This window comes from Idiotropiscis lumnitzeri, chromosome 9, assembly GCF_059441095.1.
Source record: "Idiotropiscis lumnitzeri isolate Australia: NSW breed Sydney's pygmy pipehorse chromosome 9, RoL_Ilum_1.0, whole genome shotgun sequence".
Taxonomy (NCBI): domain Eukaryota; kingdom Metazoa; phylum Chordata; class Actinopteri; order Syngnathiformes; family Syngnathidae; genus Idiotropiscis; species Idiotropiscis lumnitzeri.
Genome location: NC_142399.1, coordinates 15,480,914 through 15,536,190, shown reverse-complemented (window position 1 = coordinate 15,536,190; position 55,277 = coordinate 15,480,914). Strand labels below are relative to the sequence as shown.

The 55,277-nt window shown below is 39.3% G+C and overlaps 1 protein-coding gene across 3 annotated transcripts; it reads right to left on the bottom strand.

Annotated features, from left to right (window-relative positions):
* Nucleotides 1-17,679: 17,679 nt before the first annotated feature.
* Nucleotides 17,680-52,536, bottom strand: hs3st1l1 (heparan sulfate (glucosamine) 3-O-sulfotransferase 1-like1). 3 transcript variants are annotated; one of them, XM_088305659.1, is made up of 4 exons: nucleotides 52,274-52,536; nucleotides 42,258-42,299; nucleotides 36,399-36,787; nucleotides 17,680-21,416 (listed from the first exon to the last, which is right to left on the bottom strand). In XM_088305659.1, the coding sequence occupies exon 4, from the start codon at nucleotides 21,229-21,231 to the stop codon at nucleotides 20,323-20,325; it is 909 nt and encodes a 302-aa protein (XP_088161785.1). In that variant the 5' UTR covers nucleotides 21,232-21,416; nucleotides 36,399-36,787; nucleotides 42,258-42,299; nucleotides 52,274-52,536; the 3' UTR covers nucleotides 17,680-20,322. The 3 variants fall into 3 exon arrangements, with proteins under 3 accessions (XP_088161785.1, XP_088161784.1, XP_088161783.1); XM_088305658.1 differs by lacking the exons at nucleotides 42,258-42,299; nucleotides 52,274-52,536 and adding exons at nucleotides 38,441-38,479; nucleotides 38,642-38,949; XM_088305657.1 differs by lacking the exon at nucleotides 42,258-42,299.
* Between the last annotated feature and the right edge of the window lie 2,741 nt (nucleotides 52,537-55,277).

The following is a 55,277-nucleotide window of genomic DNA, read 5'->3' as shown; positions in this document are numbered from 1 at the left end:
AGCCAAAGTTGAGTGTCACATGGTTTACAAGAGAAAAGTCTGGCTGCAAATAGTGAGAAAAGTCACTAAATGGCTCCATACGGCATCATCGGATTATTGCTGGGATGGAATTAAACTGTTGTGAGTAGCCAAGGGAATGATTTCGCTCAGTGGAGAGCCTTCAGATTTGGGCTGTAATATCTAATGAATGTGTGTTTAGTCCTGGTAATACAGTTTCATTTAAAATTTTGCATTAATGTCATATTAATCTAAGCTGTTTGTCGATTATATGAAGCCCACTATATCCCCAAGGTCGATTGTTAAGTCACACTTTGGGAGATTTAAGATATTCGATGAGGCAGAAAAGTGTTGTATAGTGGTCAGCACATATGCCTCATATACAGCTCTGAGGTTTCAATAATCAAATCCCGTCTGCGTGTGTCAGGTCCGGTTCCCCGGCTAATTCACAGGAAGTAAGAATTAGCGGTGAGAAAAAGGAAAATATTTAACTGGGAGCGAAAAGAGACATTCAACACAGTTGAGCTAAAGTTTTGGAATAGTTCATACATACAAAAGTATTATACCATTAATTTCATAAAAATGGAGTTTGATAAGAAAATGCCATGGCTTCATATGAAATGCATAGCTTTAATAATAATTATTTGGAGAATAGACTGTAGTTCTGTATTTGTATTATGTGAACATATATGTGATAATATTTGTGTTTCCTGAAATTTGTCCTATTTCATGGATCAAGCCTTTAATTTGAAAAGTGTTAACCCAGTGAACCCAAGTTGAATATGTCGAAGCAACTTTCTTCATTACAAAGTAATACAAGTACAATATATGTCAGTCGGCCTATAGTCAATGCATTTGCTCACGATAAACTCATTTTTATTTCACTTGTATTGTGTTGTGTACTTAAATATTGTTGTACAGGCATTTTGCTAATACTGTGTTGTTTATATAACCTCATAAAAGTTGAAAAAATACCTCAATAACTATTTAATAATAAATACTGCATAATAATAATCATATAAACCAATTGGCATATAAATTAACACATTTTATGATTTGATCAGTATTTCTCACTAGTGAAGGTATGTTATAATCTTTCAAACAATGTTTTTTCTATTTGTGAAATTTTTTTTAATGAGTTTAAAGCAGCTGTACAGAAGTAATATCTTGAGAAGTTTTGATTATTAGAGTTGCGCAAACATATTGCCTATTGCATCAAACATAAGTTAAAGATAGTATGAATTATGTTTTTTTTATCCCATTATAACAAAATACCATCGAATCTGCATTTTCATGAAAAAGTCACATGTTTTCATCCATGGGAACTTTATTCAAAATTATGAACAAACAAAATTATGCAAGTAATAATTGAAACACATGTATTATCACTATTATCACATCACCCCAAAAGCAAACAACTTAACTTAAAACAAGTCATCAAAGTTATGACATCACAAAATTAAATTATACTTAAAGCATGAAAGGTGCCTCGCTGTGCGTGAACGTCGATGCCAGCTGTCAGGACGAGAGGATTTGAGGAATACCTCAGCAGCCCCATTTTCCCATGCCCTATGCCTCTTTAAAGTGACTTGTCAAAGAGGTATATGCATAGGAAAAAGGAACAGCGAGTGCAAAAAAAAAACAAAACAAAAGAAGCTGCTTCAACCTGCTCGCACACTGAAAGGAAAGAAGAAAAATACAAGAGTCTTTTCCATGTGCATATAATAGAAGGCAAATCAGACTAAAGTTGAAAACACATGCAATTTCTGTAAAAGTGTGTTGAGTATGAAGAGGACTTACCCAGAAGAGCTCCAGCTGAGTCTAGTGGGGCATCACCGTCTGTCGGGCATTTATCCCTCCTCTGGGACCTTGAAGATGTTTCAGAGAGCCAGAGTAGCGAATGCCTGTGCTTAGTCAGCGCTTACCCTCCCTTGGTTTCAAGCCACAGATGGTAGGGAAAAAAAAAAGATACAACACACATTGTCTATTGTCACAGTTACCGCATCCTATCTTGCACATGGCGCGCACGTCAGAGGCAAATCATGGAAGAAGAACGCCTTGTTCATTCGGGTGGAACACGTTCTTATCTTTTCAGGGTTTTTAGTTTCCCGTCTCCCCCAGAAGATGGGCCTACATGCTTTTCAGCTCTCAAGGTCTCGAGACATGGACTCTCAGGAGTGTGCTGGAGTGGGACACGCGTACACGTACACGCACACACACGCATTCACACACAGTGCTATGGCATGCCAAGGCCAGAGCAACCAGGCTCACTGCTTACTTCTCGGAACCTCTAAAATGTATGCCATTATAAGCGTTGACCCATCTGTGAGGAAAGTCAAACAATGCATAATATATTATTAATATGCATGTGAATATGCTCTAATAAAATTCCGAAACTGGGCCCATCACTTGAGTAAAGCTTGTTTAATGTGATGAACAATAATGTAATCTACAATGAAACAAACATGAACATGAACCCTGTACTGCAACTGGAGACAAATATCAGCCAGCCAGGGATGGTGTGAGTAGAAGTGGAATCTTCGGATTAAAACAAACAAAAAAAAAATGCCTTTGTTATTCCAGTGATGAATATTTGAAAGCCCCTTGTCTCTAAAAGCTTGAAAAAGATCACATTTTAATTGGAATGCAAAAGTTGTGTATGTTACTATTTATCAAGCCCGTACACTAATATACATTTGTTGTTATATTTCGTGACATATTGTGTATAAATCTGCATGTACTGCAATATTTTTGAAATAAAAATCTAATCCAAAGCACCACTTGGTGGCAGCAGTTTCAAATGCTGACTTGTACCAAAGCTAAACTTCATTTATTCAGCAAGTCATAATATAAACGTAATGCATTTAGATCTCCATAAGATGTAATATGCAAGACGTTATTGACGACGGCAAACACTTTCATGCAATATGAGCTCAAATATTTACACGAGTACACAGCTATGCGTTGTGCCCTTTGTGCTGCTCAAGGTCTGATGAGTAGGAATGTGTTTGGGTTGTGTGGATAAGATATGTACTGATACTATCTGATATGAAATATGTGCTTTAGCTCTTCAACACATATCCTCCTCATGCGTGTATTTCTTTAAACACAATCTGGAGATTATCTGGATAATTTAAATGGCAAAATAGAAAATGTGTCACCACTGCATCAAAATGTGGGACTCATTTCCACCCTGCCTCCAGGGGAGAGCTGCTGTTAATTGGGTACACTTTAACATGCATCTTTTTTTTTTAATCCCCTTTTTTTTTTCCCCCAGGGTGTTCGGGTGAATTTGCAGAGTTAAGCAAAAATAAGCAAAAATATCTCACTCAGTATAGAAAGCAGCCACGAGCTGAGTTGTTCATCAGCGACACAGAGCAAGTTCACTCATCAAAAGTTGGCTGACTTAACGTGCAGTTTAAGAAGTTGACACATTGACGGGATGAGAGTTTATCCCCTGAGCCGCAGCAAAACAAACATGTGCAACCGTCTTATTGCTGCCACTGGATTTTTGTTGATCTGTGACAATCTGAGCTTGTCTAACACCTTTGTGGACTTTGAATGACTTCCGTGTTGTGCTGCTGCCGTGAACTGTGAAAACTTGCCATCTTATTTTATTAAGAATAGCATTTGCCACACTGTTGTGCACAAAACTACACTTCTTACCACATTTGTCAGAAAAGCAACAGAAGTGTTCGGGATAACCAAAATAATTGCCTGCACCAGTCTGTATTGAGTGTGTGTGCGTTGTGAGTACAGTGTATGTTAAAGGGGAAGTCTACTCCTATCAATTCTTTGCAATATTATGTTCTAAGTGTCTTCACTTGTTAAAACATGGCATTCTGATTAAAATTGCATTTGTTGAATAAGAGTTAAACAGTTTTTAGCTATCTCAGTTTGCGGCCATTTTGTCACTTTCTGTCAACTGAGAATGACATCTTGGTTGCTCAGGGCTCAGGTAACGACCAATCATGGCTGACCTGTTTTTTTTCAAGCTGAGCCATGATTGGTCGTCGCCTGAACCCTGAGCAACTGGAATGCCATTTTTAGTTGACACAAAGTGGGAAAAGGCCCCTCTGAGATGTACAAAAATGGGTTAATGCTTAACTCATGTTTCAGAAATGCACTATTCATCTCAATGCCGTGTTTCGACTAGTGAGGCTGCATTGAACATATTCTTCTTAAGAAATAATTTGGGTTGACTTTGCCTTTAACTTCTCTTCTTTCACCATTACTTTCTGTTCTGCTTGTCCTCATTAGGGCTTGTAAGTGCCCTCGAGCCTATCTCAGATGACTCTGGGCGGGGAGAGGCAAGGTACACCCTGGACTATTCCTCAGCCAAATCACTTCTGGACAAATTAGAGTCCTCAATTAATAAGAAGCATGATTATGGGTTGTGGGGAGGAAGCTGGCGTACCCAGAGAAAACCTACGCAACCATTGGGAAAACATGCAAGGTCCACATAAGAAGGCCAGAGCTTGGATTGTGAATATTCCTTTCCCAATTTTGATCGTGTTTCAGTGCTCTCGAGTCATCGCTCAGCAGATGGTGAGCGGGGCCCTCGTGAGGCTCCACATATGAGGGCCAATCCGCATGACGAATGGCACCAATAACGTTGCAACATCCGACGGGCTTCGCCGCTGCGTTGCCTGCCTTTCGAAAGAAGGCTCGGAGTTTAGGCTTCTGAGGCTAAAAGCTTGCATTATTTGTGTCCCATCCAGCATGTATTTACAGTGGTGAGAGGACGAGAATAACCAAACAGATGGTTAGTTGACCCCAACTTGGAGCTCGGCCTCTCAAACACAGCTAAGGAAATAATTCAGGGGACTGCACTGAATTTTACTGCGAGTATAACATTTCCCATGTTGTTTAAAACCACGTTCTTCTGCTTCCCACAGTAAATTTCGTCTGTTGTATTAAAACAATTAAGAGCTAAATAATATGGAGCACATTTGCCTCATTTAGAACAATTCTCTCTGTTTTGAGAATGTTACACTTTGCCCACTTGCATGATTAATTCATGAGCGAAAGCATTTTCAAGGTCTTTTGGTAAATCCTTTGATGACCTTATCACATTTAGGTGAATTTTTGTGCATTCCACATAAACGATAGAAAATAAAGTAAGACAAAATGTTCAATTTTGTCTTCAATTTGAAGATAATGACCCGAAGCAATGTTTTTATCCCAGTCTCCCCAAACAATAACAAATCTAATCAGCATTGTAAGGCGATGTCTGCAAATAAACATTATCTGATCACTTTAGCGAGCTGCAAAGTAGCATTGCACTGACGTGGCTGACGTGTCAAAGCCCAGATTCTTTTTTTTTTTTTTTGCTACAATATTACTGGCCATGCTGTAAAATTCATGACGACTATCGTGACCTCAGTGACATGCCTGGTAATCAAAAAGTATTTCCCAAAAATTACATTTCAAAAATAGTCTCATGATGGTTCCCTTTTTGTGTCTGTTTTCTCCATGTTTCTCCCTCTCCTTACACTCCTCAGGGCAACTGCAATGACTGTCATTGTCAAAAGACGTTTCAATTTGGCATTCCTCCTCTTGGTGCTGGCAGATTACCACTTCAAAAGTTTGTGAGTCTCCAGGTAGCCACCAATAGGGTGGGACTGAGATGTTGTCTGTCTCCAGCTCTCCTGTACTGTGTCTTCTTGGCAATGCAGATGAGTGTTTAGGCTCCCATGAGCACCCTTGTCCCCCATACTAAAAACAAAACTCTCTCCAGTAGAATAATCACAATGCATTTTTAATTTGCCGTAGCCGGGTAACAGCATAATGGTGGCTAGATTAAAATATTCAACAGTGGAAATCGGGGAAAATAAAGCACTGCTCAGTTGCTAGTGTGAATTTGCGTCTTGATTGCAAGAGTCAATAAGGAAATATATTGCGGTATATTGTGCAACACAAGTGGAAGTCAGTAACTCTATTTAAAAGCAAGATTAATTTTGAGTGCACATCTAATAAAGGACAATTCTAATTGATTTTGATGAACATGAACATGAAAATTCCATTAAATCATGAGCAGTCATTATTAAAAAAACATTTTGAAGATACTCTATGGACGCTTACTTGGTAAAGGTGTGGGTGACAGTGCTTTCCACTTAATAGTCATTTGTTTCTTTAATATTTTGCTATAGTTTGATGAAGGACAATTTTTGTTCCTTTGCAAGCAAGGTCAATGAGAGCACGCTTGAATGAGTTGGCTTTTGAAGAATGTCATTAATGACCTTGATGCCACTGAACTCATTTGGGATGAACAAGAATAGGGACTGTGAGCCAGGCCTTCCCATTAGTGGCCTCTGACCGCACTCGTTGAATGGACAGAAATTCACACAGACATATCTCAACATCTTTTAGAAAGTCCTTGCGGAAGTGTGGGAGATATTATCGTGACCATTAACTCCATATTTTTTCTCATTCAATTTTCATTTCTTTTACATGGGTCGATACGTGTGAATGTAAGTGTCATTACTGTGGATGTGAAATGCCAGCAAGATGTTGAACTTTATGACAATACCATATAAATCAGGGGGTGGGCAAATTTTTGATTGGTGGGCCACAATGGGTCCTAAAATTCGACCGAGTGGTCGGACCAGGAGCAGATGGTTGGAGTGTTTTGGTAACCTCACCTCATCGGAGAAAAAAAATACATTTCATTTTAAATGAAAATGAATCAAAGCATTACAATATATATGCCGTTGAAAAAAGTATTTTTTGTTAACTAAAATATGACTTCAAATTTATTCTGCACCAAGCCTGCCAAGTGCATTTCAGTTGTGCGTGTGTTTGTGCGTGTACTAATGATCAAAAGTGGGCATGGGAAAGTGGTGCTGTGGGCTTGTGGCATTGTGCAGTAGGGGCTCTGACCTCCTACGGCAAACACACACATACCTTTTATTTCATCTCAAAGCCCTCTCTAGGATGATAAGAGTCAAATTAAAGACCTCCCTTTCTGCCAGTGGTGGGAACTCAGAGATAAGGGGAGTAGCAGGGTGGCTTCCGGGCGTCCTCCAGAGAACAGGGAGTACTCTCACCACTGATACTGCTGCACAGAAGGTTGCGGATGTGCGTGTGTATTCATCTACACTTTGCATTCTTAGATTAAAAAGGAATTTTTGTCATGCAACATTGTCGCAGCTTTTAGCAACCACACATGTTTTTTTCACAAAATCTCATTTCCAGTGTAAAAGTACCTGTCTGTCACAGCCTTGTAGAAGATGTGCTGACACAAATTTTGCAGAGCAATATATATGATTAAACTCACATTAACTCAGATCAAGACGACCTGGTTCATTTTGCCTTGGTCTGGAGCTGGTGCATTGCAAAAACTTTGTAGGGTCACTGAAGTTGATCAGAGAAGGTTTTAAATACATTTCTGTTAAGGAGAGAGAACAATCACGGATGTCAACACGCTTCATTTAGGCTTCCCAATGACATTTAGTGAAGCTTGTGTGAGTCACATTCATGGGACACTTCATTACGTACACAAGGTGATATATCAAAAATACCATCACAATGACAGAAGCGACTCTTTCATGTAGCTATGGTATTTAAGATAATCACAATATATGAACACATCTACGTACTAAATTAATTGTTAACTCTTGATGAATGTTTCGACACAAACCAGCAGCAGGCAGTCTAAAGATGACTGAAAGATGCTAAAAATAAAAATCTATAAAATGACTCTGAAAAGCCCAATGTTACCACCATTGTGACGTTGCCCCTTGTTTCAACTTTTGCTCTTTGTTACGTGTCATACGGGTTGGGAAAAGGCCTATTGAAATGACCAGGGTTTGATTTACGGGTTTTTTGAGGGAGGACAGCGTTATTGCTCCAGTGAAAGATGACGAGCATTGAGACTGGAAAATAAGTGAGAATGCCTGATATGGGGAAGCGCTAAAAGAGAGAGTGTGTGCATCCCTCATTATTTGATAACCACGTTTCCTGCTGAGGAGGCCAGGTGTTGCTTGGGCAGACGAGACACATGCATGTATGCACACTAACACACGAACATGCTTGCATCCATGCACACGCAAACCACTTTACAACCATATTTAAAAAGTCTACCGCCTCCATTCCCAACTTGCATCTTAGATCAATGAAATACTTTACTGCTGTCCATACAGCTGTGTCAATATGAGGGGAATTTTATTTTATTTTTTATGTGTGTGTATCTATTCGTGGTCTTCAATTTACTGTGAACTTGCTCAGGGTTTATCTGTTCAACTATGCTGGGATAAGCTCCGACACACCCGTGACCCTAGTGAGGAAAAGCATTACAGAGATTGGCTCAGTGGGGGGTTTGATGTTAGATCGACGATTGTTCTAAAAAAAAAATGTATGTACATTTTCTGCCTCCAAAAAAAGTGATTGTGAACATTTAATTAATATGAAATACTTCACACATGTTGATTTTATCAGTTCATTCAAAAATCATTATTCTGCCAAAGTTATGCCTTTTTTTTTTGCTAATAAGAATATAATAATCTAAAGAGTATACTAAATTTCACAGCAAATTGTTTCTTGCAGTATTTCATTGCTATAGCTAACTGAATTGCTCTTCTCAGGAGTGGGCAGTAAATTTTGCAAAGGGGGCACGTAAGAAACTGGAACACTTGCCAAGGGCCAGGCCAACATGCTAACCTCAATTTTCTGTTGTTTTTATTTTTTTCAAAAAAGGCATATTGTCTTGCTTCAATAAATTGGTACATGTGTACACTTGACAATGTATGTTTTGTTATAATTAGGCAATATATATTTTTTTAAAAGCACAGTAGAAGTGGCCATTAAAATTGCAAATTCGCACTATAACATTTATAAGAATTTTGTGCAACAACTGTCAACTCATATTAGCTGTTCCTAGTTAGGACTCCAAAATAGCTAAATGTGAATTGCAATATAATTGACAGCAATGAATAATAATAAAATGATGATTGATAATACACCCAATGGGTACAGTATAACTCCAAATTTGCATACAGTATTATCAGGTCCCATTTTCTTGGTCCTCTTCCCACCACCTTGCAGAAAATAGGTTATTCATATTAGGATCACGGTTGTATTTTTGCTAGTCTCTTTTTTGGAAAAAGCTGGAGGGGGCGGAAAAGTCATAAATATAGCAAAAATGTCACTAAGTTGGCAGCAATGCAGACAAGTCATAGATCCTACTTGCTACATCGCTTTTACTAGCTTTCCATATGTGTTCAAATAAAAGTAAAAGCACAAGTTTCAAAATAATAACACCACATATTTTACATCTTACTTTGACTTCACAGTGAGGGCTGCTCAGAGTCGGTGGGCGGGCCAGTTTCGCCCTGGGGCCATACGTTACAAACATCTGCTCTATTCTTAATTTTTTTGCATGTTATCCCACAATAGAAACAAACAGACAAAAGTCACTGATGTATCGGTCTAAAAATAGAGTCTGAATAAAATATTCAAGAGTCATCTCGCCCACTTTTTAACAACAAATGGTTGGCTGGAAGATGGACTAGGTCCACCGAATGATTGCATCCTACCTCCACTAGAGGGGGTCATGCCTTTTCCCCAAAATGGTCTCTAAAGTTTCTGTTTCATTATTAGTGTTCAAATTGAACTATCCATCCATCCATCCATGAAACTAACATGAATGTTTGTAGCCAGGAAGAAAAACAAAACAAAACACCCATGCATGGGGAGAACATGCAAATTCCATATAGGAAAGCGCACACCAGGACTAAAACCTAAAACCTGAGAACTCTCAGGCGACTGACTGTGCTTCCCACAAGGAATTCATGCACATTTTCCCCGAAATTATTTCTATTGCTCCCAAAGATTTCGCATTCTTATTCAAAAGCAAATTCAGTCATGCACTGTTTAATGGTAAGGTGCACTGACTGAGGTAGAATTTGTTCCCATTGGGGAGGCAATGGGGTGTCATGGATATTGTAGGGGGGTCCGCAAAAAAAAAAAAAGCATTTTTTTTACAAACCCCACAAAATTACTCCGAAAATGCTGAAAAACAACCATTATATTTTTCCTAGCAGGGCTGGGGAGAAACATTTGCGAAAAAAAAAAAAAAGAAAAAGAAATCTTTGACCTGGCACCTGGGGTGTCCAAGCATATTTAAGAGGGGAGCAAGTGCCCCTGTGGCCCCCCCTAACAGCTCCACCAGTGGTATGGTGTCCTTGCACAGAATTTTGACAGCGTTCGCTATCTTCTTTCAGCAAGTGCATTGTGTTAAATGTGTGAACTTGCGGAAATGTGTTCATTCTAAGGCCAGTTGAAAACTTGATGGGCATTTTGTTTGTGAAGATCAAGAACAGTTTGTCCCAAGAATTAATAACAGAAAAAGGTTGCAAGAGATTTTTTTTTCTTACCAATCAGCTGTATTTGCTGGCCTTGCATGGGCCGTGCACCAAAAATAACAACGTATCCGTAAGTGTTAAAGGCATTTAGCTGACCGCTTTGGTGGACTGGGCCCTTACCGGTGCATGTCAATTTGTGATTGGAACAACCAAAACTAATTTCAGATACAGTAGTAGATATTCACTACAAAGGGTCTCAGTGGAGCCAAAGTTATGGTGTTATGTTATGAAAAAAAATAGAAATAAAAACAACTAGATGACAAATAATATGTCTTTAGTTGTATATTTCGTTGTATGTTCATACACATAGTATTATTTCACTTGTACACTTTATGTCGAAAAAGAGAAGGTGCAAACTTACAATTTAGCAAATACAGCTGACTCTTCATTCTCATTGTTTCTGCAGAATCAACTTGTCAGTGTTTTGAGTTCTAGGAGGACCAACGATCAAAGAACAGGCGGACAAATGTTGGCAGGGAGAAAGGCCCTCACAATAGAACTGAAATAAATTCAGTTTTTTATTTTATTTATTTCTTCATTTTTAGGGGATAAGGCTCACAGGTCATGGGGCTTTTGTGAATAGGTGACATATTGATTTTTTGGGTTGGCAAGTGTGTTGTTTTGAACAAGCCAAACACGACTTGAGTCTACATGGAGCCAAATGGTTTACTTTCATCTTGCTGAGTTGCACTTAGCCGACTTAACATTTGGTAAAAGCACATACAAAGGACAATAAAAGCTCTCTGTTTAAATGTGGCCTTTCCAAAGGCAGGAAATCCATTTTTTTGAACGCGTATGTTTATTATTGTGGATGCTTAGCAATGACATAGACCTTTAGTCTCGACAGAAATTCGTTTCTAAGATTATGATTATCATATTTTGTTACACCACAGTCTACATGCTGTATTAGAAAATTTGCGATGTGAAAATGAAGCTTCAAGATGCTTCATGAACCAGTTGTTGTTGCTTCTGACTCCTCAAGACGGCACTGTTTGTTTAAAGAAAGGGGATTAAGAAATGGCAACCGATTGTGTTTACATCCCCGTGTTGAACAGAGCGTGCCATATAGCGGCCTCAATAAACACAAACTGATTCAACTTAAAGCCTCATTTTCCCATCGCTATTAAAAACAGCTCTCAGAGCGATGCAGCGTAGCTCCTTACTTCTGTAAACTAATACTATTCTGATAAAATATGCACAACATCATGTTAATCTAAATTTCACACTTCTATGAGCCCTTGATGGACATTTGTAGAATTTATAAAAAAAAATGTAACTATATCTTAACACCATAGCCAAGCATTACATGCACTGTACACGTGAAATACATGTATTGTTGTGCACGGCAACAGGATGTTTTCAGATATTTGAGAAGTCTCCAAAGATGAGAGGAGGTTTGTATGTTTAAAGAGCAGCAAAGAGGCGGGATGTCGAATTCAAGATAGCAAACTCACACTCACTCTCCCGTGAAAGCCTTTGCTGACATTCTTCATTCCAAAAATCAGTCAGCACCGCTCACTTCTTCGTAAATTAATATAGCTCCAAGGAGACAAAATTCCCAGTAGAGACAACCATTTTTGTTTGATCGGATTTTTTAATTTATTTTATTTTTTAAGGTTACCAGCTGCAGTGTGCCCTTTCGCTGCTAGTTGTCATCATCTCCAATGTTTGATACAATAAATATATGTCCAAATATGTGAACATGTAGTAATACGCGGAGGTTGTTTACTGTATATTAATGCCAGATTTTGAGTAGAAAGAATTAAGATAATTTGGCGACAGTACACGGCCATAGCAAAACATCTGGAGGACTCAAAGTCATATACTGTTGTGTATTTTTTTAACACGATACTAATCTTATATAAGCCAAATAGGTTAATGGTAGATTTTGGTGAAAGAGTACAGGTCTAGAAAAAGATTGCATTTCCATATTGGTTTGACAAAAGTTCTTAAAAGTCATAAAATGTTATACTGGAAGATATGATATGATATGCAGTATATGATATATGATGTCATATGCAATATGATATATGAGTTATGATATTAGTTTAAAATGTCAGTAACCAATCATATATAATAATTGTATAAAATTTTTAAAGTAACTTGCCCAACACTGTCAATGAATGGCGGAGCAAATCATGTTGCAGCAGTACATATAAACATAATGGCATGAAAATCCAGTCTGCCACTTGGAGGAGATACTTTAAAAGCATGTTGTATTGCATAGCCCCACAAACTGTCTAAAATTGAAAATCACTTCACTTTAAAGTGTGTCAGAAAGAAAGACAAGTTGAACCTCTTATCTGTGGCAGCTGCATTTTGTGATAAAGGAAGGGGTAACAATCGTATTCCATGCTGCCTCGTAAAGAAGCAGTTTAAGCAAATTGAATAGAAATAATTCTGAGCTGTTAAGTCACTGTATCATCTTGGATTTTTCAATTAGGTTTTTACTTAATGTCTCACTTCACTCAATACTGCTAAATTGATAACATGCACCACTGTCTCTCCCATTCTCACTTGGAACTGTCACGAATGCCTTTGAAAATGCAATGATGTAAAAGTATTTGTGAGTTTTATTGACAGGTCAATCATGTTAATGAGCTATGGGCAGTTCAAAGTTTTCAACATGCATGCTTTTAGAATGTGAGACAAAGGCCAGAGTACCTACAGTAAACACCACACAAACACGGGCAGAACATGCAAATTGCACTCATGCTAACTTTTTGGCTACTGTGCAGTCATAACAATGCAAAAGTAAGACGGTTTAAAGCAATCTGTGGTCCTCTACTATATGTAAAACTACGGCTACTATAATAATAACAATGACATTACAAATCTGTCGTGTACTACGCCAAACCTTCCATCCATCCATTATCTGATCCGCTTATCCTCACAAGAGTCGGGAGAGTGCTAGAACTTATCCCCAGCCGACTTCGGGCAGCAGGTGAGGTACACCCTGGACTGATCGCCAGCCAATCACAGAATACACAGTCTCCCACCGGGCTGCTTGACACAAAATGACATTTTCAATTTTTATTTTTTTTTTTTATATGGGTTGTCATTACTCTACTGATAATTATTTGTTTATCCTTTCTTGACTAATCACTTTTTAAATTTGGCCTTTCGGCTCATGGATTAGGACTCCTCTAACGGCTGCTTGCTCTCGTCAAGACTTCAGGGTATCTGAGCTGATGTTATCATTTCCGCTGAAGTTTCTTTTCAACACATCTTAATCTGTCTGTATTTAGAAAAGAAGCACACACATGCTGTTACAAACTGAAGAAGCAATAGCAAGGGGAGTCACATGCTTCATTTGTTACAGAAAAATAAATGTTATGAGGTGAAGAAGCATATCTGCTACATGTAATACATGTAGCAATATAATTCAGACAGTGGTGATTGATGACTTTATGCATAACATAAGCCCCCCCCCCTGCTCAACTGGAGCCACGCATCCATGAAAAAAGTCCAGGAGAAGAAGATGAATGAACAAAATATGTGCCAGGAAGCATCCAACATAAGCCAGAATCCCATCTGACAGAGAAAACAGAAAAAAAAGACTGACAGACTTGAAGCAAGACATTCTCGCTTTTGCAAGCTCCCTTTTGCCTCTTTCTGTAAGGGCTGGAAATAGCAAAATGTGACATTGGCCTCCTGTGGGCAAGGGTTGCTATAAATGGGATTCTCGCTGCCTTGGCTGTGCTCTCAGACTTTTGTTGTTGTTTGGCTGCGGAGGAATCAGAGCAGGGACTCTGGGCTTTACTGTACTCCCAAAGGAACTAAGATTTCATATTCCACAGCGAAATGCTTTCTGTCACAGTTCCGCCAGCACTTGATTTGAATAGACATGAGCTGCCGGGGAGGATTGAGGGATAAAGGAGGCTGAGAAAGTGAGGTGACTGAGGCCTTAAGGACAGACACCATGTCTCTGTGTACTCTATCAGCACTCACATACACACACACACACACACACGCACACACACACCCCGATCAACTGCATGTGCAGGGGTTCATAATAAGTGTTTACAGCCATGTGTGGGCTTGCAGACAGCTGAAAGTTAATCTGAAACTAAAGTATACTCTGTTTGTGTCTAGTAGGTTTTATTGGACTGCCAAAATATTTTTTTTTCATAAATTCCTTGATAAATATACATGCTTGTATGTGATTTTGTATTCCCTCCCCTGATATTGCTCTACTGCATCTAGAGTACACAATTGTAAGGAGAGCTGGAGCAAAAGTAATCTGAATTATGTTCAGTTTGGATTGATACATTTAGATCATGTGATTGGTATTTGTCTGCCATGTTGGAGATCCAGATAGGGAGGATAAGCAAGGCTTAAAATGGACTAGTCAAGTGACTAGTGTTCATTTTTGTTGACTCGTTTTGTCTATGTGGCCCTAATCAATTATTACCAGCTATGCTATCTATTTACAACCTCCTTAAATAAGCTAAAATGAGGGCTAAAAAGTTGACAAAGTAGGTATATGAAATCTTTGGAAGCAATTGCAAAGATACAACAGAATGACAAACGGTGATCCCACAGTTCAAATCTCTCAACTTTGTTCTATAAACGTGAATAAAACAGAGGAAGTTTCACTTAATGAGATAGTAGACAGCTAACTTTGGCAAAAACAGTATAAACGCTGTGTAACATCCTCCAGGCTGGATACTAGTTAGCATGGTGGGAGTCAGCTGTTATTCTGCTCATCAAAGAATCTGTTTCTGACGGGAATGTATGTTCACTATATCATGGCAACCACTGACTCATATCCAAAGTAAGATACATGTTTTAGAAATCCCTGTTACTTAAGAGTACTGAACTAATTATACATTGTCCACAGAATGTGCTTTAGCTAACATTGCTATGAATTATAGCTTACCTTCGAGGAAGTGTTCAACACAAACATATGGACAAACATTAAGATCAGCTCTGCTGATTTATCAAAACCCCCAAATCTGTCTTTTCCGTTACCAGTGTTCAGTGTGATTGCCCTGATTCTAAGTTTGTGCCCATAAACGTCAGATCTATCAATTCAAACAATTAAGAAGAAAAGAATAAAAATGTGTCTTCAAACGAGTTCCGGTGAATTGAAGGCGTTTTGTTTTACACTCGCCCCAGTGCATCTGACCGTTTGGTCACTGAAAGTAGACTGGTAGGAGCCAGTCTAAATTGTGGCGTAGATGGTGTAATGCAATCTTGGCGAGTTTGTTCAAGATGCAGGCATACAGATTCTGAGAGCAGCGAACATTTTTTTATTACATTCATAAATTTCCTTGCCTTTCCTTCTGCGTGGACTCCAGTAAGTCTATTTCTTCTTCCGCAATGTCAAAGACTGTGTGTGCCTTTTGCGCTAAATAAAAAGGGAATGAGCGGAGCTGCTTCCACTGGCTAGGAAACAACTAGGCTGTGTTCACTCCCATGGCGTTGCAAATACCCCTTTCTACCTGCACCCATCTACGAGAATACCAAAAGAAAGAAAATTCCACCCATGCGCACAGTTAGCCCTAATCTTGCATTGGGCAAGAAAATACAGCTCAGAATGTCAAGTGCTCCATCTATCAGCTGTTTCGTTTACAGCTTTCTGGGTAATAGCCTATTTGCAGAATTTTTGTGAATTACCTCCAATGGGTTGAGGTTAAGACGTTTTTACGGAGATCTCAGTGACATACAAGATAACAAAGCGTGAAAGTGCTGTCTAATGCAGGTCATGTAAGCCAGTCAAGATTAATTTCTACAGAAGTGTTGCAGAATCTCCAGCATGCTTCATTCATCTTCTCCAGCTCTGTGCATTTACTACAGAACAATGAACCTTTACTGGCCTGATGCCTTGTTTGTAAAAGATGCTTGTGAGTAAATTGGGCTCAATTTGTAGTTGAAGGTCTCAGTGTAAAAGCACTGTAAGCACCAAAATGGGAAAGAAAACACTTGCAGGTTCAAGTCTGTGAAAATACACATTTCACACTTAGTTGATTTAACAACATAAATGCAATATGATTGTTGTGCAGACCATAATTTTAGCCATCTTTCATCGTGAAAAGTGTCAGCGCAATCTTCAATACTTTGTATTTTCGACATTCACTTTGATAATGTCTTGCATACCAGTAAGCATGACATGATGAGCACTTTTTTTTCATTCTGACAGTTATTTGCTTTTAATTTGTTTACATTTTTCGCATTATATGATCATATGATAATTCTTTTGAAATGACAGAATCTGATGAATACAAAGACTGATTTTTTTTTTCTCAAGCCAGCTCACAATCATGTTGCTAAGAACGGCGTTGCTTTGTCATCACTCCTGACGCCTCCTCCACTCCATTCGCTGCAAAAGAGCAGCTACTGTTCAAAAACAGGATGTAGTCCTAGTTGGGCAACATTATGCAACCCTTATCACATTTTTTTGTCATTGCCATGAACTCTTATCACTCCTCTACATTTGCTAATATCTTTTTCATCACCTCAAAGGATTAATCAGAGATATTCATAAAGCTGTGCAAATAAGGCAGCCACGTTCTTATTCTCCTCCCTCGAGCCGGATGCGGCGGCAGCCTTCCTCCCTTTGAGTGCCACGGGATGTCATCAAACATACACCCTCTGTACCTGAGGCAATGTAACATAGAGCAACAAACAAATGAATTATTTGTTAATCACAAAGGAAAACAAAACAGTGGGATGCAAGGTTAGGAGAGATTGGATCATTCTAATAACGGAAACCAGTGAGCAATGTGCTGCAAATATGGCGTGGTTCTGTTGAGTGTGGACTTATACTAAACAGCACCGCGTTGTATGTATCTATACCATATGATCCAGCCTTACTGAAGATTATATTCTGTTTAGCAAGCAGAGAGTGTCCCTTGCACTTTGATTTGATGAAGTACTTCATCAATCTCAATCCAGACAGATCATTAGAGGTTCTGAGAAAGACAAGCCCAGCAAAAACAGCGACTGCAGATTGCTCTGGTTCGCCCCTCAAAACTTTAATTACACTTCAGACAGGCATTTATCAGAGACATGCAGTGACAAGCGACTCAATCAATTGTGGCCACTTGTCAGTGTTGGTGTCTTGAAATGACTGATCTGAAAGCTCAATTTGTGAGCAAATTTCTGTACTGGTCGACTGTGACACTCACAAGGGAATAAAAGGTTACGGTTGGGATCGTGTTTTTATTGTGTGATACATGCCAGGGAAGACAGATATCAGCAAGGGTCACTGCATACAATTCACTGCCGCGAGTATTTTGCCTCTTTGTACAAAAAGGTGTTTTCGAAAAGAGTACAGTACTTTTACATTTTTTCACCCTGAACTGTGGTCGAGTTATTCTGGTGTGCAAGTGCCCCCTGGTGAGCAAATGGGAGAATTCCCTGTGCAAGGTTTTGTTTGTCCCAGCCATCCAACAGAACAGAGCACATAGGCCTATTTCCATCTACTCATCCATGTTCATCACACACTGGCAAAATACTGGAAGCGCATCACATGGCGATGCCAAGGGAGCTGACTGCTTTCAAATTTGGCCTTAAATTTTGCGCCTTGACGACACTGAATGAGAATGTTTAATTACTTCAATTCATATTCATTTTCCATAATGAGTCTATTAGTCTTAAAATTATTCAGATACATTCCTAGACTGGAGCCCACAGCTATAGCACCTTTCAAAAATAGTCACCCCCTTGGCAATTTACCCATGTTGTGACATGACAACTTTGAAATAATTTAATTATATGAACTTTTATTTTTTAGAAGTGCATAAACAAAAGTTTCAAGAATCGTTTAAAACTGATGTGCAACTATTCACCCTTCTAAAGTCAGTATTTCTTAGCGACACCTTTTGCTGCAGACATTGCTGCAAGCCACATGTGGTAAATCAGGATGAGCTTGGCGCATCTTCCCAATGGGATTTTTGCCAGTCCCTCAAGGGAAAGTAAACTGCTGCAGTTCCTTCAAGTTTGACAGTCATTTACAGACTGGTACAGATTTTACTCGAAAATGGCAATTTAGCACCAAAGCCTGCAAGTGTGAACAATAGCCTTAGATTCCACATAAGTGGACTTCATTTCAGTAATTAAAGTACGTGACTGTGAGTTTGAAGGTACTGCAATTTCTTGCATCAAAGCTTTTTAGGGCCTTCATAACAAAGAGGGATAAATACATAACCATTCCCTGTAACACTTATCTTCACCTGGGTGGCATGATGAAGTCTGTCTCAGCTGATTTGAGGCCAGACGCGGGGTACATCGCCAAATAGTTGCCAGCCAATTGCAGGGCACACACAAACAAACAACCATTGACAGACAATTAGAGTGTTCAGTCAACCTACCTTGCATGTTTTTGGAATTTGGGTGAAAAAAAAAAAACCCTACTCAGGCTCGTAGAGAATAAGCCATGTAACAATACAGGGAAAAAAATAAATAAATAAAGAAAAAAATAAAGCCAATTGTTCAATAAGGACGAGTTTTGGGATTTGACAATATTATACCTCCCACAAAATGATGAGTCTAGGATTGTCCAAAAGCTCTTATTAAACGAATAATGGGATTTCGAATGATGCACAGTACTGTGTTGAACAAATGTTAATTAGACCATCGGTCATTTCAAGACCATTCGGCATCGTTGAGTGGTTACTTTTCAATTTCAGTGTGCTTGAGCAGGAACGAGTAATTTGAAACTGAATTAAACTTTCACCCTAAAACCTTTTTTTTTCGGGGAACGCAAATAAATAACTACCCATATACTTTGACATTTGCCAAAAAGTAACATTATGCTTGTTTTTTTCTCTTTATAGTCCATTTGAAAACTGATACAAATCATAATGATATTATGAGCACGAAAAATATTATTGTGGTTGAGTTGCTTCGACATCCTGTTGTTTTAACCATTACAGAAAACATACATTTTTTGTTTGATTATCCATCCACCCATAATCCAAACTGCTTGTCCTCACGAAGGCTTCCAGCGTGCCGGAGCCTTTCCCAGTTGTCCTCGGGCAGTAGGCAAGGTACACCCTTAAATGGTTGCCAGCCTATCGCAGGGCTTGGTAATTATCATTACTACTAATTTGGAGCTGCTGCCTAAACTACTGATTGGTGATCTAATACAGCATTATATACACTACACTTGTGCCCATATGTTGAACATCAATACACACGTCTGGGATACAGTTATGACAGCAAGTCCTGCAGACAGCAAAGGGACTACATTTATATCAGCTCCCAGTAGAGTCGCAACTTTGGCTGTTATTCAGAACGGAATCGATGAAAGAAACATGACCCATGCTGCGTATAGAATGAAATGATGTTTCAGGGAAATTGGCCTTCTAAATGCAGTTCTGGAAAGTGATGTGTAAATAAAAAGGATACAATGTCACATATAAGGTTAGAGTATGTTTTACAGGCATTTTACACATTTCTAACACCTGAGTATAATGATGAGGGGAACGGCAGTGAAATGCAAGGGAAGCTCTTGGGAGCTGAGCGTGCTGACTCGGATTAACAGATTCAGCTGTGGGCACAGGCTACCTTCGGTGTCTAAAACCATTAGCGATTCCTGTACAACTAAAGCTGTGCTCCAGGGTAGCCATTTCCTTGCATTAATGTCTATTTTCTACAACAGCAACACCTCTGCTAAAACAGAAGGATTAGTTCCAAAAAAATGTAGAGAACGAGAAACATAGCACATTGGCATGCCAGAAACATTTAAAAGAACAATTTATTATCAAGAACAAGATATCAAACAAGACAGAAAAAGGGGGAAAAAAATAATCGAGTTCATTTTATCAGTTATGTGCTTGCAGCAAAAAGAGAAAACTTGAGGAATCTTGCCTTATTGTGTAAAAGTAGTTAATAACGAGTCAGCAGGAACTAGAGAAGACAAGTCCAGAAACTGAGAGGCTTGAAATGTCAGTTTTGTAAAGTGCTTTAGGCCTCATTTTGCCTCCTTTGAGTATTACGTCCTGGTGGTTTATTATTGCCAGTTGAAAGTGCGCTTCACCAGCCTAAAGAAGGTTCTGTTGTGCTCCTGCAGGTAAGAACGGAGTTGCTGCAGCACAGTACTGTTGACCACAGGATGCGGGCGTCCCTTCGACTCATGCAGACATCGCTCTCGACCGTCACTTCGAATACAGTAAAATCCCTTCGTCTGATTGAAGTAGAAGTTGGAGGCGACTATCCTGGGAGGCAAGTTGAGGAACCGCTCCACTTTTTGAAGTTCTGGCAAGGGGTCGTGAATAAGCAAATCCCCATCGACAATATGAATCTGTTCCAGAGGGAAATGGCGCAACCAGTTACGCATATGAATGTCGTACAGGCTCCTCTGAATGGCCTTGTAGCGGGTATTCAGGGCACCGTTTCGTACTAGAAGGTTCTCGATAGCTTGAACTGGTTTGTGGCTCTCCAAACGGTTGAAGTACACCTGAGTGTAGTCGGAGACAACACGCTCGGCCGGGTCGCGCAAGATCAGGAGCAGCTTCATGGATGAGTTCATCCTGCAGATGCGTTCGGGTGCAAGAGTCGATGTGAAGTATCCTGGAGTCTTTTCGACTGTTATCTGGTGCGGGTATGAGTAGGGCATCAGGTCACGGTACCACTCTAAGCCTTTGGCGTAGTTCTCATCCCAGTCAAAGAAATGCACCTCAGTTGCAGCAGCAGCAACTTCGGGGTGTATGTCGAGCATTTCCAACAGGGCTCTTGTACCTCCTTTGCGTACCCCAATTATAATGCTATGTGGCGGTCTTTTGCTTGTCCCGGGTGGAGGAGACAAGGCCACATCTTCATCCTTGTTAAGATCCATTCTGTTCAAACTAACGCCTGCCTGTGGTGGGGCCGCAAACGTTTGGAGAACAAAAAGAAAGGCAGATGCCAGGAAGCGAGCCATGTTGATTGACAGGTAGCTGGAGAATAATGGTGGAGGGAGTGCCAAGAACAGAAACTTGAGATTTAGCTCTAAACCAGATCTGGATCCCCGGGCTCACTGGTAACAAGAGCAATGGAAAGTGCAGGCTTTACCGGCCATGGAATTTTAACAGCAGGAGAAGAAATTCGAGGTAGTCCACAGCACATCTGTAGGGTAAAAAAGAAGAGAGAGAAAAGAGAAACGTTTTTAGACTTGACATATGCGGTGTGGGATGAATGTCTGCATTGTATGGAAATGGCACCGTCCTCTTTTCCCTGAAAATGCAATCCAACCCTAAATACAATTCATGTCTCCTGTAAGTGTATTGTCTCGAAAGGATGATATCTATTCATCTATCTCTGAGCCTCCTTCATCATCCTTCATCCAATCTTCTTTCTCTTCTCACTGTATCAAGCCATTTTCTATTGATCCTGTAATTTCTCTTGCTGAAAAATGTCCAACAACGCAGCTTGTTAAGAAACATAACTGATGCATGCGAGAGTGGCTGAAGGCCAGTAGGCTTGCTGAGTGCTTTGTCTTCCTTTACCAGGCCAGAATCCATACTGCAATCAATACATGTACCGCAACCCCCAACCCCACCCCCCCTGAGATCGCCTTCATATCAATGGTGTTGAGATATATAAAGACACATCTTGTGCAGGAAATCAGATGAGCTCCCACTTGTACGTGACATTGATTTCCTATAACGGCCAAGGAAGCTCAATAGTAGGGCATTAGAATCCAGCCAACACAATGCGCTTTTGATTTCTGGCATTAAATCAGATTAATTATACTGCTGAGAACCCATATAAAACCTTGGGAAAGTAAATGAATGCAATATCTTTTATTTTATTATTCATTATTTTTTTGGGGGGGTGAACTTGACTTTACAAATACATACGATATGATAGTATGTAATATTTTCCTGCGTCAGTCCAAATTTGTAAAACATAATATTTCTGCATGAAAACAAAAAGCCACAATATATTTAGAATTTCAAATCCATTCCCAAAAAGAAGTTGGTATCTTGAGGAGAACAAGCCGGGAGAGTTGTTGCTGACACTGCTAGACAAAATAAAGGACGCAAGCTTTGCAAACAAAGCAGCAAAGGGTCCTGGTAAGGTCGTTTTCACAAAGATAGTGGCTGCATGGGAACAGACTTGCAGAAACATCTGCACATCTTATACGTCAATGTCCAATAGATTATTAGGGAAAATGAACAAATGGTTTATTCTTTTCTGTTCATGCGGCAGTTAAAGCTCAAAAGAAATTGTCAGTTCACACTGTCGTATCACTGCAAAGAAATCGTTAAAATGATAATAGGCACTTTGCATGTCACATATATTGTGAAAAGTATGTAAATAATGTTTGTTCAAAGAAGTTAGTATATCGCATGAGATCATAAAATGCAATGTAAATTTCATATATATTTAAAAAAATGTATGTATTTCAAAATGTGATTTAATTTTTAAACCTTAAAAAAATGTACTAATCCGTCCCCCAAAAAAGATGACAATGACTGTTGCCAATATTTCTTGTTTTGTTCTTCTTGGCATGCAATTCAAAATGGTTGAGTTATCATATAATATTTAAAAAATAGATAAAAAATTCAAAGATTTTGTTTTTTTTTTATTTAAAATTAGCATATTCTCTCCCATCATCAAAGTGTGAAATTATTCCAGATATTGCCTATCACAAATTGTGTAAAGTATATGAGTATTATATATGTGGCATTATGAAGGTAAAAACGTGGTCAATTTACTTTAACATAACAATTCACTGTTTTAAAATAAGTAAAACAGTGTCGCTTAGTGCCACGGAGATCCAGCATCACTTTTTAGTACAAAATGTTCTCAATTCCAATTAACGACTTTATGTTATAATTCAAATGTTTTTTTAATTATGTTGGAGAATGGCCTTAAGGTAGCTGTATATATTTGTTCAAATTTAATAAAACATATTTTGATGTACTGTACCCCTCCATCTATTATTAATAACCCCTTGTCTTGTGTAAGGTGTTGGGGAACTGGAGCCTATCCCTGCTGACTTTGGCCGTGAGGCAAACTACAGTACACCCCTGAATGCGTCACCAGCCAATCACAGTCACATAGACAAGCAGTAACTCACATTCACTCAACTACTGAGAGGGAAATGAACCACACTGTCCCAAGTCATCGGATTGAACCACGATACCATCAGTGATTATTAACTCATTCACGACCAGCCCAGTAAAAAAAAATGGATTTTGACGTATTTATTCGTCAATGGTATTGAATGAGTTAATCTAAGATTACAAAATCCGTGCAACATTTTGACTTCACTACAGTACTTTTTTCTAATCATAAAGAACACAATATGCACTGGAATGAATTCATATTTTTGCCATATCCCACAATGCTACCACTGGCCTTTCTCTTACCTAATGGCATTTTTCACGGACACACAGACGTGACCCATGCATTCACTTTACATGTGGTCTCAGTGCAGGTCTGGCGAAAGAGGTGGACTCAAAAGAGCCATCCCACCCACAACCAGTGGGAGTATCGTGAGGCCTTTATGTGCTGTGACAGGCGCTCCTGCCTGTCAGCCATTCCATGGCCAAGAGCTGCCAAGTCCAATGCTAACAGCTCAGCAGCTTCACAAGCTTCCTGTCGCATCCAATCCCACTCCTCTCACAGGACACCTGCACCTGCAAGGATCGTTGTTTCGCACTATACACTGACCCTCATTGCTTAATCACTTAACCAAGTCTATTTCTACTGAACACATGTGGGCCAGCGGGAGGACCCCAGACACGTATCCTCTTGAGTGAGAGTAGTGATTCGCAACCACTGTGCTGTGGCACATTAACGTATGGACATTTTATGGACATTTTTGTTTGGTAATGTGCTGTGAGTGCACCGCTGAAAATATGCACTGGGTCAAGTGATGACTATGGTCACTTTTCTTTGGTGGCATGTCCTTCAGACACACGAGTGTCACAGGTGCATCATCTTAATCCCCTGATGTGTGAGCAGCAGCGGTAGACAGAACAAACGGGCAAGGTGAAATTTGGCCATGGTGGAATTGGATAGTTACTGGCACACAGCTGTTTGCAAGGTTATTGAAAGCAGCAATTATGTTTTTTTGGGCCATTACGTAGATAGCAGGCTAATTAGTTCATGGAGGATGATCAATATTTCTGTGGCCATACTTAAGTATGATTCTGTGAGGTAAACAACTGATGCTTTAATACAGGGGTGCATTGAAATATGAGTTTAATTCGTTCTATGATCATGGTCAAAATCCCAAACACTTCTGAATTAAATCATATTTTCCCACCAAAATAATTGGAAGCAATCAAAATATACCTAAGTTTGTAGCCAAGTTTGTTAAAAGGTGATCAGTAGAAATGGCAATTGCTTCCGGCTGTCAGGATCAAAGAGTGCAGAGTCATTTACGTCCTTTAAACTGACTTTGACAAGTAGTCCGACGGCTCATGCCTCCTAAATGGGGGACTCGAGCCCTGCTTGGCGCTAACGCTGAAGCCTTCGATAAATGCTGGCAACAGACGCCGCACGATACAGTGTCAGTGTAATAATTTTTTTTTTAGCCTAATTAATTAGCGATCAAATGTTATTTCAGGACAACGTTGTGTTGTTGATGTCTGTGTTTGTTTATCATGATTGAATGAGAGGTCTCCAGCCACCAGCATCGCCGCTTCGCCGGCACGACGGTCGTCACTCTCCCCTCGGGCCTTGGGGAGCCGCCGGCGGGCTTTCCAGCCGTGGACTTGATGGAATTGCTCGGAGTGATGTGTGATGTGAGGCTGTTTAGGACTGATAGAAAAGTGGCACTGGTCTGCCTAGTGATAACAACTGTTCATTTACTGTTTCATGGGTGGTGTGTGAAGAAATCAGCTTTAAGACGATTTTTATGAATGAGGCGGGAGGGTCGATGCCGGAAGGCTACCCAAGAGGGCGGGGGACTCATCGTCAAAAAAGGGTCAGATGCCCAGCTCTGTTTCAGACGAATAGACCTTTCACATTAGGGGGCAATTTCATGTCTTTTTGAAGCCTGTCATTATCTGGCATCTGAAGCTTTGCCCTCTTCAAGGCATTGCATCCTTCTGAGACATAATGGAGTACGAACTGAGTTTGTTTATGGTTGCATTGTATTGTTGTTGTATTGCATGATGAAAAAAGTGCCCAATCAACCTAAACCTAACCAGTAAAATCTAAATTATGAAGTAAAATAAGCAGCTGTTGACTACATGAAGAATAAAATTATTAAAAGGTGTTTAAACATGTTCAATTATCGCCTGTCTTGCATATAGCACGGCGGTAACAGCGTCTTTATATGAGTCGCTAAAGTCCATCCGTTGCAGCTAGTTGAGTCATCACCCAAAATAAAAAAAAAAAGGGGTTATCACTTCAGCACCTATGAGGTGCATATTTACAATGGCTACCTGGGAAAGACTTGATCTACTACGATGATGTATGTTTAGAAAGCCATAGTGCCAAAATAGAGCTCTAGTCGAGCGAAATGAAGATTGCAGACTTCATGTGTCCCCTGAGACTCATTGTTAAAAAGCAGTTTGTACTTTTTATGCCCAACATATCCAGACTAAACCCCCAGAGCACTGCAGATCTGCTGCAATTTTCAACTTTTACATTTTCTGTTTACCACTGTCTTTTATAAAATCACCTTTGAATCTGCACTGTAACTTAACTGCTGAGTGGTGTGTGTGAGTGTGTGTTATTGCTCTTATATTCTATACAACTTTACTTTATTATTGTTGTACATCTCTTTTTATGCTGTTTTGTTTATATTGCGCCATTAGTTTTTATTTTTTCCATCTATATTAATGATTTTGCTTTAGTGTAAGGCATTTGGTCCAAAATACTAATAATGTATATATTTCTTAAATGTGTTAAATTACCAAACTTTTCTATTATATACAGTCCCTTGGGCGGCACGGTGGACGACTGGTTAGCACCACACAGTGCAGAGGTTGTGCGATCGATTCCAGCTCCGGCCTTCCTGTGTGGGGTTTTCATGTTCGCCACGTGCGTGCGTGGGTTTTCTCCGGGTATTCTGGTTTCCTTCCACGTTCCAAAACATGCCTGGTAGGTCAATTGAACACTCTAACTTGTCCCTAGGTATGAATGTGAGCACGGACGGTTGTTATTCTTTGTGTGCCCTGCAAGTGGCTGGCAACCAGTTCAGGGTGTACTCTGCCTCCTGTCCGAAGATAGCTGGGATAGGCTCCAGCACGCTCGTGACCCTTGTGAGGAAAAGCGGCTCAGAAAATGGATGGATGGATATTGTGGTCACTGCGGACAATTTACGCAGCGTTATCAAATGTGGTTTCAATTCACCTTCAAAGACTCAATACACAATCTGCAGTATACATGCAAATTATACTGTATTATTACATACAGCTACATCAACTAATGAAAAAAAGAGTTATATAAATTCAATAAAATTGTAGCATTACTGAGATAACGATGCTCGTTTTTAATGTTTATGATTGAGAATGTAGTTTGCACCACTGTATTGCATACTGAATGGTGTGAGTATTATTTGTTCTCATTATTTTACTCCAAGGTAGGTGTAAATTACGAGAAACATCTGTCAGATTAGGATGCAGTACTGACAACAGTACAGCAACACAAATAACGTGTTATAATATCATAATTATTAATACAGCACTTGTATGTATTTAACAAAATATTTAATCGTACAGGTAAGGTTATAAAGGGGGAGTCACGTATAACATTTTCTTTATATTTGTTATATATGTGATATTTACGATGAAATTCACCTTTCAAGGAACGCTCGATCTATCGATTTGCGTCATAGTCATCAGTGAGAACCCATCCATTAACCTTGTTTTCACATTTTATTTTTCTACTTCTTTTTAGTGAAATCCAGAATAGGAAGGGACACTATTGAAGACAAAGTCTAATTAATTGTCCTGTTCCACTTGAGTTGATGATTGTATCTCAGCAAAGCAATATTGGCTCAGTCTTATTAAGGCTTTAAAAAGTTGTATGCCACCAGAGCAAAAAAGGCCGACTAAAAAGGGCAGTCTTCAGATGTGCACTATTCATTATATCTCAGCAGACATAAGAGGAAGGCTCCGCAGGTTTACAGTGCCGCAGGGGGTGGGTTCCCTCTAATTAACCCAAACAGCAGCAGCTCTATACATCTTCAGAACAAACTTCCACTAAGCCTCCTGCTATGAAGTGTGGCAAACAGCAGGTATTGTTCAGCACAGCCTTGTTTCTTTAATGGGCGCTCACTACGAGTGTTAGCACAAAATAATTACAACAACAAAGAGGCTTGATTACAAAGAGGTGTTTTTTTAAAATATATTTACATGAATGAAAGTTAGAATGATTTATTATTGTAACATTTTGTGTGTGAATATGCATTTTAAATCTTTGGCATAGGAAAACTTGCATCTTAATTGTACTTATTTTGTCCAGCATTTTAGCCCCCCCCCTCCTATTTACCGATCCCTCAGTTAAGAGCTCAATATATTTCCCACCCACACATAGCCATCATATGAACTGTACTCCCACGTACTGCGTGACTTTTCATTTAGATGTATAAAGTGGCGCTGTATGCTTCTTTGTCTCCCTGTAAATTATGTAGGTATGTTACATATTCTATTTTCTACCTTTCAGTAATCTCATCCCGTCACATTCACATACATCATATTTACATTTAGTACCAACAGATCTGAATGTGTTGAGTGCAAATCACAGGTGGAGCTAGAAGGGGGCACAGGGGCACTGTAACACCCGCTCCCAAACCCTGTCCCCGGCCGAATTAGGTTTGAACCCAGGTCCGAAAAATGAGTTTTGAGTCATTTCTAAATTCTTACCAGGAATTTATTTACACTTACCCTTGATGTCCCTCAAAGGGAGCAGATAATGGATGTTTATCAGCGTTTTCTGTTGATTTTTTGTTTTGCAGACCTGATGAGATATCCTTGGCCCCCACATGGACACCAAAGGAAAAATATTCTAGCGCGGGCAGTGGCGCTGAGAGCTTGAATGCACCTGCATTAGAATGCACAACCTTTCAAAGTAACACCTTGACCTACCTCCGCAATTACAGCTTTGCTAAAAGGCCTGCCACACTGAAGGATTAATGGGTATGTCCAGCCCATCTGCATCGTTTACTGTTATTAAAGACATTCAGCCATCAGGCTCACGAGGAAAATGCAACAAAGCATTTTTTTGGGGGGGGTTCTTCAATTCATTATTGGACTGGAATAGCATCACTCTGTCACAGTGTTCAACAAAGTGGTTCAAAAGGGGGAAAACATTTGAGTTCCATAGTGCATGTGGACTATGGACTGTTAAAACTGTAAACTTCCCTGCATTATGAAAATGTTTTAATATGTTGAATTTTTACTTCACAATACATGTCCAGGTGTTTTTTTTAAACCTTGCACACTCGTAAACAAGGAAAAAATAAATAATCATAATACTCAAACTAACTAAAATTAAATGTTTTTGCAAAAATAAAAAAAAAAGAAAACCAAAACTAATAGAAACTAAACTAAAGCCGTCCTGAAAACAAACTAAATTTATCAAACAAACGTTGAAATAAAAACTAACCATAATTAAAATCCCCGAAGTTGAATAAACTTGGTGGAAACAAACAAACAAAAATGGATTGGCTGGTGTTAACATAACAAGTGCAGTCGCAGGAGAGAACATAAATTAATTCATCATGCAATTATACTCATGTTTTGGAGACAATTCTAAATAAGACTTAGTCAACCCACTCTTCTCCAGAGCTGCCTGGTGGATGATTATCATATTTACGTAAGAGGAACATCCTAGCAAAGTAAAATAAAATAAATAAATAAATAAAATAAATCTCTTCAAGCAAAGTGCCCCGCTTGAGAATGAATTAAATAACACATGAATAGTGAATATAAAGGAATGGGATTTAATTTCGGTCATAATTAGGTTATTCTAAAATTTAACACATTATCTGATGCTTTTGTGGATCACGTTCAAATTCGTTAATCCTCAGAATAAAATCTGAGTATTTTTCGCAGATTATCAAAAAAGACAGAAGTGGCTTTGACACCTCTGCGTTATCAACATCAGTTAGATCCGGTGGGAAGATTCTATCCATTTTCTATACCGCTTGTCATCATTAGGCTCAGGTGTGTGGCCAATGATAGGGCACATCCCGAAAAAGACCCGTGCGGACAAATTTATAGACCTCAATCAACCTAGTATGATTATTTTTGTAATTTGGGAGGAAGCCAGTGTACAGAGACAACACAAACCTGTAAACACCAAACAGACGGCTGGAGTTTGGAGAGGCAAACGCTGCACCTCAGAACTGTCAATCACAAATACAAGCCACTAGTCTCCCTTATCATCTGTATTTGACTTATTTTACATTTCAACTCGCTAAGTTTCAACTTCATATGCAATACAATTTCAACCTTGAATGAAAAACAACTCTGCTATTGTGTCGACATTGATTCCGCAATCTATTCTGAGAACAGATGCATTTTAAGTTGTCACAGTGAGGGGAGATGTTTTTTTTTTTTCCTCGTTTGGAGAGGAAATTACATCTCCACTCTAATGTTTGACTCTTTGAGGAGGAGCAAATGGTACAACAATAACCTGATCCGCATCCGCATGTGGGCAGAGGCCTTTGTTATGACCTTAAAGAGCGGGTAATCTGTCATTCGCTTGTAGAGGCATATGTGGCCCCACCATCTAATTATAGTATTTTATCTGTGATCTACTAAATGCTCAATTAAACCTTCACAATATGGCAGCCTTTCCAGTACTTTCTTTCTGCAAAGTGGTTTTCACTTGGAAAGCTGTCACTTCCAATCACCAGTCCCTCGACCCAATGTGGTCTATGCTCATGAGAACAGACTATGGTGCTGATAGCTTGTGCCTCCTAAGCATATCCTGCATATCAGTGAAATTTGAATTAATATGAACAGCAAAATCAGCATTCAAACACTAAAAGATATTTTTCAGCATGATAATGACTGTTGCATAAATGTGAGCAGCAAGGGTCAACGTAGCGTGAGCCCTCTCGCAACTCATTTAAACACAATGCGTGTCAACAGCTCGTCATCTCTTTAGTCTGTTACCAACTCCAGAACATACAAGTCCCGGGAGGGTTTCCTTCACTTTGTGCATTTGTCAATGCTCAGAAATGTTCTTCAAGCATCAGCTGACATTCCCCGCAGGCATTTTTGCAGATAAGAGAAAGTAAATTGCTCATCAACCTGGGAGCAAGCAATTCCCAGGCCTGAGACTTGCTCAGCATCGTGTTCCAATATTGGTCAGAAACTACAACATTACAAGAAGGGATTCAATCAGCCTGATAATCATCATTGAGCTTGCCACATGTGATACGGCAGACGTGATTTCCCCTTCATCGAGCCCACCTCTCTGAAACAGCCTCCTCTTTCCCGGTAAATAAATAATGTGCAACTAATTTCAATCTGCCAATTTAAAGATAACCTCATTGTTACAAAGCCTTGCGAGGCCTCGGAATGCTTTTGATCTTCTTTGTGTAAACTAATTGCCTTGTAATTCATTGTAGAAGAAACACAGAATCAAATGGCTTTATCAAAACTCACATTCTCTTTACATGGCTCAACCTTGGGAGAGACATTACCGTTCTCTGTATGTATCCTGAAAACTGCACAGCATACAGTATACTGGTCATACATTATGTATGAATTATGTCATTAAAAAAACACAGTATCTTGAAACAAAATGCAAGAACACTCAATGTTTGATGAAGCTGATTCCGATGAATAGTTAAATGAGAAAAAAATATGTAATGGCCTGCAGAGGCTGATATCAAAGTACAAATTAGCAAAATTTCATAATGTGCAGAAATAGGAAAAAGGTCGGGCAATCTTCAAGTGATGAAGGAAAATCTTACAACCTGAGCGGTGCTAACATAAAAAAATGCACAATTACAAAGCATTCTGCCGTCATCCACAGAAGTTGTCATACTACAACTTACTATAAACAAAAACGTGTAACTTGAACTGAAAATTCTTCTGTGGACTCAATCCAAAAGAGAGTGCTTTTGACTTCCTGAAAAGAGAGTGAAGGTCCTTTAGGTGAAATCCTAACAAAGTATCTCACGTAGAAACCTCATTAACTCAACTCAAAATGCAATTTCTGGAAAAATTGACCTGAGGTGTACCTGCGGTGGAACAATTTGAATATTTTAAAAACGTCTGAAATTAGAGGAGGAATACAAAAAAACTAAAAATTATGTTTCTTTAATTTGTGGGTATTTTAATGGTGAAAAAGCGGAATCTTATATGTTGACAATCGTTCTCCAAGTGAATTAATATATATATATATATATATATATATATTTATACACGTACAACATGGCAAAATCCTAAAAACTCTGCCGCTGTCCAAACACGTTTGAACTTATCTATATCTTGTTTATTTTCCCCAAATTCCAGCTGGTGTGTAAATTTCAACAACATCAACTTGGAAAGCCTTACTCGCTTTGGCACAAAAACGTCCCATTGGAAGGCTCGTATCAGCGATCCGCCAGTGTTTTCCTGCCATCACAAATATGTGCTGTGGGCTGCCAAGCACTGATGTGATCCAACGCTGCACTGCAAGCGGCCACATAATAGTGTGTTCAAGTTAGAGCTCATTTTCTGTTTTTGCACGCATCAGAGTAAAAGTATCACACAGTCAGTTAGAAGTCATTCTGCAGCAGGGGCAACAGCAGGCTACCACTCGCATGCGTTTGGTAAATACACTCGATGGAAGATGCAGTGCATCGATGCTGCATTCACAGTGAGGCAGAAACAAAGCATGCAAAGTCGTGAGAGTGAACAGCTGCAACAACAGATAACTTAGGGAGTGTTTATAACATTTAAAAACTTTCATGAATGCGAACTATTTAGATATCTGATTCGGAAGTGAACTGTCAACATTTTAAAATATGACCTTGACCCAGAAGGGACTTTCACCTCATCCGCATGAATACCATAATTCAAGTTGCTGCATGCTATTCGAAGAAAATGAAGCGGAAAGTGGAAAAGTCACGGCAAGTTCTGCATGCTAATGATATGCTCTCTAACTAATCCTTTTAATGAATTGTATTCAAAATCAACAACAGAAAAAAAGCTTGGATGCATTTAGAAGAGGAAAAGTTGATACACCTTACAGGGCAGTGAAATCAGTTATGGCCATGCTTGACTTAGAGTCACTTGCAATTTCCTACTGGCATGGCAAATACGATCTAAGGAAAATGTTTATCTAGGATAACAATCTCTTGCTCGATTTCCTGCCTTACTCTCTGGTGAAGAATCCCGAAGAAGTCTCATGCTCACTATCTGAGCACCTATCAATAAATTACAACGCTCCCCTTTACAACAGTGCCAATGACACATCATGCGGTTATTCATCATGTTTCAATTCAGCTTTATTTACATAGTGACAACAACAACAACATTTCTTCTTTACGACAACAGCTGACATTTCTACATGGAAGAATACCGGCGATGGAAAATTCACTCGCCGCCCTTCAACGGCACCTTGCATATGGTAGTTGGGCGTTCAAAATGAATACTGCACACCTCACTAGGTAGCTGCAGAGTCAAAGGAAATTTTAAAGTAAAGGATGACCTGATATATCCTTTTTGGGTTCAGGGACCCCTCACATACGGGAAATGTATTTAATGTGAGTTAATGGGCAAACTGCTGCTTGGGAACTGTGTGAGCAAATATCGTATGCAGCGGAGGGCATCAGTGCACTGTGAATGGATAACTCGGAGAACATGAGCTTGCCTCTGATCTTCAGGCAGAAATGTTTGGACTGAGAAAAATAAGTGCTCGTGCATGGCTTTCCCTTCCCACCAGGGGAGGACTTTTACCAAGCTTTGGAGTTCAGTATTAGAGGAAACCGAACCACCTGCACCAGCACTCTGTCACTTCATGTGTTAACTTGATTCTACTGGCGAGCATACCTCAGGCAGGTTTGAATGTAATCCCGCCATACAATTATCATATTTGATGGGGAGGGCATAGGGTAACTGTCTGGAAAGTAATGACAATATCTGAACATCTGCCATCCTCCATATGTGACAGAATCAGGTTGAGGAGACAGAGGGAATAAAACATTGTGCCATTTTAGCAGGGTAACTTTTATAACAGAGAATCATCTGTGCAGACCTGATGCTCAACCCACGCGCTAATATTGCAGCCTATAAGGCTAATGAGGGGGTGGTATTATTTTCCCCAAAAAGAAAGGACCGAACGCAGTGCAATTGATTATTTTTTTGTCAGATTGAAGTATGAAGCCAAATGTCAGATAATAATCAACACAAGTTAAAGTGTGATAACCTCTCCGACATTTTGTTGCACTGTTCATGAATATGTCATCAGTCACTCCTCCTCTGCTTCCGTTGCCCTGTAAAACCAGCTAAAGTGTTTATGGGAGATAAGAGGCGAAGGAGGTCGCAGGTCCAATAACTACTTTTATCACCCCACGTTCTTGCAGCAAGAGCCATTTCATGGGTGAATTTGCTGAAGCAGAATTCTTAATTAGCAAAGTTTGTGAACCAAGCATAAGGAGTCGAATAGGGAAACAAAATAGATCGCCAATAAGATATTGCTTGCTGGCCTGCTATGTTTGATAGAGCAAAGTTTACAGATTGGCCAGGTACAATTTTGGGGAAAAAATCTTTAAAATTGGCCTCCTGACAGTAGAATTATGGATTGGTATTTAGGTACGTAGACATGTGTGTAAAACTGCACATACACAGCAAGTGAAATGAGGATTTTATTAAAATAAATAAATAAATAAATAAATAAATAAATAAAAAAATAAAAAATAAATAAATAAATAAATAAATAAATACAACAAGAGGTTAACCGGAGGATTTACGCCTCTTTTAAGCTACCAAATGTTTCCCACCCTTCTAAATACTTTATACAAACATACATACATAACATAAATGTAAGTTTTAAAATGAAACATAAATACAGAGCTGCGTTAATGCGTTGGCTGACGAGGACAGCGGAAAGTTGGTTAAAGACTACTTTAAATTTTATCCTCTTTATCCTAAAACAGTTTGTCTTCGATAGAATCCTGAGCCGCATTTTCCCAAAGGTACAATCCTGGTGGAATTATGCTCCTTTTAAATGCTTCTTGCAACTGTGCAAAGTGTTCCTTCTTCTTATTATTCATCATCACCTTTTTTGCGGTCATCTTCTTCCTGTCTCTTCTTTTTAAAGACGACTAATATGAAACAATTCAGCCAGAAGTAGTCATGGCAACTAACCTCCGCTTTGCACAACAACTACAACAACAAAAAGAACATCAATGATTAACAAAAGCGTAATAATGCACCAGGATTGTACCAACGCAAGATTCTAGTTCAGGTAAGCTTTTTTAAGATAAACTTCCACAAAAACTTTCAACAATTCGTCCCTGTTTGCTTTCGGGGAAGCGCCCACTCCGCTCACAATTTCTGAATGTAGCTGTTTACTATCCGACACAGGCAGCCTTGCACTGGGCTCTGTTTGTGGGGTTACTCTGAATTTGAAGAGAGTTCTGCGTTTCCAAACAATCTGAGTAAAGCAGCGCACGCTTGAAGCAGACGAGCTCGAGGGCGCATTTGGAAATATTCTCAGAGCATGGAGTGCTTTCGTCCAACTGTTCAGAAAGTCAGGAAGTTGTTGAAATGTGCCGTTTGGTTACACACAATCCGGCAAAAACAAGAGTGCACTCCAACTTGGGACATTGCGTCAGGCAGTCCAGACCCCGAACAGCTCAAGTACGAGTCGCTGATGGGTTTAGTACATAGACTGCATTCGGAAGTTGATGAGAGGGAAACTCTGCCACTCCAAACACACACTTTCATAAAATAAAGTAAGTTGCCTAAGAGTGAATTTCCAAACATGACTCTAATGTTCATAATGGTCTTGTTTTTTTTCTGACTTAGAAGCAAGAGAAATAGCAAGAAAACCCACAAAATAATTGCAGGTAAAACCGCAAAATATGGTGGTCACAAATGAAAAAAAAATAAAAAATTATATATATATATATATATATATATATATATATATATATATATATATATCCACAACGCTGATTCACTTCCACATTCAATCACCACCTTTCACTACTTACAATGTTGCAAGCGAACTGCAGAGATACAACAAGCAACTTGACTGAGATTTGTCGTTTGTGTGTGACTTTCTTTTGAGTGGAGACAAAGAGCCGTCAATGCCAATTCTTGTTGGTGACATGACAACACACCCATTCAGTTAAGACCTCTTTCTACTCTTACAATGCATCGGCTTCAAAATCAGTTAACAAGAAACTGGCCGAATGGAAATGCAACACGATACCGGTTAATCGAGTGGCACGCTGTCCATAGTTGATGATCAGTTGCCATTAAAGAATAGGGTATGATAGTTACGGCATTTCTTCCACAACGTTGCTCACACTTTCTTCTTCTGTAACTCGTGTAAGTGTTTATTTACTGTATTTTGAACCGGAAGTTATATTCATTGGCTGCAAAATGTTAACAATAACTACGTCATTTACTTTGTAGTTGCACACACTATTTCTTTTGGGTATTCTTGCACGTGCAGCAGCATTTGCACGGCACACAGTTCAGCAGCTGTGATTTCATATTTTGCAAAGCAAACACTGATCATTTGTTTGTGTCTACTGTGCGTCTGAAGTGCGTTTTAATATTGCATAACTGACGGCAGTTGTTCACAATTCAGGGTTGATTTTGAATACAATTGGTCATTTGTACCAGTTTTCAAGTTAATGTCTTGGTATGAAGGGGGTGAAGCCGCTCAAATGTAAAAATGGAGTCATCCACGACATTAAACAATCTCTTGCGAACAAAACGCTGAGTGAACTATATTTATTTAAGAAGTTTTGATTTAACGCATATATGAGTATATTTTTCACCTTTTTTTTCTTGTTTTAATTTCATTAACTTTTTACTGTTTGTGAACTTTATAATGAGTTTCTCTAAAGACCGTTTTAACCAGTATGTTCATATCAAAATACAGCACAGACTTAAAGCATGCTACTGAAAACCCATTGATGGGCGGCCCAAAGTTGGCATTAGATGGAGGAATACTTACCTAATTCTGACTTTGCCCCGGTTGGTGCAGTGCCAGGCTCAGTGTCTGTGCCGTCAAGGCGGTAGAGGAATGTCAAAGGCGGGACATGTGGGGCTCTTTAAAGATGTGTTGCACTCAGCAACTTTATTTTTTTGGGCCTAAATTCAGCAAAGTTCAGCCACACGTTGAGCCAGCCGAGGCGACCCGGGCGGGATGGCTAACCCCGCAAAGGGCGAGCGCCGCCACTGCGGGGTCCTGGCAGGCAGCGCAGCTGGGGAGATCTGGCACACGTCCTGAGTCGCTTCCACAGGCACTCGGCAAGGAGCAGATGGCAGGGCTGCCTGGAAGAGGGGAGGCCGGCCGGGGACGATCTTTGCAGCTCACCGGACTCCCACGGAGCTACTGCACACCTTGATAAGAACGTAAAATATATAAAATAAGATGTAAATTAAATAGATAAATAAATTTTAATAATATAAATCATAAGGTCACTCATTTTTTTCAAGTTACTTCAATTCAAATATTACATGTGCAATGAATGAAGGTGGAAAAAAACACTCCTGATGTGCTGGAGGTTGTCAAATTTGTATTATTAAAATGAGTGAATGAGTGCTGCGCTCGGCCGCTCAGCAGCCCTCGTTCCACCCTCGTTGGTTAAACACGTAGGTCTATGGCCACTCGACCGATTCAAGAAATATCTATAAATCGGACATCATGATTTTTTTTCCCGTAGTTTGAGCTGGATATAACGACAATGAGTGACAGAAGGATGATGGTGTGGCAAAGTGGCGGAGCGATGATGACAAACTGGTCCTAAAATAAAATAGCAGTGCCAAACTATAATTTAGCAATGACGGAAGCGCGGTTAAAATAATGATGACGTATTGAAGGACTGACAATTACAGTTTTGGTTTGGCTTGAAAAAAATGATAAATGAAATTTCCTGACATGCCCACCTCTGGTTTGCACGACTGTAAAAAAAAAAAAAAAATCATAAATGTAAAGAGTGGTGGTATGTAAGTAGTTATCTTTAATTTACCAATGCTGTTCACTGACTAAACATTATCTGGAAATGATTACAATCTCATGAACTTGATCTTATGCATATTGTGTGAGAAAAAGAGGAATTTAATTACATTTTTATTTCCAGATTGGGGGAGGAAGGCCTTGTCCTTGATTGTATATTAAGAAAATCCACCATTGTCATGACTCCAGGGGAAAAATGAAGCGTCTATATATAGCGTATAATCCTTCTTTTTTGACAAGCTGCTCACATTATGATAATTACAACTATAACGATTATATAGCTAGCTTTCTTGTGTGGAGTTTGCATGTACTCTCAATGCCTGCGAGAGTTTTCCCACATTCCAAAAACATGCATGTTAATTTAATTGAACACTCTAAATTGTCCATGGGTGTGATTGTGAGTGTGAATGGTTGTTCGTCTGTGTGTGGCCTGGCAACCAGTTCGGGGTGCACTGCTCAAAGACAGCTGGGATAAGATGGATGGATATATTGTAAATTGTTGCAAAACATGCAACATCAAAAATAAGCTACTTACTAAAGATAAGCAAGAAGTGTCAGATTGTGTTGAGTACAGACCAAGAAACTGAATTAGTGAATATTGAAGACCTGTATAGAACATAGAAGAACAATAGAACAACAACCAAGAAGTCTATAAAATAATCCTCTCGCCTTCCTAATGCCTCAGTTAACCAACATTCACTTAGGGTTAGGCTTGTTTTTGGCTTTGGCTGATTTTATCTCTATCACTCCCACAACATTCATCAGGCTCCATTGGTATTAGAAAAAAGATGAGCCGCAAATTGATGATTAACCTTTGTAGTCGTACTTCTATATTGAAAAGGGCTGTCTCCTCTGCAAAACAAATGAAAAGATGCATTTTAGCATTTGCCAAAAGCTGAAGCTCAGAAAACAAATGGACAGCATTTTCTATCAGGTACTAGGCTGGACAATGAAGGTTTTTTTTTTTCAAGGTTACTGCGTCATTTCATAATGAATCTAAACAGGTGAATTAGTGTGCCAGTTTATATATAACATACCTCTGTGACAAAATGATGGCAGTAATTGCTCTCCATATTCTGAAAAGAGGCACACATTACTTGTGGAAATGAGTGCTTGTCATTGTTTAGATGACTTTATTAGAAAGTAATCAGACATTTAACAAGTCACTTCTCCTTATTTAACTCCAACTCAGGGGATAATTGTGTCATTTACTGGGCAATGACTTTGCAATGACTGACCCGTTGAAGTGTGTCTTGCATTGAATCAGAGGCCAGTGTAACTGTTGAACTGGGAAGTAAATATAAAAATATCGTGAGACATTATCTCAAATACTTAAAACATACAACATTTACACAGACGTGAGATTGCAGCGCGGGTTCAAGCGTGCCAGTATTTCCTGATTCTGACTACACTTACCCGCGCCTCCCACCTGCTACTAGGCCATTCAAAGTGTGGCGGAGGGTGGCAATACAACAATCCCTAGAACAATAACAAACTGACTAAATTACTATTCAAATACACTTAACTCATTATGAACATATTAGGGTGGTAAGTGTTTCGTCAAACCGAAGTGGTTTAACGGTTTGACTTTCCCTCTGTTCTCTAATCTGCGGTATTGCCTCCCCCCCCTCCACTTGGAATGGTATGCCCCAGTAGCAGGCGGGAGGCGCGGGTTACGTGATGTCAGAATAAGGAAATACAGGCAACATGTATTTTTTTTGCGTGTGACTATACCCAAGTTGAAACCCACACAACGGCAGATTCAAACCCAGAACTTTTGCTCAGTGTTTTAGTATGTGTTTTAAATCAGCAAATTGAAGTAATCCTCACTGGAAATTGTAAAGGTTATACATTTTTTTGACATCAAAAGCCATACCTAATCTTTTCTTTGCTCAGAGTCGACTTCTGAAGTAGATCGCACCTTAGACCTTGTAATCGTAATCTTATTAAGGTAATCACGCAAAGACGAAACTGCTTTGAAAAGTCGCTTGATAGCTTGCAAATGCACTTTGCAAGCTGCTTATCAAAGTGCTGCGATTAAAGCTACGAAATTGAAATGTGCAAAACAGTGTCCCACTAAAAGATGATTATTTTGATGTAGTTAATGGTAAAATTGCTTTTTTTGTTGCTTTCAATAATACAATAAAAATTAGTATGAATCTGCAGCTATCACATTTGCCCATGTAGCAGCAAATAATGAATCGTTTGTGATAACCGTGATCAAACGGTTAACAAGGCTCCCTGTAGCCCAAGGATAACCAGCTCGACGCCCAGTATATTGCTGTAGCCCATGCATTCAGATTTGTGGTGCCCTTGAAAAAGGCATCAAAGTGCCCCATTTGTGCCACTGATCCTTGAAAGCTGCACACTGCTCCCGCGTGTTACTAATGTTTCATAATTGCTGTTCACCACTGTGATGGGCTTGATGCAAAGGCAATGATGGGGTACGCTATCATGACCAAGGTTGCATGCAGGATACAAACAAAATAGCTCCAAGGATAAAAAAATAATAATCATAATATTTGATAGGAAATACACAGCTACATATTAGCAACTGACAAGAAACAATATCTCACAAACTGAATTATGAGAGAGAATTAAGAGATTAACATTGGAATGCTCGGAATGGAAGGGGAAATGAAAGGATAAAACAATGGCTTCCCTAAATATTTTCAGCAGTTTTTTTAAGTGGTAATCCTAATATATGGACTGATTGTATTTATCGGCATAATGTCACTGAAAATAAATGCTCCTTTCCTGTATCGTGCAAGGTGTTAAAGAAGCCAATAACGATAATAATAAAATCATTCAGTACAAAAATAACATAACATGATTATAATAACAGTGGGAAAGAAAAACAATGCTAAGGGAAGAGTGCTTTGTTATCCATTCAGTGGTTAGAAGTTGAAATAGTTTGAAAGTAAAGCCATTAGTAGACTACTTGTTGGGCAAATAATTAATCTACAAATAAAATCAAAATTTGGAGGCTAGAGGATTATTTTTACTGCCCCCCCCAAAAAAAAAATGAATGAGTGAGACCAATACTTACAACAGTGCACTCCTTGTTCCTGTCCTACCCCAAATTTAGGATTTTTCTAAATAATCTGTCATGGCAACAAGATACGTCATCAACCAAAAAAAAAAAAACAAAAAAAAAAACACCCTTTCTCCCCAACAGCAACATTCAAGTGAATGTAAAATATAAAAAAGATAGTCGTCATTGTGCAATATTTTTACCAGATGGAAAACTCAATCAACAATCATAAGCTTCATAGGTTTTAATAGAAACGCCACACATTTTACACAACATGACAAGCATTTTACTTGTAAGACAAGTCCTATCTATGGTGGAAAATTGAAAAGTTTGAAAAAATCAATTTAAAGTTTAAGATGAACGGCAATCGGCTTTGAGGTGGGGGGGGGGGTGGCAGGGCTGCAAACCTCAAACAAGACGAAGAGTCTCCTTCAGTGCAACGGACAGCTCCCAGCTCAACCTCCAGAGACAATGCCTAAAGTCTTCCTCAATAAACGAGCATAAGACATCATTAACACAGCTCAGCTATTTTGCTCTGGAATCTCCTCCATACATCTCCTTCATCTCAGTGTGTTTGATGAAATTTTTGCTGGTTGCTAACAGGCGGTTTGCAGTACGTCTACATGTAGAAGGCCCAACACAATTTGGAAATCAGTCGCTTCCTCAATGGAGCCTCTTTCTGCACTGAATGACTCAACGTTATGACACAATGGGACCTATTTTCGTTCCGGGTGGTAGTCTAGCGCAAAGTGAAGTCTACGGATCCCCCTTAGGGGACACGGAAGAGAAAAAAAAAAACTTTGCGTTCCCTCGCAAAATCTTTGCGTTCCCTTGCGAAGATTGCGTTCCCTTGCAAAGTTTGCGTTCCCTCGCAAACTTTGCGAGAGAACGCAAAGTTGTTTTGTTTTGTTTTCCAGTGAATGTTTATTTTTTTTAATGCGCGTTTATGTACTTCCGGGTCATCTTCCGTGTAAACAAACGCAGCAAAGATGGAGTGTGTTCACCCGTGGGCGAGTTTAATTGAATTTTACTTTGAAATTCTCTTGAAATACAAAGAAATAAAATCAGTTCTGGATATTAAGCACGGTTTTCAAATAAGTGAAAGACAGTTCCAAGCCCTCCTCCATGATTAGTGCCGCCTCCAACGTACTGTCGTCTCTTGAACAGCAGCGCATTCGAGGCAAGGGTAGTCAAACTGACCCGGAAGTACATAAACGCGCATTAAAAAAAAATTTAAAATAAACATTCACTCGAAAAAAAAACAACTTTGCGTTCCCTCGCAAAGTTTGCGAGGGAACGCAAAGTTGGTTTTTTTTCTCTTCCATGTCCCCTAAGGGGCTCCGTAGAATTCCAACTGTGCGCATGGATGAAGTCTTACTTCTTTTGGTATTTTGCTAGGCTTTGTGCCGGTAGAATTGGGTATAACGGTCATTCATATCTTTATGTGCCATTGTGGAAAAAAACGTAGTGTTCTCCTGATCAAGTCTCGCGGCATCCATAATTTGCATTAAAATCAGAGCTTTGCTAAGAGCGCGCCCAAGTACGCCGTGCTTGACATGTGGGAACAGAAATTAGACTTGCAAGAGTTCATGCATGACATTGGCACATAAATTGCAATACCTAATTTTCCGGATGTGTGTGTGTGACATGGGCAATTGGAGACAATACCACCTTGTACCTCCGAATCTTTTTCGTTTGTGTGTGACAAATGAACCAATAAATAAATAAAAATGAATGAATGAATGAATGAATAAATAAATAAATAAATAAATTATCGATTTAATACAGCAAAGACCACCTGCACTTCAAAATCAACTCACCTTTTGGAAAGTCTACTTTTTGTCACCAAATTGTGAGAAGCGCTGGGGGAAACAACAGGAATACCAAGCGTCATCTACCAAATTCACAAACACGTGGTACTACACTATTGACCTGGCGCCAAAAATGACCATGCGCTCGTTTTAATGCCAAGCTTAGACTACTTTGCGTCACCATAATTAGCAGATGAGTCAGGAGCAATACGCTCGATTTCACGTATACCAAAATAGGGCCCAATAACAGAATTTTACCTGGGCTTTAATAAAGACAAGTAGATTATGCTTGATATTCAGTGTGTTTTTTTAATAAGTGTATAAATATTGTTTATTCATGTTTTTCCTGTTGTTTAACAAACTACTGATTCAGTCAAGCACTCCTTTCAATAAGCACGTACATCCCAAATACACCTGAACGCAAAGTTGCTTGGGCAAATAGAGACCACATTTCACAAACATTAATCTGTGCGACTAACATCATCATCATCATCTGCTATTCTCTGCTTTATGAAACTACACACGTCCACGCAATCGGAAGCGGTATTTACAGCTTGGCCTTGCAGGGGCATCTGAATCAAAACAAATCTCTCTCCTCAAGACAGGGCCGTGATCTCCTCCTGGAAGAGACAGCCACCATTAATTTGCCAAATATGACAAGTCTTGGACAAAGAAAAGCACTGAGAGGTGGAGAACAAACCAAATGAATAAATGTCTTAATCTACAATGAGATGATGGTGAGGCTTTATTAAACCTCTAAATCAGGGGTCTTCAATCCTGTTCCTCGAGAGCTGGTGTCTTGCCTGTTTTCCATCTCTCCCGGCGGCAACACACCTGATTCAAATGATCAGGATCGTTATCTAGCTTCTGCAAACCTTGCTGATTATCTGATTATTTGAATCAGGTGTTTTGCAGCTGGGAGAGATGGAAGATGGGCAGTACACCGGCCCCAGAGGAATAGGATTGATAACCCCTGCTTGAAATGGAAGACGTCAGTAACAGTTCTCTCATGCTGCATGTCATCAACAAAGTTCCCGTTTTTATTATTAGACTTGCAAACATTCATTCATTGGCACAGAATTAGGATCAAATTATTTTTGCTGGACTGAAATTGTACAAGAATTTAAAAATCACTTTTTTGTGTTAGGTTTAATTTGATGGAACAGCTCGCCGCAGTGACCTCACTGGCTGGTGACAAATTCACTTTGGAAGGTATTTTTAATAGGTCTGTCAAGTGTGCTATATTTTTCTCATGGATTACACCAGTTCCAGGAAAAGTCTATGTGCTGATGATTTACACAATTCAGTGAGTCACACATCCTTGCCTGGTTACATGCAGTGGGTGTGTCAAGAAGGACTGAATGAATTTGAATATTGCCTCAGATGGCTTGCAATGTTAACATGGTTGTTCCTAAACGTAGTTTTCCTTTTTGTGAACAACGGATTTATATTATTTTCAAATAATTTCACTGATGGCATGTAGTCCACCCTCCACCCCAGCCTTCAACCCCTCCCGTGGTTGGAGTTGTCAGTTCTCTTTTTGTTGCAAAATGATCCTCCCCCTGGCTGACATGCTGCTGAGCTTGCTCTCAGATATGTTTCGGCATGAGTGTTGTGCAGGCAAGCGAGAATGTCTGCGTGTATGCACATGCGCCGCTCGCAAAATTATCTATACTGAGAATCTGTGGAATAATATGATATGGTACAGCCCTAGACCCTAGCTTCTGTTGTCTCACTGCATCCAATCAATTCTCTTTTCATTATTACCTACACCAAGTTGAAAACCACAAAGTCACAAGGTATTGTTTTGCTCAAGATTTACTGGTATGCTTTCATGCTATCAGTCTGGTAGAGGTGAAAAAATTAATCGTTTTGCCCACAACTAATCGATGAGAAAATGTATCAACAACTATTTTTATCAATGATTAATCGTTTAGAGCCATGGATTTTAACTTGAAATAGTCAAAATCCTCATTCTTTCAGTCTTTCAACAGTAAGGATTCTCATTGGCATTGGGGCCAAATGGAGGAGTGATGAGCTGATAGGGTGTAAAAATATGGCCATGCACATCGCTATTTTTCTTTCAAACATTTTGCACTTCTGAGTGCCCCTCTGCTTTCTGAATAGTCCCATATCATCAAGCTGTTAAAAGCTTGAGTCTGACTTTGCCCTAAAGGCTGAGTTCAGACTCTGAGGCTTTTGTTGATGAAGATGCACCACCCAGGAGTCTGCGACAGCACCAATACTGCTTTTGATGCGGCTCTGTTGGTGCACATAGTGGATGTGAGTCCGTAACTGATGTGCAGCATATGGACAAAGGTCTTAGCGCCACAGATTCCTGCCTGCTGCACTCTCATGAATTATGGAATTCAGCACAAATATGCAAATCTGGGCATTAGCCTAGTTATACTGCTGTACTGTAACTTACAGTGACTTATTTATTATGTATGAAGCAAGTATTGGAGTGAGAGGTCCTGGCAGTCGGCTTCTCTCAGATGCACAGTTTCACATCTTGATGGAGCATAAATAGTCGGAGAGGTAGCTCCAAATCGCAAGCTTTCTTTCCACTCCGAGGAACAATTAAAGCCTGCCTCCACACTCAATTGCCAAGCTACTTAAAATAACAATAGCTTGCACTGGATTTGGAAGCCTGGAAGATACATAGGGAATAAGTGTGCAGTTGTTGCTAAGCCTCTAATTTCCCCCCACAAGGCTGATGTTAAATGCGATCAGTGATGAGTCTGGGGAGGCGGGATGGAGAATGGAGAACATGACAACTTATAAAACAATCGTTCTGCTGCATGGCACAATGCAGCAGCATTGATTTTTACCCGAACGTTGTTGTAAATATCATCATGGTTGTCGACATGCTAATTCAAATAGTCAGTTTGCTGTTGCTCAGTGCTGAAATCATACATCAAGCTACAGGCTCAAAGCCTAATAAAATAAATCCTGCAGCTTTGAGACAAACTGAGCTATAATTAGCTCTGGTCAAAGTCAATCATCAAGCTCATGACAGCGGATGACTTGTGTTTAACAAGCAGCCAGGGGAATATGGGTACCTCGTACTTGAGAGGCAGAGGACCGAAATGATTTTTTTTTTTATGCCTCGAATGCAAGAATCCTGTCTGAAATCCAAGCGTCCTATTTTGGTAGATTGGCACAAATATGCCCGGCATAAAAATTATTGTTTTCGTGTCCGCATTAGACTAGTATAGCGTGTTTGGGATCATGTTGCGCCTATCTGCATATGCTGAAGCATGAAGCAGCCTCGCCCGACGCACTTGATAATTTGGTGACAAAAAGTAGGCATAAAATGGCCACATGATCATTTCCATGCCAGAGCAAACGTCTAGTTGAGCGTGTTTGTCAAGTTGGTAGACACGTTAAATGCACATCAAATTGTTAATAGACAAAATTTTTGACTGGCTAAGAGGTGGTTTATTTTGTTGCACGGTTTGGGTGTATTTAATGTGTGTGCAGGACTCATGGTATTTAACTCTTTCTCTGCCAGCCCAGGTAAAATGAAAGTACGTCTATATCCGTCAATGGTAGCGAATGAGTTAATTCATAAACATGACTAGCGTGAGAGAATCCCTCTGAATCATTTTAGAAATTTATTCATTGAAGAAATTATAATCATTATGATCTATAAAATATTTTCATAGGATCCCCGTCACGATTGGGGGTTGGGGGTATTTCATACAGATCGGGAGGTACAAAGCAGTCTCCAATTTCCCACGTCACTGACACTACATCATCCGAAAGTGAGATATTGCAGTTTACATTCCAATGTCTTGTACAAACTCCACCGAGTATTATTTCTGCTTCCGTAATACAACCATGGCGTACTGAGACATGTGCTCTGTCCCGCCCTGATTTTTTTGCAAATGAGGGATGCCACGGGGATTGTCCGGTAAAACACTACGTTCCATCCCACAATGGGGCACAAAGATGCAAATGCTCTCATTCAATTCTACTGACGCAAAGTCGAGCAAAATACCCCAAAAAAGAAAACTCTACTCATGCCCACTTTTAGACTGTGCTTTACGCTAGATTTGCACCCAAAACGAAAATAGGGCCCAAAGTATGCTCTACTGCCAATTTTAACAATCATTGTGAGACAGTCAAGGTTGTGAGGCATGCAACACGTCTGCAGTGCCTCAATGCGTGTACACAGACATATTGATCTTACATTTTTGGGAGTTTTTTGGGGGAAATATATTCTCAGGATGAAACTCATGCAAAACAAAAAAGGTTTCGCACTAATATTATCGTATGTTGGACTACTTCCCAGAAAACACTGGCATCATCATTGTGTCAGTGTAATTTCTGTCAACATTATGTACAATCTCCCTGCAGCAATGTACTTGAAAACAATGGCATTTCCTGCTGCAACAGACTCCAAATTTATGAGTTGCAATAAAAACTGTGTTTTTTCAAGCAAACAGCAGAGTGAAATTTATCGTTTAATTTTGAACCAGTTATTGTAAGCATGGGTATAAAAAAAGAAATCACACTTTACTACTCTCTTTCCAGTGCGGTATTTTTGAAAGAAAAAAAAAAAAAAGAAGCTCATCTTTCAGTTGCCTCAAATTTCAAACAATGCCTGCACAGCAGCTGGAGTTTACATTATACAGAGGTTAGTAGAATCTTTTGAACTTCTTTTGTTTACAGGTTTTCCCCAGGCTGAAGTCTTATAACGCTTCTTCCACTGAGTACCCCACTAGTTCCTACTCCCACTAGTTCCTACTCTTTGTTCTTGCACACTTTATTTACTATTCTATTTTAACGCTCGTGGCACGGGCTCACCCAGTCTTCTTTGACCCACATTATTCACAGCAACTAGCTCATATAAAGAGTTTCTCTCAATGGCCCAGTTGTGGTGATGGCAAATGATCAGACTGTGACTGGGGCGCAGGGATTTTGAAACTTGGGGAACGGAAATATATATATATATATACTCAAACACACACTATATATAACAAAAATCAGCACTCATCAAAGATGGCTAAAATAATGTTATTGCATGGTTTAAAAACACGATTTATTATTTTCGTTTGTGGGTAATTTCTGTTTATTTTTCAATTATATGCTATAGGCCTACTGTGGCCTTTGAGGTATTGGATTATGTCAAATAAATCATGTTTTTTCTGTATATCGGCTATATATAATGCCTGTAATAATGTTTGTACACATATGAGTATTTATTTATTATTAATATTGGATACATGTCTATCTAGCGTGGTTTTCAGCATACTATATGATTTCTTTTTGTATTTATGCCATGTGTCCGATGTTTTCGACCAAATTAACCGCACGAAAATCGCTTCAAGATTCATCAAGTTCTTTTTTTTGAAGTGTGATTATGCAAAATTTCTCAATACAAATCAATGAAGTGGAGGGGTGGGACCGTTGTGGGACTCAGGTTCAAGATGGCAGCCGCTCTGCACATCCCTCCAGACTCCATCTAGTGTTATATTAGATATATATGCACATGCAGTTCAAAAGGGCCATGTCGTATCTATCTACTGTTCATATATAGTCATGATCACTGTGAGTTCAGCAGCAGAGAAATCAATGATTGAGAACAAGCGAGTGGATAGCATTGAAGAAGGAATCAACTTTTACACAGGATATAATTCTGAGCAAAAAAAAAAAAACAACATATTTGTGCAAACAAAACATCCGCTCAAAACACTCTAGCGTAGGAGGGAGTTGATGCTGGAATTCCCAGCATGCCGAGCGCCATTATGCAAATAGAATTGTTTTTATTGTTAATGTTAGATGTTAATTATTCCCTGGTAGTTGAAAGAAACATGTGTTCATCCACTCTTTTTATTGAATTATTGTTCACTTGGTTTTTATTTCAGAACCATGACACTATTGTGTTGAAAGTAAATTGTATAAATATCTGGCTAGACAATAAGCATGTCTTTACAAATTGTGCTTTTTGTGCTCCAAACTTGCCATCATGTGCTCACACTTGTGACACACGCACAGCTGCATATTGAAATGGATTTATTCTTTCATGACAAAAGCGGGGGAGGAGGGGTTGTCTAGTGCAGTCCTCATGAACCTGACTGTGAAGACATTTCGAACTATTATCACTTACTTTATACAAAAACCAAAGTTAATTAATATGATACAATCTGCCAAATTCTCACCTCAACATATTTGATATTATTCAAATTATGAGTAAAGACTGAAAAATAGCCATACATTGCTATCAAGGCAAACAAATGTTGAAAATATTATCTTATCAATACTTTATTGATCATTCCGCAGACTCAAATCCAATTCAAAGGTCCCACTGATTTCTATATTTTTCTTCTACTCAATCTCAAGTCAAAGCCTTGAAAATGAATCATTCAAACTGTTCAGCAAAAAGGCCCCTTGTTGTTCTTTCGTGATAAATCTTTTTTTCCCTTCTTGATGAATAAACCAACACGCCCCAGACGCTCACATGCAGAGAAAAAAAGCTCAAGAATTAATTAGCATTTTAAACAAATATCTCTGTATGCCTCAGCTATTAGTGTTCATTCCTTAATTGAACAAACAAAGCTTCATCAAGTATTAATTCCACTTCCTTGTAATTTTCAATTGCTCTTGATTAGTAAAACATTGAGGGGGAATAATTTAGTTTTTGTTTTGTTTCCTTCACTGAGCTCATTCTTTACTGAACCGGAGCCAACTGGATCAAGTCCATCAAATAAACAGAAAATAACTCACGGGAAAAAGATTTTCTTGTCACCCCCCCTGTTCTCTCTCTATATATACTTGTCACATAAAGCTCTCATCACATTATGGAGTATAACGTCCCCTGAGCCAAGATCTTAATCCAGTCACCCATCAAGCCTACCACCATTTTTACAAACAAGCTTGTTAACATTTGAGCCAGGTGACACCAAGCGAGCTCAGTTCGCCGCAATATGATTTCCAATTGTAAAGCTTGAGCCGGCTTCAGTTTTTACTGCGGAGTGTGTAGGCGGGATGGGGATAGCGGTACATGCAATAGAAATAGTGTGACATCATACCGACAGTGTCACCGTCAACAAAGCAATGGAGGACATTGTGTTTTTTTGTTTGTTTTTTTTGGCTTTGTGCTTCAAAGACAAATTTTGTGTGAGAAAATGTACCATTAGGATTATAGTGTGTTTAGTTCCACATTTTGGTCCTGTGCCACAATACAGGTTGTTGAGACCTCAGACAGGTGGCTTTTTTTTTTTTATCTTGGTAAATTTTAATTTGGAATGAAATGCAAATTATTATGGTGTTTAGATAATCCTGCTTTCTCGCAAACATCACTCACACTTGGTTACAGGACAGTGAAAACAAATAATGAATCCGTCCCAATTTAGCATCCAATAAACAGATGCTCCATTCAAGAGAATCACTCTGGGATGAAAATAACGAGAGTGGCCGCGCTTTCATCTTGACCTTTTGCCCTTCCTCATCAGTCCGTGTCTGAATATTTGAAGTTCCCACGAACGATCGCATTTAAAGTCATTGGTCAGTTTCGCCCCTTTGGAAAACTCGAATCATATTCATTTCACACGCATCCTTGTCTAGTGGAACACCCCTGAGTAGTGGAGTTCAGACGTTGACCAACTCAAAAAGCATAAACATAAAGTTTGAACCGCTGTCATGTTTGATGCAACAACAACGTACCAGCGTATCGCATTAAGACCTCAGAGAGTGTAAAAGTATGCGTTCTACTATTTACTTATACATTTTGTGCCTTTTCAAAACTCTTATTTCAATAGCAATGGCGCCACCAGGGGGCAGCCAGGGGTGGCCACCCCCCCCTCCCATTAAATTTTTTGGCAACCACACTCGCCAGTATACGTTGCAGTAGCATCAGTAATGCATTTCACTCCAAATGCACAGCCAATCATGCATTAAGCTACAGTAGGAGTGTACGTCCCACATTCTGTATAGCTTGGTAATCTATTGATCCCTGTTGGGGAATTCCTTTTATTAGATTTTGTGAATTCAGTCATAATAATTTTTTTGTTGCATTAATATTGTGTTAGGATATATTCTGTTGAGTTATGATTACTTATGTACTTGCTTTTATTTGCACCTGCTTTCCCGCAGTAATTGTTGTTCAATTACAATTGTCAAAACGTTTGACTGGACTGTTATGGACAATGCACATGAAATCATTAATAACATTTAATGTAACACAATGAATCAAAGTACATCAGCAGGTGTGTCCTGAAGTCTTTCTGATAGTTTTCTACTGACCTGTTTACTACAAAAGCAAAAGAAAATCCAGTTGTGGTGTACCACCCCAAGATTTTAAGTGGCCCCATCTGGCCAACCCAATGAAAAAACTGTGGGGACGCCACTATCCAAAAGAAGTCAAAGGATATTTCCTGAAACGAAGGTCAGTGAAGTTAGAAGACTCCTGTGTCAACAGTTAACCTTAAGTATATAGTTGGTTTTACCTTTGACGTTCAAGGCAGGTTATTTATTTTAATCTAAGTCTGAAGAATATTAAAATGTGACTTGAAATTGCAGTTGATAAATGTGGTTCATGATGACAACAGAGGAAAATATATGAATAAAAGGGAATATGTATCTATTATCAATAGTGCGTGTCCTCATTAAGGTTGCAGGTGAGCTGGAGCCGATCACTTTGGCCGTGAGGTAAGGCAAACAATGCTGATTACAAGTCAGTCACTGGGAACATAGAGACAAACAACCACTCACATTCAAATTAACACCAATGGACAATTTAGTCTTCACTTTAATCTATCACGCTTGCCAGGATGGCTGAGTGGTCTAAGGCGCCGCGTTCAGGACCCAGTCTCCCCAGGAGGCCTGGGTTCGAATCTCGAATTTCCCCATTGTGGGACTAATAAAGGCAATATTAATGGAATATGCACGGTAGGGGGCCGGAGTAACTGACACACACACGCAACATTCACTTTGGAGGAATGAAACCCAGATCGACAGAACTGTGAGGCATCTAAGCATTAGTCCACTGTTCTGTCAATAAATTCCTCCGAGAAAATTGTTTTGAAATCAAAACAAATCAGAAGTTAATCAGTATTCCAGAGCAGAGGTTAGACTGTACATACTCCTTTTACAGTTTAATCGTTTTTAAGATTTAAGCAATTTCTGTCCAATGGAAAGTCATATTTCTCTCCGAATAAGCAGTCTGCAGTCAAGTTATTTCCTGAACATTAATAACATACACCTCACCTTCAGGAGCTCCAAAACGTGAGGCAATTGGCTTTTGATCACGCATGAAATGACAAACAAATGATACCAAATTTAACATCGGATATTGGTGCGTTATTGAGGTTTTATAAAGCTCACAGTATTTCAGTGGAATTTCATCAGAGGATCCGCTCCAGTCTGACAATGGCTTTTCGCCTTTGACAAATTCCTCATATTCCCGAGGCACCTGCTCGCATAAGTTAACACAGCATTGCTTATAATCAAAGGTGAATTGCACAGCCTGTGGTAATTTGACTCTCATGACGTTAACAAGTGGCTGTTGCAATTTCAGAACTTGGATCTAACAGCAGACCGAGACTGGATGCTGCAGGAGTAGAGTGCATCAAGGTCACTTCACCTGGAACATCAAGTACAGCACAGGATAGCAGCAATTACAGCGAGGTGCACAAAGTCCCCCATTACTGTGTGTATTTGTCATTCTTGAGCCACTTGGCACAACTGCTTGTGTTAAGTTGTTCTTAGCATCCTCCTTGTCTACTGTGAACCATATCCCGCTAATTTATTGGCTATGACGTTTTAATTGGTAACTTAGATCAATACGTGATCTCCTTTAGATTTATTGCCATACTGTCAGGAAATATAAATGACGGATCGTTTTTGGAATTGAAGAAATGGCTTGTTTCAAGGCGATTTAAAATTGTCTTCCTCTAGATGAGAAATCACTCACCTGTGAGTATTCTCAAGTCATAATTTAAACCCACGAGTGAAGTAACACACATGCGACACACCTCCGCGCAGTTTAAAAGACAGAAAGGTGTGGAAAGAGTGGTTACCTCGGTGAGGATGTCAGCGCGTCTCTTGGCGGTTTGCTTTCTTTCTCTCTCTTTTTTTTTTTTGCTTTCTCGAGCTACTGATAATGATGATAGGGATGAGGATCCTGCCAAAACATGGAGCGCACTTTTGCCCACGACTGGTCCACGTAAAGGGTAAGCAAATTAAATCGTCCGTTTCTCCTGTCGTTTCACTGATTGGTAGACGAATGCAGTTGAGGAAAGGAGCGGAATGCTACCACTGCTCCTTCTGACGAACGTGTGCACAGACGCGCGTGGAATTGGGGAGAGCGGGAGCGAGCGGGAAAGAGAGAGAGAGAGCGAGAGAGAGAGAGGGAGAGAGAGAGAGAGAGAGAGAACGGGAGGGGCCGAGTACTGTCAGGTGATCAGGTCAAGGTGCTCTCCTCTTGTGGGAGCACCAATCCTGAGATAAATTGTCCATCCATTTTCAGCCATGCTTGGTTGGCCACATATATCGACAAAACATCCATTTACGCTAATGGACACGTTGATGTATTAAGTCTTTTAATAAGAAGAACACATTAAAACACATTAAATAAAGATTATTTTATTTATTTATTTATGTCCAGTCAGTCTGGTGACTGGTGGTGGTTGTGTTGGCAGTTAAATGCCATGTAAACAATTCAATTCAGAAGCACTTTATAAAAGGACGAAGTCGGTTGGGGGATGGAGGTCGATTATTTGTGAATAAGGAGGGACGATGAGGAAAGGGTGCCCAGGTTGCGAAGGGAGGATGGACCGGCAAAATAGGATAAAGTGCCCGTCTCTGCAGATATGAAACTGCTGTGCCGCCCAAAATCAATGCAATATGAATCATTTGTACCGAAGTCCACACTGTTTAATACGCTCTTAAAGGGGTCTTTCAATCATAATCCATTTTTTTCAATATTTTATCCCTAAAGTATGACAAAATGAGTCTGTGACATGATTTAAGTTGATATCTATGCGGCTTGTCATTTACATGCAATAGCAATTTAAAGGCAAAAGTGTCCAGAAACTGATGGAGTTGAATTCGCCGGATCGGATCATGACTAATTTTACAAGTAGCCCACACCCATACCCACTCCTTACTGCTCATTACTAGTGAGGCATCTACTCCTCTGAAGCAAGATATAAAAATATGAATTTATATTCTGGACAAACTCCAAAGCATTGGAGCAAGATAAGAAGCACAATTGTGTTGCTTTCTGCACATTTCATGGAGGATGGATTTGTCAAGTCAACTGTCTTTCAGACACGCTACAAATAAAGTACGTTTCTGTATTTTACACACACGCATACACGCACACACACACGCACACACATTTATCGTCAGCTATCGGTCAGAGGAAAGATGTCCTCCATATCAAATTAAAGACGACAGAGAGCCACATCTTATTCATATATTGATTTTTTTTTAAATATTAAGAGAAAAAAACTTTCAAAATTACATTCATTTCTGATCAACAAAAACAGCTTGAAAATGGGCATCCCGGTTATTTCCAACCCAAATTATCTTATAACCCCACTAAAAGAATATCAATAGTATAAAAAGTAATTTATCAATAGGAAAAAAAATAATTTATCATTAGGAAAAAAAAGAACTTATCACTTTAAAATAGTATGAAGAATGAGAAAAAGAAGCAGTATCCAATGAAGATGATCTAATTTTTAACATTAACTGGACGAAAGTAAAACATGAAATCAACGACCGTGACCGTATACAATATGTATAATATATTTATTGTAAGTCATCTATTTATAGCCCAAATCAATGAAAAGCAATCACTCAATCAAGCATACCATTCAACCAGTAAAATTATTTTGTTTTTTGTCGAGAAATACATGTACAATAAAATCAACTCTTAAATAATTCACTTTGGTTAAAGCGCTTGTACATACTGCTGTATTCCAGAATTTGCCCAACCATGTGCTGTGTGAACTTGGGGAATCCTGCAGTTAGGAGTGAGGGGACGGTGGTCTGATATTGGCGGTTCGTTCCTTGAATGACTGGTGTCAGCATTTGGTCCGCATTGCAAGATGACTTTTTCTCCCATTTCTGTTCATAAAATCATAGAAGAAAAAAGAATAATCAAGGCTACTTCTAATAGAGTCAACACAATATACAGTTAAGTTCGAATACAAATTGGAACTTGACAAACTATCAGGCAAGCACACTTCTCATGCAGACTCTGGAAACCTTGGGGCATCTTATGAAGGGGCAGTTGTCTGTCTAACAACCCGAGCAACAACACTGATGACTTCCTGCCTGAAAATGGTGCAGCAGCTCGACAGCTAAAAACATAAGAGAAGCCAAATAGAGGGCAAGTGAAGGATGCATTCATATTTTAGCAGCCCAGTCGGATAGAGTGAGGAAGTAAGAGTTCATGTATGATGGCTTACAGGCGTATGATGTTTGTAAGGCGTGCAGAGTTTTGGTGACTAAAATCATATCTTGACGACCTTGATTTGGGTAGTAAGCAATTAAAACCGATAAGTCTGCATATTCATGTGCTCGATCATTTTTCAAGTACCTGCTTGACATGTGCAGTGACGACCTCCCTGCATGCTCTAAATTAATTTTTCATGCAGACTCACAGTCTTTGATAAACAGAGACAGCTTAAGAACGTAATACTCTTGCGTTTTAAAATATAATTAACAAGGCTACAGACTGCTCCTAAATGGTGCCATTTGGCCCCTTGAATTTGATACAGTGCCACTAAATCTTTCACCTACTCACGTATGACCAATCAATGTGTTAATCAGTATTTTTTTTTTTTTTTAATTCTCGAATATTGTTCTTCCTCTCAAGCTTAAGCTCCACACTTCTGCCCATTTATTAATAATATTCTGACTTTGAGTGGAAATGTGAATATTTATTTCACAGCAATTTGTGATTTGTGTGCGCAAGTTTCCACTTGCGCCCCTAAAATTTGAGATTAGGGAGCACTATGCTCCAAGTAAAAAAAAAATGTTAGTCTGTAGCCTTGATGAGGGTGTCTTTTA

Bases quoted from the DNA above. Each gene is read 5' to 3' on its own strand.
- hs3st1l1 (XM_088305659.1), bottom strand. From the start codon at position 21,231: ATGGCTCGCTTCCTGGCATCTGCCTTTCTTTTTGTTCTCCAAACGTTT.